The 55828-nt window shown below is 54.9% G+C and overlaps 1 protein-coding gene across 1 annotated transcript; it reads right to left on the bottom strand.

Moving 5' to 3' along the window:
• Window positions 1–13834: 13834 nt before the first annotated feature.
• Window positions 13835–55557, bottom strand: HS6ST1 (heparan sulfate 6-O-sulfotransferase 1). The gene is made up of 2 exons (XM_025435943.3): window positions 54912–55557; window positions 13835–17352 (listed from the first exon to the last, which is right to left on the bottom strand). Exons 1-2 carry the CDS (start codon window positions 55436–55438, stop codon window positions 16644–16646), a joined length of 1236 nt encoding a protein of 411 aa, XP_025291728.1. The 5' UTR covers window positions 55439–55557; the 3' UTR covers window positions 13835–16643.
• Window positions 55558–55828: the final 271 nt, after the last annotated feature.

The raw sequence follows: 55828 nt of genomic DNA, 5'->3' as shown, positions 1-55828 counted from the left end.
CACCACTGCCTCAAAGCAGAGTAAAGTAACTGCGCATCTGCCAGGGATGGCCAAGCAAATTACAGGCATCCACACCTGGAACATTAGGCAGCCATGAAAGAGACTGAGGGAATGCCGGGGCCAGATTTCAGTGGAATTTGTAGAAGATATTGAGTAAAAATTGAGCATGTGTTCCACGTGTGTGGATCAAGATCCCACTTTGTGAAGCCAAGTAACCAACACCCTCTACATACATTTGGATGTACATATGTATGAATATGCATATATATGCTTATAATTAAGGAAAAGCAGATATTTTTATGTAATTAAAGGTGCGTTTACCATATGAAGAAGGCAGAATGGGATTACAAGCAGTTCTGTTGCAAATGTAGTGGCATAAAACAACTATGTGTCATGCGCCTCGAGTCTGTGGGGTCAGGCACTGCGAAGGGCTCAGCGGGGCGTTTCTGCTTGGTGTCTGACGTCAGCTGGGGCCACAGTCATCCGATGGCTCGCAGGTGGAGCACGCACGGTGCACACACAGGGCTGGAGTGTGGTGCTGGCTGTTGGCCCTGGGCTTTGGCTGCTTTCTAAGTGGGCCTATCCATGGGACTAGTTGAGTGTCTTCATGGCGACATTTAGGACAGCCCCAGGTGAACTGTTGTAGCAGGAAAGCAGCAATAGAAAATCATAAACGAAAGTATGTGGCTGTTTTCCAGTAAGGCACATTGATGCAAACAGGCTGAGGGCCAGATTTGGTCTATGGGCTAGAGTTTGCTGACATATAGCCTTGAGATCCATGCTTAATACTTTGGCTTTTCCTCTGAGGGCCACTGGACTGTCTTGAACAGAGAAATCACCTGGCTTGGCTCAGTTTTGACAGGGCTGCTCTGGCTGTTGTGTAGAGGCCAGATGGAGGGCCCAAGAGGATAGCCAGAGCCCAGGGCGAGGCCTGTGACATGACCTCGGGACTGGGGTGCTGGTGTTGGGGGTGATAGGGATTACATGTGCTTTGAAGCTAGACACAGATTGTTTGATTGGATCAATTCACTTAGAGAGAGACACTTTATTAGCACTTGGGCCTGTGTGGCCATCCTGAGCCTGAGGCCAAGGAGCTCTGTGGTGGGGAGCACAAGGGTTGATTGAGTTGGTCACTTTCATGGCTGGAGATGGAGTAAGTGCCTTTCATAGGAGTGGAGGCCAGGTCTACCCAAAAGGGAGGCCAAGTATGTGTGTTGGGAGGGGGCCTGGGGCCAGGAAGCCTGAGCACTGAGGATTGGCCTCCCAGGAAGCTGCTTGTGGCTTTCAGGAGAGTGTATGGAAATTTGTAGGTTCCAAGAAGCAGGGTGGTGCAGTGACAGGGCTCTCCAGCTTGGACAGGCCACAAATGGAGCTCCTGACACTTGGGCACTTCCCTGTAAAAACAAATATGTAAACATGTAAATAAAAATGTGGGTTTTTTGATTCAAGCTGGTGACTCACGTTCTGCAAGTAAAACTAGAGAGCCAGCATTTCCCCCCAACTTCTGTAGAAAGTTAGAAAAGTTGAAGAAAGAGTTATTTTAACACCCATATACCCACTACCTAGATTCAACACTTAGCTTTTGCGACAACCAGGGTGCACCTGAAGCCTGTTGTTTGCTCTGCTATAGATCCTTCTCACTTCCTTCTCTGTCTGCCTTTGAGTCTCTGTCAAAATGCATGTGATGGTGGCTGACTCCCTTGCATAGCAAACTCCCAGTAAATCACCTTTGCCTGTTTTCATTTGAATGGTCTTTTTTTATTTCTACAATGTGATTATAATTTCCTTCTGGGTGGAAGCTATTAAGTAAATCTACCTTCTAAAACCAGAGAAGAAATGATGGTCCCCAAACTGAACCCAGAGGCTTGGAAGATGAGCAGATATTGTGAGTGGAGTAGCTGGGGCGGGGGACATGTTTTGAGACTGGCAGTGCTGGAGGGACCTCACTCTGCCAGGCCCGGCTGCAAGGATGTGGAGCTGTGCCAGTGAAGCTGTGCACTGGGGACACTTCACTTGTTTGTGCTCCAGCCCCATCCCAATTGTCCAGATCAAACCCCACGCTGCGTAGGCACGGTCTCAGTCTGCTTGGGTTGCCAGAACAAATATCATAGCCTGGACAGCTTAAAAACGAAAATTTATTTCTCACAGTTCTGGAGGCTAGAAATCCAAGATCAAGTGTTGGCAGGGTTGTTTCTTCTGAGGCTTCTCTCCTTGGCTTGTAGATGGACACTTTCTGACTGTATTCTCATTTGGTCTTTTCTCTGTGGACATGCATCCCTGGTGTCTCCTCCTCCTCCTCCTCCTTCTCCTCCTTCTTTTGTTTTTAGAGAGGAGGAGAAGTGAGGAGGAGCAGAGAGAGGGGAGAAAGAGAATCTTAAGCAGACTTCATGCCCAGCACAGAGCCCAATGTGGGACTCAATCGCATGACCCTGAGATCATGACCTGAGCCAAAATCGAGTCAGATGCTTAGCCAACTGGGCCCCGAGGTGCCGCATGTCACCTCCTCTTCTTAGAAGGACACCAGTCCTTCTGGTTTAGGGTCCCACCCTGATGACTTCATTTAACCTTAATTACCTCTATAAAGGCCCTATTTCTGAATACAGTCACATGGGGGTTAGGATTTCAACATATGAATTTGGGGGGCACAGAATTCAGTCTATAACAGGCACCAAAGATGGAGAGCTGCCTCCTGTTAGAGTTGAGAGTGCAGGATACTTGCTTCAAGGTATCCGTAAGCAAGCCCATTCTGAGGACTTACCACTCATTGGTTTGTTCTCTACTTATACCCTTGTTAACAGGTTGTCCTACTACCTGGAATGGCCACTCTCTACTTCTGGTCCTGAGTGGAGGTGACACTATAGAACATGTGTTCTCACTTTAAGTTTGTAGGGGGCTTCCTGGTGACCATGAGCCTTGAGGTTGTGTGCATATTTTGTGGGGATGTACGTCTGTGCCTTTTGCATTTTCCAGAGAGATGAACAGCTTTCACTTGATTCTCTGAGTCCAAAAGATGATAGAGACCATCACTCTAGGTGCTGGGGGACTAAGCCTAGATCTGGTGGCGCCTTGCAAAGCTCTGAAGAGAGCACGGCCATGCATGGGATCCATCAGCATGCTTCGTGGCTGAACAGAATCTCTCTCCTTGCCTACAGAGATGTCAGGAACATTCCTGCATGTAACATGCAAGACCCTTTGAAGTCCATCATCCATCTTATTTTGTCCTCCCAACAATCTGAGCACCAGGCAGGTATTATTTCTAATAGACTCATATTTCAGAGAAGGAAACTGAGGCTCACATAATTGGCACAAAGTCATTCCTCAGGGAGCCAAGACCTTTTGGCTCCTGAAGCAGGTGCTCCACTGTTCCCCACTGCAGATACTCTTTAAATAAGCTACTTTGATTGGCTGGCTGGCAGGTTTTGCTTGCTCAACTCTATCTCATATAACTTATTAAGTGTTGGTCCATTTCTCACTGGAGCTGTCTAGATCATAATGCTCACGCTTTCAAGCCAAGAATGAAGCATGGATTTCAAGCACCAATTCTCAGCCTTGATAGCCCTTGGAGACACCCCCTGGGGAGACTACATCCTATTTGAAAAAACAGGGTGCCTGGGCCTCCCACTCAGGCCCAAACTGAATCATGGGCATTCCCACTTTTATAAACTTGCTATGTAATATGGAAGGATGATGAGAATTAAGACTTGCGGATTTAGAGAAATTTTGAAACTAAAGTGAAAATAGATGATTAGTGAGTTTGCTAATTAATTTTTCTTTATATATCAGTTATGATTAGATTCAGCTATGAGGCACAAAATCCTGAGCAATAGAAACTTTTACAAGATAGAAGTACATTTTTGTCTCATATGAAGGAAGTCTGGATATCGGCAGTTTTAGGGCTAGTATGTTATCCTCATGATGTCTCAGGCTCCTTTTATCATGTGGCTTCCATTCCCAAGATCACCTCATTGCCTAAGATGGGTGCTAGTACACCAACTATCACATATATGCTTCAGGCAGCAGGATAAGAGAAAGAAAGGTGATGAGCATGCCCTTTTATTTTATTTGTTACTTTTATTTTTTAAAGATTTATTTATTTATGAGAGGCACAGAGAGAGAGGCAGAGACATGGGCAGAGGGAGAAGTAGGCTCCTTGCAGGGAGCCCGATGTGGGACTCAATCCCAGATCATGAGATCACACCCTGAGCCAAAGGCAGACGCTCAACTGCAGAGCCACCCAGGCATCCCACCCTATCCCATTTAAAGAGGTTTCCTAGAAGTAGCATTCATGGTTACATTTATTTGGACAAAAAGACTCAAAAATACTAACCAAAAAGAAACAAAAAATTAATAACTTAGGTTTTATTAAGTTTATTAAGTTTGATGAACTTCTGTTCATCAAAAGAGTTCATCAAGGGAATAAACAGCTAAGCCAAAGACTGAGACATTCAGAATACATACATCTGACAAAGGATTTCTACCAAGAATATATAAAGAGTTCCTGCAAATTAATAAGGAAAATACAACTCAATTTAAAAAAATGAACAAAAGACACATTTCACAAAAGAAAATATCCAGATGGCCCATAAACATTTGAAAAGATACTTAACATCATCAGTTATCTGGGTAATAAAAATTCAAAACCACCTGAGATGCCTTTATTTAACTACTAGAATGACTAAAATTGAACAAATTGTGGAACAAAGGTTGGCAGGAGTGAGGAATGATGGAGGCAGACACCTGCTGCCTATGATGGTAGTAAATTAGTTCAAACACTTTGAAAAAGTGCAAATTTGTTATAAAGTTAAAGTGTATTTTTTTTTAAAAAAGATTTATTTATTCATGACAGACACAGAGTGAGACAGGCAGAGACATGGGCAGAGGGAGAAGCAGGCTCCTTGCAGGGAGCCTGACGTGGGACTCGATCCCGGATCCCGGGATCACACCCTCAACTGAAGGCAGACACTCAACCACTGAGCCACCCAGGCGTCCCTAAAATGTACTTTCATATGGCCCAGAAGTTCCACTCTTCGGTATTTACCCAAGAGAAAAGAAAACATGGACAATTTAATAACAACTATCTATAAATAGCTAAAAATTTGAAAGAACCCAGTGTCCAACAACAGGAATTGGATAAACAGATTATGGAACTTTTTTATATCACAGATATAAAAAAGAACAAAGGACCTTTGCTGTGGGCCTGATGAGAGTGTGGGTCTCACAGCTAAAAGGCTCTGGCCCCTGCCTGAGATCTTGTAGCAGCATCTTGGTGGATATAGTTGGGAGTAGAGGTTGCTCAAAACTGGAGAGGGCTCGGCCTGCCACAGCCAGCGCCATCTCCTCCTGGGACTGGACTCAACTGGCCACTGTCTGCAAAGAGTTGCACGTAACACATATAATATATACCATGCAACACGTATAACATGTAACACATACAGTGTGAAATACAAATAGCACGTAACATATAGCATGTGTACATGTATAAACTTGTAGTGATGGCATGTAACAGTAAATAATATTATAACACGTAACATACATAGCATATATGGTATGAATAACGTGATACATCACAGGGTACATGCTATATGGTACACACAGTATATAACATGCATAGCGTAATACACATAGCATACAACACACATGATACATGCCACAGATAGCATGTGACACACTATGCATGCATTTATAGCACACAATGTAAATTGCATCTAACACGTATAGCATGTAACACGCCTGGCACGTGATATGCACAGCATGTAACATACAAAGCACAAAACGCAGAGCATATCATGCCTATAACATGTAACAGAGCGTGTGCACACATATAGCATGTAACGTGCATAGCACAAACTCCATGGCTGTAGTTTGCCCTTCCGTGAGGGACGTCTGCCCTGGACGGGCTGGCCTAAAGTGGGACTAGCTTTGCCTGGTGGGCATAACCAGCCTTGTTTTGCCCCACCCCTTACCCTCTACCCTTTCTCTCCTTCCTGAGATGTGGCCTGAATATGCTGGGATAGAGAGGGACCTTTTGGAATGTGGCTGTAGGCAGAATGGCCCCAGAGCTATTTCTGTACTAGTACCTGGAGCCGTCTAATGTGCTCACTGTTGGCAGCACCAAACTTCTGGCACCGAGAGGTCACTGCCCCTGGGAGCCCAAGACATCTATCTCTTCCTTCTCCAGCTATAGACGTTGTGTCACAGGCAAGTATCAACTGCTGGCTGCTTGCTTCTGAAATCAAATCTGACCTCCTTTTATAGCAGAAATACATACTCAGTGAAATAAGAGTTTGCCCCAAAGCTGCCAAGTGGAGGAGCAGGAGGTCAAATCTCTACTCTGGTTACTAGGCTGGGAAGTTTAGGGCCCCAGTGATGCCACGGGTGAGCATGAAGAGGGTGTGTAGAACTGCCTGAGGGCAGTGGGTGCACCCTGAAGCCCCTTCCTTCATGATCTGCCAGGGTGAGAGCAGAGGTGGGGCTGCAGCATGAGCCCCCAGCACCCTACAACCTGACTCAGTGCCTTCCCCTCACTGGACCCTGTCTGATGATGCCCTACGACTCCACGGCGGTCCTGCCTTGAAGGGAGACCAAACCCCCACCCGAGAAGCTGGCTGCATATAGCTCAGAGTGTGGCCTTCCAAGGAATAGGTCCCTTAAATGTGCTACACCAAGAAGCAGGGGGAAGGACTGCGGTCTGGCTTCTTGCCGGGCCCTCAGACAGATGGTGCTGGCTTAGAGAGGGGCGTCAGTCCTCCCTCCGGTGGAAGAATCAAAAATAGTGTGCCAGGAGAGGGCTGGGGCCAGAGGCCAGGCTGCTCCAGCCCATGCTTGCTGCGGAGTCCTGCTGAGTGGGCATTCTTTGACAGGGGGAGCAGTGAAGGCTTGTTGTGGTCATTGTTTCATCCTCACCCCAACTTTCTCAATGACTGTGCCTGAGGTCTGTCTGCATGGAGCCTCCTGTAAGCTGATTGAAGGCAGTGTTGATGCTAGTCCTGGGTTAGAACAACCATGTCCAAAGACAGCTTAGCTAAAATAAAATGCTTCTAGATAGGGAACTTCTGTTTCTGGGAACATGGAGCAGACATACTTCTCCCCATTCCTCCTGCCAAGTAAAACTAAAAACCCTAGATTTTTTATAAAGATAGAGATATTTATATAGAATATCTATCTATGATTTAGATCACCTATCTGTATCATCTATCTTTTTTTTTTAAAGATCTATTTATTTATTTGAGAGAGAGAGAGCAAGCATGCTTGAGCAGGGGGAGGGGCAGAGGAAGAGGGGCAAAGAGAATCACAGGCAGGCTCCCTGCTGACCTGGGAGCTTGACTCAGGGCTTGATCCAGGTACCCCTATTATCTATCTACCTATCATCTATCTGTCATACCTAGACTCTGAAAGCAGAGAAAAGAAGATGAACCATGTAGGAACCTTGAGACCTGAGAAATGACATGGTAGTGAGTCCCCACATTGTCTTTTTGTCTCATGTGTCCCAGAATTGGATCACAAACAACCCAGAAATACCAATGGGTACGGACAGAAAGTCTCAAGAAAGCCTGCTTTCTTAGCCCAAAGACCAGTAAAGGATCAGCCAAGAAGAACAGAAAATTCCACCATTATCCACTCTACTCCAGCCAAACACTGCAGGAAAGTCTGTGGCCCCACACCCACCTCCAATGGGCAAGGCCAGGTGAGAATCCTAGACTATCACCAGGCCCCAACATCCCTTCCAGATGGGGACAGAGAAGGCCAAGTAGGGAGCTAGGACTCTTATCACCATAAGCCCCCTGTGAGTGTCAATAATGAGGAGCCCCCCCACTTCAGGTGTTAAGAGAGGCCAAATGGGGAAGCTGAATTTCTACCTACACCCCTTATTTTCCTGCCAGCACTGGGTTTGTGAAAGCCAGCTAAAAGAAAAATTTTAAATAAGGTCCAGAGTTTTATAATATAAAAATGCCAGGTTTCAAGAGGAAATCTCTCATCATACCAAGAACCAGGAAAACCTTAAGCTGAGTGAAAAAGATGATTAGTCGACGGCAACATCAAGATGGCAACTTATTAGAATTACCTAACAAGATTTTTTTAAAAAAAGATTTTATTTATTTATTCATGAAAGACACATAGAGAGAGGCAGAGACATAGGCAGAGGGAGAAGCAGGCTCCATGCAGGGAGCCTGATGTGGGACTTGATCCCAGAACTCTGAGATCACGCCTTGAGATGAAGGCAGGTGCTTAACCACTGAGCCACCCAGGTGTCCCACTTGACAAGATTTTTTAAGCCACTATGATGAAAATGCTGTGGTGAACAGTTATGAACACTCTTGAAAGATATTAAAAAACAATGTCTTGATTTTCCCTTCATTCTTGAGAGATATTTTCACTGGGTATAAGATTCTGAGCTGATAGCTCTTTTTCTGACCAACCCCTGTGACTCCTGATGAGAAACCACTGTCATTTGAATGAGTTTTTTCCCTATAGGAATATGTTGGTTTCCTCTGGTTGCTTTAAGATTTTTTTTCTTTGTCTTTAGTTTTAAAAAATGTCATGATGATGTCTCTTGAAGTGAATTTCCTTGTGCTTATCATCTTGGGCAGTCACTCAGCTTCTGGAATCTGCCAATGTTAGTCTCTTGACAAATTTGCAAGATTTTACAGCCATTATTTCCTCAAGTATTTAGTGAGCTCCATCTTCTTTCTTCTCTCCTTCCAGGACTCAGATGACATTAATGCAAGATCTTTTCTTACAGTTCCTTAGGTCCTGAGGTTCTGTTCTTCCCACCGCTCCCCGCCCCCTTCACCACCATTGTTCAGACTGGGTCATTTCTACCCTCTGTCTTCCCATTCACTGATTCTTTCCTCCGTTCCATTCTACTACTGAGCCCATCCACTGAGCTATTTATTTCCATTATTGTATCTTCAATTCTGAAACTTCCACTTGATTCTTCTTCATATCTTCTGTTCTTTGTCAAGACTTTGTTTTTTAGGGATGCCTGCGTGGCTCAGTGATTGAGCATCTGCCTTCGGCTCAGGTCTTAATCCCAGAGTCCCACATCGGGGTTCCTGTGGGGAGCCTGCTTCTCCCTCTGCCTCTCTCTCTGTGTGTCTCTCATGAATAAATAAAATAAAAACTCTTTTAAAAAAAAGAGGCAGAAAAGACTTGGTTAGGATTATTCTCTGATTGATCCACCAAAATGATGTGAAACCGGAGTTTGCAAAGTTTCACATCCCTGAGCCCCATGTCTCAGCCTAGGAGAACCTGGCCCAGGCTGTCAACAGGTGTCCCCTCCTGTTTCAGGGGCCTGAGTCGGCTGCCTGAGTGTCTGCACTTGCCTCACATGCAGACTTTTAACCATGATGGTTTCATTTTGAGAAACAAAACCATATAGAAAAGTACAAAGAATAACATGACAAGCCTCCATGTACTCAGAAAGGACAGTTGCTCTTCCTTTATCTGCCTTATTTTCACCCTATGATATGTAAAATGTTGTAGATAAAGTGAAGTTCTCATATTCCTCCAAGATGGGTCCCACCCTCTCTCTGTGTTCTGTGAATGCTGAGAAAATCACTGTCATGAATTTACCTCTTATCTTCCATTTTGCATTAGGTTTTACTTTCGACCATCTCTGTTTTGATCAGGTACTTTATTCATGTTTTCAAAATTCAGAAAGTACAAAAGGTGCACAGGAAAATTTCCCCTTCCCCCCTCCCCGCATGTGTAGGAGCCAAGAGCAGCAGGTGGGCAGTCTTGAAGCAGTACTGGATTGGAGGTGTTGTCACTTGGGCTGCAGCCTTCAGCTGTGTTGCCTTTGCAGAAATACCATCTGTAGTGGCCGTGCCATGAAGTCCACTGTGGTTAGCATTAGGTTTCTTAAGAGTGACAGAAGCTCCAAACAGCAGCTTGAGCAAGGTACACGTTTATTTCTCCCTTACGTCTTGAGGTAGGCAGCCCAAAGCTGGCTGGGGGGTCTCACAATCATCAGGGACCTATCCTAGTGCTTGACCATCCTCAACATGAGGCTTCTACTTCGTGGTCCAAAGTGGCTGCTTGACCTCCAGCCATCACGTCTTCATTCAGCCGTTAGGTCAGAGTCAGGAAGGGGAAAGATCCCTGCCTCTCTTTCAGATTGTGTCCTGACGCTGCAGTCGCCACCTCTTGCACTGTTGGCCAGGGTAGCGGCTGGGGGCGTGGCCGAGCCCGGCTGGCAGCGGCCCCTGCTGGGAGGGAGGGGGCGGGGCGCCGAGGGGCAGCTGGGCCGTCCTGCGGCCCGGAGTTTAAGATCCTTTGAGGTGGACAGATCCCTCCCTGCGGGGCTCAGGCCGGCTCCCTCGGCTTCGATCGGGGCCTCTAGGGTCCTGCCGAGCCAGGGGCGGGGGGGAGGGGGGGGCCGGGGGCGGCCGGGGCGGATGGCGAGCGGGGGGCACCGGGTGTCAGGTGGGAGCGCGTGGGGCTGAGGGCCCGGGAGGGGACATGCCCAGCCTGTCTGGGCCGAGCCCCGAGGGAGGGCGGGGCGGGGGGCAGAGCCGGGCGGGGAGCGGGCCCCTGCGGCTGGTGGGCTCAGCGGGGGGCTCGGCCGCCGGGGTGGGGGTGCCCGCAGCCCGGGAGGGGCTGGAGGGGCTCAGCGGCCCACGGCGGGAGGCGGCGTCGGCCCGGCCCCGGGAGAGATCTCTGCGCCTCACCTGGCCCGAGGTTAGACGGAGGCCCCAGGTCCTGGGCACCGAGCAGTGGGGCTGGGGAGGGCGGACACGGCTGTCCAAGCAGCCAGGGCCTGCTGGCAGGCGGACAGTGCAGGGGGAGCATGTGCAAGCACCCTGCCACCCACCACTGGGGGGTGGGGGTGCCCCTGCGCCCCGATGTCACCCACAGAGGAGGGGAAGCACGGGGGAACAGGGGGAGCCCTAACGGTTTCTAACCATTAGAGACAGTTAACTTGAACAAATTAAAAAAAGAAATTAAACCCACGTCAGGGGAATGGAGACTTGAAGTGCAGCTGTGAGCAGTTTCTTTACAAAAGGCCTGTTTTGGGGCAAGTCTGGGCAGTGCCATGTAAATTCCTCCCCTGGGCCTGCCTGAGAGCCCAGTCCCACCTGGCGCACCCAGAGCACAGCCAAGAGGGCCCCAGGACTGGGGATCGGTGGAGGTGGAAGGTCCCGCAGGTGGGGGGGGGGGGGCAGGAGGGTCCAGCAGCCAGAGAAGGTGACCCACCTAACCTCTAGGAGCAGGAAACCAGATGGCACTGACCAGGTGGGATGGATGGGGCCGGGGGGCAGGGGGTCTGAGAAATTGTCATGGTCCTTTGAGGAAAAGAAAGGGAAAAGTGTGCCCATTGGCTTTGCTCCATGATGGACAGTGTGGAGGGTGACAGAGCTGGTGATGGGAAGGGTCAGGAGTCTGTGTGCCCTCCCCAGAGGCTTGTTCGGGGTCAGAGCTGGAGCTGGACATGAAGGCCTAGGCTGCGATGTGATGCGCCCTGCCCGGGTCTGGCTCCTCCTCCTCCTCCGGAACTTGCCCATTTTAGAGATAGCAGGTGGAGGTCTAGTTGGAATCCAAAGCCTGATCTGACCACAAGCTGAACTCCTGAGAGATTTCCCTGTTGCTGCAGCGGGGAGAGGACCCAAGACCAGCATCTCATAGCAGGTGGTCTCCTGGGATATGGAGGTGAAGCCCTTCAAGCTAGGCCTTGTTAAGGAAGCCGGGTGCCCACCCTAGTGCACTGGGGCAAAAGCTTGTGGGGAGGGGGCTGGCCAGCCAGAAGGGGATGAGGGGCAAAGGGTCCCCACGACATCGATGCACACAGCTTCCTTTGGAGTCCTCCCAGGCTTGGAGATCCCCGAGACCAGGCATGTACTCCCGGGAGGGGGCTGTGGGCTGCCATCCCCCTGGGGTTGGCCTTTGGCCTCTGGGGAACCTGTGTGCTCTGGGCTGGGAGCATGGAAGGCAGAGGACAGGCTCTTTCCTGTGGCAGCGGAAAGGGGACTCTGCCCAGGTGGGGTGAGTAGGGAGTACTTTGCTCTGGGAAGAGAGAACTGGAACCACACAGAGCACTAAGTGAGGACAAGTGGCTGCCAGATTTTGGGGTCAAGATCCAGGGGAAGCAAGTTAGTAGCAGGCCCGTCCTAGGAAGCGGCAGCTGTTGGTCCCCTAGAATGTTGGGTATGAAGAGGGGACAGCAGGGGGGCAGCAGTGGGCTGGATGGGGAGGGGGGCTGGGCCAGACCCGCATATCAGAGGAGCTCCATTAGGCTTGGGTTTGCCTAGCGGTGGGTGAGGGGCAGGGCCCACTGTGGGGGGACAGTGTCCACCCCTTGGCTGACACAGGGGAGGCTACTGCTGGGAGTAGGAAGGGAGTGAGGGGCTGGGCAGAACTCAGGAGCCTGCCGGCCTTGAGCTCCGGAAGGCTGAAGGGGGCCTCCAACTTTATTTGTATTTATTTTTTGAGATGGAGAGCCAGCAGTGCTGGGGGAGAGGAGCAGAAGGAGAGAATCCTTGAGGCTCCGCACCCAGCGTGAGCCCCTTGGACTGCTGTGGGACCTGCGATGAGCCCCCTCTCCTGGGTTTCTGCTCCGCCCCTCAGTTGTTGGGGGGCTCCTCTCTGCAGCAGAGAAGCCTCAGCTGCCCGGCTCTTCCTCTCAGAACATAGTAGGAGGATCCGGGTCCACAATCTGGGAGGGAGAGGAAGGCCTGCGGTCTGAACCACAAGCTTCAACTAGCTTTTCCAGTCTTGCGTGTGAAGTCCCTGACTCAGTGACTTCCGACTCAGCCCGCTGGGTCTCCCGGGCCCCTCGTGCAGGTGCAGAGTTGGTGGCCTGGCCCCGGGCCCCACAGCCGTGCAGCAACAGCCAGCTTCCTGCTCTGAGTGGGACAGGGCCATTTCCCTGTGGTCGGATTACGGCCCAGAAGGGAAGCAAGGGCTCCCCCTCCCAGTCTCATCCGAGCACTGGACTCCATCAGGTCCGTGGCCACATTTGGCATTTGTGACCAAATGTTTAACAGGACCTGCTCGTGAGAGAACAGAATTATGCAGACATTGTAAGAGCCAACCGGGCCGACAAGGGAGCGGCTGGCGGGGCGGGCCGGGGCTCCACTGCGTGGAAGGAGAGGGAGGAAGACGGCGGGCGCTCCCGGCCCTCGGCTCACAATTCGTCCTCAAGACCTTGGGGGAGAACCGGGAAGTGGGGACCCGACTGTCCGTGAGCTGGGATCTCCGTCACAGGTCGGGACACGATAATGGCATTGGGTTTCGTAGCAGAATGTCCTTCTTAGGAGCTACATGCCGATGGGACTGGGATTCTGGGGACTGTGCCGCATTTTCGAATGTTTCAGAGAAAAGCATGCCTGAGTGACGTGTGGAGGTGTACGCGTGTGTGTCCCCAGTGTGTACATGTGTGGACAGAGAGCAAGTGTGCCTGTGCGACAAGGAAACAGGACGCAATGTGAATCCAGGCAAATCTAGGCTAGGGGGTGATGAGGATCCATGAGCTATTCTTTCGCCTTGTTTGCGATCTTTCCAGATTAAAAGTTGAGAAGAAAGAGGTCACCGAGAAGCACACGGTGTCTGCCTTTCTCAGCCGGAATCTGAGCTGGGGTCCTGTTGCCAAGCGCCGCAATGAATCATCGCTAACCCGTGCTCTGTGGGGACGACAGGTGCAGCTCTGACTTGCACAGAGCCTCAAGCGAGAAAGCGTGTGAACGCCTCTCCTCCTGGGCTGCCTGCACCGGAGGGAAGCCCCTGCCTCGGCCTCCACCTCCATGCCAGGATGCTCATTTTGAGAATCAGACCACGAAGGTCCGGCCACACCGCGTGGGGCGGCTGGCTGTCACTACAGACCACAGCACACCTGCACTCCTTGTCAAGGGTTTATTTCATCTGCTAACATTCATTCTTGACCTAGACAAAAACAATTAGATGATTATGACTTGCTTTTCCATCACCAACTCGTTTGTCTTGTATGAATAACCAAAAGATTTTCTTCTCAACACTTTTTTTTTTTATAAGAAGCTATAAATAAATAAAGCTTTAAACGCCCCTGGGTTCAAGTTAAACGCTTCCAGTTCCCCAAAAAAGGTCACAGACTCATTGCTCGGACAGTTCTGCTGTCCCTGGTTCCTCCTCCAGGAGGGGACATTGCAGGTCTGTGTAGGGAGTGGGCTGTGGGCCCACCGTGTTGCCTCTGTCCTCTCAGCCCCAGATAGAGCCCCCAGGCAGGGCGTCCCTTCAGTGGAGCCCCAGCAGGTGGCAACGTCGGAGAAGATGCTCCAGGCGTGGGGAACCTTCACCTCAACACAGGCAGCCTGAGCGGAAGTGGACTGGAGGCTTGAGGGGCCTAGGTGTACTGGCACCTGGCGCTATCTCTGGGCACCTGGACCTAGGTCCTGGCCCCAGATCGGACTGCTTTCCAGATGCAGCAAAGAAACCAAGGAGAGACCCGTGTTTCCGTGTGAGCTGGGACAACGGATCATAAGTTAAAACATTCTAATATGTACAAAACAGATCCTACACTCAAGCCTGCACACACACAGGAAGCCCACCTCGAGGAGGGCCAGGTGCCCAGGGACTCAGGCAGAACCGGGCTGAGCTCTGCATGAGTGCCTGGAGGGGACACCCTCCTGGTGGAGGCTGCAGCAAGCCCCAGCAACTTACGTGCTTGTGCAAGACAGAGTTCTCACGAACATGTCCCACCCTCCTCCCTGCAGCAGGCCTATTTCAAAAGACGGGTGTCAGAACACATCCCCCCAGGTGGACCCCTTGAAAGAACCACTAGGTCACCTGGATGCTTGCCTGCTCAGCACAACGCATCCTCTGTGGGGGGTGGTCTGGGGCTGGGCAGGCGCAGTGCCCATCCCCGCCTGCTCACCACTGCCCTTGGACTACAAGATGCAGTGGCTGGGGTCGGAAGCAGGAAGTACACACCATCCCTGTGGCAGGCAGGCAAAGACGAAAGGCTACCTCCTCCTGGGTAGCCACCTCACTAGACACTTTAGGATTTCCTGTGCTATGGAAGGTTCCTGGCTTCCCCAACCTGTAGGGGAACAGCTGCGATGGCTGAAGAGAACCTGGGGCAGGGAGGAGGGTGCCTGGTAGAAACTGCCCATGAGGCTGCGGCTGTCACCTTCACTGCCCAGGTGCCTGCAGGCACACGTGGGTCCTCTCTAGGAGACAGGCCAAGGCCACTCAGCCACCTTGGGTGTGAGGCTCATATTTTGCTCCCTACACCCCAGGTCTTGGGCCTCCTGTGGGGAGAGCACCCCCAGAGACAGTGGCCTGGCCCATGGAGCACAAGAGGAGTCAGGCATGGGGGTAGTATCTGTAACAGAATGGAACATGGCTTCTCCAATCTGCAGGGCTGCCAGGAACGGGGCCTGACTGGCTGTGGCCAGGGGGTGGGCAAAAGGAAATGCAGGGAAAACCTGGGGTGAGAAGGGCTGTGTATCTGGGGAGTAGGGAGCCACTGAGAGCCATTTCTTCCAACTCTAGTTGAGAATCTGAAAGGCTGAGTCCCCTTTTCCAGCCCTACAGAATCACCGTGGCCCCAACATACGGTTCATGGGCAGCAGGTGGTCTGCCGTTTTCTAGCCAATGGAGGCTTGATTGTACTTTTGCATGTGGGGTTGTGGGAACGGTGGGGTATGACCCCTGAATAAATGTCGAAGTGATGAGCCTGGGGCCAGTGCTGGTCTAACAAATCTGAGAGGGTCAGAAAGGTAAATCGGGCAGAGGAAACTCTCTTCCTGTCTAAGCTGGTCTGGCTAGGTGGTCACCCCAAAGGCTAGCTGGCAGGGGGAGGGGTGTTTAGACATAGGTGGCCACATCCCTGGTCACAGCCTTTGTACTCCTGGGATGCACGCTGTCCACAGAGGTGCATGTGGGCCCATCTCCCTGCAGCCCTCCTCAGCCTGAGGGCTATGGGACATGGGGGGAGGGATCCCACAAGGTGTGCTTTGATCTCCTGACCCAAAGCATGAAGCCAGACTGCGTGTTTTGACCCTGGGCCAGAGAGAGGATGAGCTTCCCAAGAGCAGGACTAGAATCTTCTCAGCTTTAGGTGAGGTGGGCCCTGGCCGTTGAAGATGGGTAAGCTAGAGCTCCATGCCTGAGGACATCTCAAGGGGCTGCCTGTGCGCCCAGGGAAGGGGCTTCACTCAGGCCCAGGAGCATCGGGGCCACCAGAGGCCCAGGGACCACCCAGGTGGCCTGAGCCTGGGAAGGTGCCTGGAGCTGGTGTCGGGCTGCTGCCGGCCAGCGGTGGGGAGAGAGCAGATAGGTGTGCACAGTGGGTGTAGGACGTGCTCCTGGCAGGGCGAGTCTGGTCTCCACTCTGCTTTTTCTTGTCTTCAGACCTTGGGCCATGGCGAGGAAGGAGGCCATGGAGGCAGGGACACCACCTGCCCCTGTTCCCCTCAGGCCTGCCCAGGGTGTCCCTTAAGCACACTCTCCTGTGGCCTGGGGGGTTGCACCGATTGATTCCTCAGTCCCCAGTCTGCGGGGAACCATGAGAACTGGCCCCGCCGGCCACCGTGCCTCACTTCCTCAGCCTCGAGCAGCACGCATCTCCCCTCCGGCGAGTGCACCTGGGCCCCTCTTCCCACCAGAGCTCCGGTGGGTCCATCTGATGCCCCCCACCCCCGAGGTACCTCCCTCCCTGCCGGCCACCACTACCACTTCTCGATGATGTGGCTCATGTAGTCCTCGGTGGGCACACGGCCCGGCTCGTCGGCGTCCTCTCGTGGCAGGGCCTCCTTGGCGCGGTGCAGCAGGCGCTCCTCCCGGCTCTTGAGGCGCTGCTCCCGGCGCTCCAGCTGTCGCTTGTACTGGTAGCGCTGCTGGAAGAGGTCCTTGGCGTAGTCGTAAAGCTGCATGTCCAGGTCATTGAGCTCCTCGATGCGCCGGATAGTGTCCTCGTCCACCTCCACACCGCCCGCCCGTGTGCTGTTGTACTGCATGAAAGGCCGGATGAACTTGAGGTTGAACGTCCGCTCGAACAGGTACTGCGTCTTGCGCTGGAACTCCGTGAGGCCAAAGAAGGCCATGCCCCGCAGGTTCTTCTTGGCGCTCTCCAGCAGCAGCTGCGCCCGCTTGCCCTCGGGGATGAAGGACAGGTTGTAGCAGCCCACCAGGCTCAGGTCGGCCAGCATGCGCACCTGGCGGTTGTTGGCCAGGTTGTAGGGGCAGTCCATGAACTCCTGCAGTGTGCAGCCCGACCAGTCTGTGCCCTCGTAGCAGGGAGGCAGCTCCTCGGGTGTGGGCGTGCGCCCGTCACACATGTGCAGCGATGTCTTCCACGTGGCACCCCGCTGCACATGCCGCCACTCGCTCAGGTAGCGGGACACAGGGTCTCGAAGCAGGGTGATGTAGTAGAACTTCCTGTAATGAGATGGGGACAGTGGTAAGGTAAGAGGCCGGAAATCTGGGGATCATTATGGGGCGGGAGCCCCAAATTGGATGGCTTTGGGTATACTCTGGGGGACCACAGGTACCTCTAATACCAACCACTAGGGTAGTTCTCCAAACAGCCACTTCTGAATGAGAAACCCAGGACATCACCCAGGGATGTGAAAGGGCCCTTGGCCACCACTGTGTCTGCCACATGTGACCACCATGGTGTCCAGATGTGCCTGACTTCAGTGCCTCCTGAAGCCTGGTCTAGGGTCTTCTCCAGGGGCTTCCCCTGAACCCCATGGCTGCTTTCCAGTCTGCTCCCTCCTCAGGAGGGACAACTCGTCTCTGCCCTGTGGTGGGGTGGAGAGGGTGCCCCTGAGCCTATGCCACCTGGAACCAGTGGGCTAGAGTCACAGGGCCACTCGGCAGAAGTCACTTACAGCCCCAGGCTGCATGTCCAAGCCTGGTCAGGGCCTCCTGCAGGCCCAGTTCACCCCCGCACCAGTGTAGACCACCCAACCCAGGACGCCCAGGAGACCCATAATTCATAATTTGTTTCCCAGGAACTGCTTCCACCTCAGGAAGGCAGGGATCCCTCAAAATGCCACTTTGTGCTGGAAGCGAGGAGCATCCATACCACAGGAGAAATGACTCCCTGTGTGACAGACAGGCCTGGTGTGTGGGGTCAACCCCAGAGAGGTTATTCTGGGAAGCCTCTCCTCCAGGGCTGGCTGAACAGCTGCCTGTGCCTGGTGGGATGAGTCCCAGGCTGAGGAGAACCTGGGCAGGTGGCAGGAGCCTAATGGGACCCATACACCACCGCAGGTTACCCCAGGCTGAAGGAGGAGCATGTACTCCGCTGGGGGTCCTGGGATCTCTCAAGCAGAGCCCAAGGGCAAGGGGCAGCCAGCCAAAGGCTCCGTTGTGTGTAGGGGGGCAGCAGAGGGAAAGACTGGTCCTTCTGTGCAGATAACTGAGGAAGAAACAGGGCAGCAGGTGGCCCCCTGACATCCCCTGTGGCTCCTATTGGCTCGTACTATGCCCTGGGGGTGGGGGCAGTTGGGCAAGGCAGATGGTGGAGGGCACCTGGGCAGTGGGGGTCAGGGACCCGTTTCACAGCAGGGAGTAGAGAGCAGGGCAGGCATCCCAGCTGCCAACTCCTCTGTGCCGCCTGGGTTCTGCTCCAATCTCCCCCTCAGGTCCTCGTTCGCTCTGGAAGTGCCCTTCCCAGGTACTGTGCCCCAGCCAAGCACGGACCACTGGTCTCTGGCCTCTGCAGGTAGCTCATTCAAGCTCCTGCGGTGGGGGTAGCCCTGTATCCCACATCCAACCCCCAGCTCCTGCAAAACACACTTTGGTGGCTCCTACTGCCCTTGGAAGATGCACAAGGGGCCACCTGCACCCCCTCAGGCCCTGTGACCAGTGGACCTCCTTAAACCGCCTCACTGTCTCCGGGGGAGAAACTTCAGGGCCTTGGCACAAGCTGTGTTCTCTTCCCTCTGCTTCATGAGCTGACGCAGCTCATCCTCCAGACCTCAGGCAGTGCCGCCCCCCAGGGAAGCCTTGTGCTGCAGACACGGTGCCTCCTTCGGCCTCTGCACAGCGCTAGCTCAGTGACCATAGCCTCCCACAGGGGAGGGGGCAGGCAGGAAGGAAGCTGGCTCCCGTGTGTGTGCTCAGCAGGGCCAGCGTGACTCCCCAGGGAGGTCACCTCCTGTGGCACCTGCAGCCCCCAGTGGAGGAAACCAAGCCTGAGGAGTTAGGCAGTTGCCTGGAGGCTCCCAGTGGCTTTAGCACGGGGTGGGGCGGCTGGCCTCTCCTCAAGGGCTCTCCTCTGCAGTGAGAAAGCCACTAATTGTGGCCAGGACGAGAAAGCTCAGTTCATTCAAGGGTCAACCTCCTAGGAATGAAATAGAAAACCATGACCAACCACTTGACCATGTCAAGTGCTTCTGAAGAGGCCAAGACAGGTAGACCCAAAGCAGTAAGCACAAGGACACACCCAGAAACATGCATATGAACAAGTGCAGGCCTCTGTGCAAGTGTCCGCAGCCCCGCCCCACTGGGCCCTGCCTGTGCCCACAGGTCCTACAGGGAGGCTGAGGCTCACCTGGATCCCCTCCACTGCTGTGGGCCCCTCGTCATCCACAAGGACATGGGGCAGCCTAGGAGTTCCTCCCATTCAGAAAAGCCATCTGAAGTATCAACTGACAAGCTGGTCTACTTGGTGCCAGCCAAGGCCAGCTGGAGTTGAACATGGCCTCAGGGTAAGCTCTGAGGGCAAGAACCCACTGTGCACGAAGGGCGCGGGGACCCTCCCCAGGTGTACCCCCTGGTCTTCAGGCTGTCGTCCTGCGTCAGCACTGGCCCCGTCCCACTATGGGCGTAGGTCTGGCAGAGACTGCGGCTCCCAGACCCTCCCGCGGGTCCCTGTAACAGGAACAGGGCCATCATCCCTCCCACTGCTGGCACCTAGAGGTCCTGGGGAGGCCGGGTGGATGGGAGTCCCTCCTAACGCACTAATGTAGGCCAGAGAGGTGACGGTTCCCTGTGACCTACAGCTGCCATCTGGACAGCCGGGACTGATGGGAGTCCTGCCAATGGAGGCAGGCCCACCTGCTTTTCAAGTCCCTCTGCTCACAGCCCAAGAGGGTACGTGACTGGCCCAGAGTCCCACAGCAAGTCTTGAGGCAGGAGGAATTCAAGCTTCTTCCTCAAAGTCCACAGTACAGCTGCTCTCTGCCTGGTTAGGCAGCTAGGAGGACTATGGCCGAGATGCCGGGGGTTTGAGGGCCTTAAGCCCAGGGTTGCTGGTGTATCTGGCAGGTTCCAGAAGACACAGGGGAGTCTTCTGGTCCTTGGAGCTTCCTCTTTGTGCTCTCTGGTGAAGGCTGAGCTGAGTCCTCCTGAGCCCCCGGGGCTCACGCTGACCCCGCAGCACCCTATGCATCACATGGGTGTTAAGCAGAGTGACTTCTCTCCTCACTGCATCCCTGGATGCTGGCCCAGTTGCACAGGAGCAGGGGCTTACCCCTGCCAGGGTGACTGGGAAGGACATCAGGATGGAATATGTGGCACCTTCTCTGTGCAGGACACGGCCATGCCCTGGGCAATGTCCTTCTCTCCCCCATCCTGTCCCTCAAACACGGCCTATGGGGAGAAGGGCTCAGGCAGACTGTGGAACCTGCTCAAGGGGCTAGCAGCCCCAGGCCACTACCCAACTCGTGTGGACAATGTGGGAGCCCTGGTAGGCACACACACCCGTAGTCTGTCGGCCTGACATCAGACTCATGAGCATGATACCCACCTTCACCTTGCCCACCCTGGCCCTCACTGTCACTGCTGCCATGATACAGCAGGCCTGTACCCTGGCCACGCTCTGCCCAGGAGCCCTGCTCCCATCTCCCTCACTCCGCCCTCTCTGCCCATTATCCACACCGCCAGACACTGACTGTTTATGTTCTGGTTTACTGTCTGATGAAAGAGGGGATGAGGGCATTGTCCAGAGGCAAGGTGTGGTGTGGAGCAGAAGAATCCCCCACATGACGGACCACCCCCTGTATCAGGCAGCTTCCTGCCCAACATGTGACTTAATATACATCCTGTGAGTGTCAAGGGGTTCATGATGCAGGGATATGAGGACCTGGGCAGGGGCCAAAACAGTCTGTACCCTCAGTGGTATCCCCAGCACCAGCCCTCCAGTGCCAATACAGCTGCCACCAGGCTAATCTAGTCCCTGCCCCAGCCCCACCGCATGGAAAACTAGAGGGTCTCTGTCCCAGAGCAAAGTTCTTCCTGCACTGACATCTGGGGTCCCTCATAAAACAGGGGGTTTCTGCCCATCACTCTTCAGCAGGATCTGTTCTTTCAGGTGATCCAAGTGCCAACCAACAAGGTTTCCAGAAAGAGGGGAGTGGGGAAGCAGAGGGGAAGAGATGAAGAAATAATGAGAATTGGAGTATATAATCCATTTAGTCTGAAAAGGCTCCCCACTTGCCCAGCAACTGAATGTGGGGACCAGACCCAGGACTAAAGAAATGACCCATGCAGCACCTGGACAGAACAGAATATATAAAGAGGGCTGGTTGTCAGAACGGGACTCAATTTCTCTGTAGCAATACCATATGCTAAAAGTCAAAGGAACACGGCTTCAAAATGCTGAGGGAAAGTGACCAGCGACATACATGTCAGACCCCACAAAACTATCAAGCAGATGTGAGGGGAGACTAGAGGCATTTTAGGTATGCGAAGACTCAGGACACTTACTTTCCATATATCCTGTTTTAGAAAGGTATCGGACTAGGTATCTTATCTAGTAAACAATGACAACAAAAAATTTAGCATGGGAGACAGGAGCTCCGACCCAGGAGACAGACTGCTGGTCCTCCCAGAAGCAGAGGAACAGGGGTTCCAGGAAGACAGGGGCATGGACAGACTACCTGATGCAACAGAGCACTTGTGGAAAAATGAATGGTAGGTGCATAGGAGATCTTTGGAATCACTTGAAAAAATTACATCTATGATGACAGAAAACAAGTAAAAAAAAAGGGGGGGGGCTATCATTAATTCCAGGAAAAACAAGAAGTGTTATAAAAAGACAAAATAAAGCATTCTACTAGGCTCAGGAAGTAAACAATGCTTTTAGAGGTAGCATAATGTAAACAAGGACTACGGATTTAATAAAAACTTGAGCTTTTTACTCTACTTGGAGGATGGGTGGGGTATGGAGAAGGCTGTTACGAGGGCTTAAGAACATTTAATCTTCATCTACCAAAACAGAAAGCAAACAGATAATGTTTAAATCAATAAATAGCACTATAAATTATTTAGAAATATGGAAGTAAGTACATGAAGAATACTGAAAAGAGCTGCAAGTGATAATTTGGAGAGGATGGAAAGGAAAAGCAGATCCGTTGGTTTTTACTATAAGTCTCCTGGAACTCCCTGTCTTGAAGCCTGTATATAGACTATTTTAATGAAAACATTTAGTTTCATTTTTATAAAAATATAACAATGAGGAAATTGGTCAAAAAAGCATATGGAAAGATGCTCCCCTTCATTAGTCATTGAGGAAATAGCACACTGAGCCACAATGTGATACCCACTAGACAGGCAGAACAGAAGTGAGGCCATGCCAACTTCCATCAACGGCTTATGGGACAGGAGTTGGGGACAGTTGTTAGGGAATGTCTTCACTGGGAAGCTGAAGGCACACACATACCCTTGACCCCAGGGCTACCCTGTCCACGTACGCTGGAGGATGCAGGCATTGTTGGTGACAGCCCCAACGTCTGCCTCGGTGGCATGTGTACATAAACAGTGGTTTACTCTTCCAGTAGAATACTGCTCAGCAATAAAAACGAACAAACTATAGTTATAACTTGGGTCAATTTGGTGACTAAAATGTTGCAGAGAAAAAGCAAATTAAGAAAATTTAATGGAGTATGATGCTACTGTTTATAGTTTCCAAATATAAATACAAAGAAAGTACTATTCAATGATACACACACAGATGTTGAAATTATTTTTTAAAAAACAGGTGATGGGATGCCTGGTTGGCTCAGTGGTTGAGCACCTGCCTTCAGCCCAGGGCCTGATCCTGGAGTCCTGGGATCAAGTTCCACGTCAGGCTCCCTGCATGGAGCCTGCTTCTCCCTCTGCCTGTGTCTCTGCTTCCCTCTGTGTGACTCTCATGAATAAATAAAATCTTAAAAAAAAAAAAGATGATGAGGTGATACACACAAAAATTCAAGGCAGAAACTGGCTTTGGCCCTCCATGGGGTGGGAGTGATGCTGGGATATGGCATAAGCTCATGGAGGCTTCTGTGGCAACCATCACGTCCTCCTTCTTGAGGCAGGCAATGGGGATGTAGGGGTTTACTTTCGTTTTACCTCCTACGTACATTATGCAAATTCTTTTACTTTTACAAAACACTTCGTAATAAATAATAGTTCCAAAAAGTTTTGTGCCAACAAAACCTAGCAGGCCCTGCAGGTGAACTAGCATTCCTGTCCAATCAGGAACCTCGGTTCCCCAAAGTGCACCAGTCCCCTCTACCTTTGCTCCCATGCTCCCTTGGTCTGCAACAACCCCCCACTTCCAACCTTTCTACTTGCTAACATCACTGCGGTCAGTAGGGCGAGGTCTGTGGAGGACCCCTCGGGATGTCACCTTCGGGGATGGTGAGTGGGGCCAGTTTTCCAGGCCAGTAGGGGCTGCCTTTGGCTTGTAAGCTAACCATGCATTAGTGAACTGGCTGCTCTGTGGCCTCTCTGGAAGGAACCACAACTTCTCCCAAGCTGGAGCAACCGTGTGGTGGTTGGCTTCCCACCCAGGAGACCTTGGGGTACAAGCAAGGTCAGCTCCACTCTTGGGGCTCCCCTTCGATGCTGCCAATCCCAATGCAGGGACTCTAGTAACTTGGTTGGCAAGTTATGCTCTTTTGGAGCAGCAAGCTTCTGGCACCTTCTCTGAGCATAGCCCTAAACCATGTCCTGGCCTATGTGGGTGACCATGGTATCTTGACCTATGGGAGAGATCTCTGTGGAGCACAACTGCCTGCTATGCTGGGGGACAGGCCCAGAAAGTTGCCCAGAGCATGTCCCAGCCCAGACTGTCCTGCCTATGGCTAGGGAGAGGGCTGACAGCACTGTCACCCCCAAACAGGGTACACTGGAACCGGAAGGGTGATGGGGAGGCCCTGCCCATACCTTTCTCTCTGAAGCCTTCCATATGGAGTGCTCCCCACCACTTATCCGTACATGGGGAAGGAGACAAACTGGCAATGCCCCCAGAACCCTCATAACAGTGACAGCAGCCACAGTTAGCAAGGCTCAAAGCATGCTAGGCACAGCCCAGGGGGCAGGCATTTCTGCCCTTTCTCACAGAGGATGAGTCCCAGGCTTAGAGGCAGGGTGTGGCTCTCAGCTATTCAGTGTCCAAGTGCTCTGGGAAGGGTGGGATGGGACCCACAAGGACAGTGGGGGTTAACAGTCAGGGGGAGGCCTGAGGGCACTACTCCCAAACGGGGCAGGCTTCTCGGAGGTGATAGGGGCACAGCCCATGATGACCCGAGAGGGGGCAGTGGAGGCTCCAGGTGCAGGTAGGCCCAGACCAAGAGGGGTTTTGTTCATTTTATAGGAAAACAAGCTCAGATGGGTAATGAATGGCACAGAGGGCAATATTCACATGGATTTCAAAGATAAAACATGGGACTTCAAAGAAATTGTGCTGTGAAGTCACTGTGGTTCACCTGGGCTGCAGTAACTCCTGCCGGCTCACGGGATTTGTCGCCTGTGGCATGCATTCTTACATTTGATCATGCTGGGTTTAATGCCTTCTGTGAGCTTAGCAGCGCCGACATTCTCGTACGCACTGCTTTAGCATGCCACGGAAGACCTTGCTCCAGGCAGTGGCCAGCTCTAAAGTTTTAATTCTAAGTTTTTGTGGGACAACTCACCCCTGGTCTGGGAGCCCTGCTTTGTTGACAATGAATTCTGAAAGGTGCAGTAAATTGGGTGCCTTCCTGGAGGAGGGGGTGGGGGGCAAGTGGGTGATAGCCAAGATGTGGCTCCTGCTCTGCTCGGTGCTCAGATCAGCGAAACGGCACCTTCTCACTGTCCTCAAGAGCCTTCTCCCTCCTGCCACCTGCCTGCAGGCAAGTCAGCCCACAACTGTGACTCTGTAGAGCTCAAACTGTTTTTATGTGAACACTGCTGCCTTAAGTGACCATCCCTTCCTGAAGGTCATACCAGTGGCCAGAAGAGGCTTCATTTTCCTCACTGTGCCCCGGGGAGCGTGGGTTTGATCTGAACCCCATGCCTGAGCCCACCCACCCCTGACCCCATCCCCAGCAGCCCAGGGCTCTGACCAGAAACCAGGCTTTACACCTGGCTCAGGCCACAGGCAGCCCCATGCTGGGTGAACACATGAGGTCCCGTGGCTGGCTGAGGGGCCATCCGGGCATCAGCTTCCAGGAGCCCACCCTATGCCAGGAAGGGCTGGGATGTGGCGAGGCCACCACAGAATGCTGGCTGCATGTTAGCCCACTTGGGAGACCCGGCAGCGAGCGATGGGCAAACACCTGCAGCGGACTGGGCTGCAGCAGAGACTCTGCATAGGGACATGCAGCAGGTCAGCAGCCAGCAGGGAGGCGGACGACTGAGTGGCTGCCTCAGGATGCTGAGATTACGGATTCTTAACATTTTATTATAAGCATTTTCAAACTTACAGCAACGGTGAAAGTCTAGGGAACACCCATATGCCCAAATGGGTTACTTTGACATTTTTACACATTTCTGTTTTGTCTATGATGCCTGTGCACTGTCTAAATAACTGAAATAGAGGAACAGGGATTTTTTTTCTTTTCTTTTTCTTTTTTTTTTTAGGAACAGGGATTATAAAAACATCTCTGGTGTCTGGTATGGGGTGCTGGGGTACCCAGCAAAGGGACAGCTTTACGCTGCTCATCCTCCGTGACAAAATGCCAGCTGGCTGGCATCTCTGGATGGCAAACTGCAGCTCACCTCTGCCCTGGGCTGCAGGCTCCCACGGCAGGAATTTTGTGAACAAGGGTCCAACTCACCAGTCTCTGAACTGACACCCTGAAATAAAGGCAGATTTTTCTAACCAGTGCCAATGGAGTTGGAACTCCTTCACTGTGGGTGAGGACACTGTCATTACAGCCAGAATTACAAAGTCTTTAATAAAAAACACATACTGCTGTATTACTTTTGGATACTCAGTCACTGGAAGAAAATTAATGCCACAGGTCACAAGAGGCCCTGGAGGACCAGCTACTTCCTCCCCTCTAATTTGTCCTGAGGAGGGTCCCCAGAGAGGCCACAGAAACTGTGAGGGATACCCATGCCTCCTTCCACCCCAACGATGTACTTTAGCCTCCCAGGGCCAGGAATCTTCCCTCATGAGGACAGAGGCCACATCGTGAGGCCAGGATCTGGATGGTTATCGCTTTAAAACCATATCCTAAAAAGTACTGGGAATTCAGAGGGAGGACTCAGGAGAACTTGCCTGGGTGGGTGGGAGCTGACCACAGTACTCCAGCCCTTGCTCAGGGGCTAGCAGGGGCTGGTGTGCTGGGGGCCCTGTCTACTCACTCTTGCTCTGATGCCAGGGCCTGTGGGGCACTGCAGGGCAGGGCAGCTAGCTCCCTCACTGAGGCCTACGTCCATGTTACAGGAAGGAAGTGACAACCTTCAGGGGTGGTCAGAGCTGGGAGCCATGGCCTGACCTGCTCTGGTTAGCTCGCTGAGCTGAGCCCCATCAGGATGCTTGCTGCTGACGCTAGGCCAGGTGCTGGTGGCCCCAGGACCTACGGCCAGACAGCACACAGCAGCCCAGTCCTCTTGTTCTCGCTGGCCTGCTGACCTCATAAAGGGCAGCTCTGGGGAATGCAGTTCATGTAGTAAAATGACCCAGCACGGAATCCAGATGGGAGATTCACCACCTTAAAAAAATACAAGTCTGATTTTAGCTCTGATTCCCTAAGACTGCCCTCCGTGGGGCTGGCTGCCTCCTCCTCCCTGTGACAGGAAGAGGCCTGAAGGTGCAGCTCCCCAGGGGGAGCACTTGGCTGGCTGTGAGCTGGGTCATCTCTCCTCTCTGAACCAGAATCCTCATGTGCATCATTAACAGGGCCTGGCTGGTGAGCAGTGCAGGCCGAGGGGAGAGAGAGCAGAGTGGGGGGTGGGGAGGGAGAAGTCCTCTCAGTGCTGGCACGGGGAGGGGGAAGATGGATAGGAGATGGGCCAGCTCCTAGGCAGTACAAGAGCAAACTGATGGAGTGAATAGATTCTGCACTGGTTCCAGCCAGGACTTCCCTCCCTGCAGCATACCAGGGCTGCCCCCCCGCCGGCACCTGTAGGAAAAACCTAAATCATCAAGTGCTGAGCTGGCAGTGGTAGGCTGGGGAACCCCCTCTCCAGAGGCATTGTAGAAAATGCCTGCATAAGGCTGTCCCTTCTTAGTAATGTGCCCATAGAGCCGCTGGGGTCAGGGGCTGCGTGAGTGTAGGCCTGGACTGGCCAGCCTCGTGACTGGGCTCCCTGCCTCCCCAACTTCCAGCAAAGTGAGGAGGCCTCCTTGGCTCACCCAGTGAGCTACATTCCTCTAGTGAGAAGGGAGTCAGGCTACAGGGAACAGCACTCCCATGGGCCCTCAAGTGACTCCTCAGGCTTAGGAAACAGCATGGAAGTCCCCAAGGAGGAAGCAGCCCAGGAAATGTTTTATAGGCAGGTGTGGCTGTGTGACTCAGTCTGGCCACCAGGAAGTGCCTAGAGACACTTTCTTCCCCCATTCTCCTGCTGGCTGGAATGTAGATGTAAGCGCAGAGCACCAGCAGTTCTCTTGGATCAAGAGGCTTGAAGTCCTACTCTCTGGGGCTGGTAGGACTGAGAGACAGAATCTGTGTTCTCCATGCACCTCGGGGCTGCACCACCATCCTGGGCTGCCTATACTGGGCTCCCTTTCAAAGGGAGGGGAATAAATGGCTACCCTCTTTTGGTCTCTAAACCTAATCTACCCATTCAGAGCCAATGCATAAGGACCTGTGCATGATGGGAGGGTAAGCTCCTGGGATGGGGCCTGAGGTGTCAGGGTCTCAGGAATGAAGTAATTAATTTGGTGAACCTCAGTGCTTTACTCCAGTCATCCTGGACACTCGCAGGCATCCTGTGGATGGAAGCATTCCTACTTTATAGAGGAGAAGACTCGGTCCAGAGACGTTAAACAGCAAAGCCAGCAGGAAAGCTAGCAGTGGTGTCTGATGAGAGCTGCTTTCCCCAGAGCCCCAGCCCCCAGAAGGCATGGAAATGTTGCCTGGCAAGGCTGGACCCCAACCACCTGCTGACCACTCACCAAACCACAGCCAGGAGCAGTGGTATTTTTTAAAGTAAACTCTGAACACAATTTCTAACCTATTTCCTTTAAAGTAAAGTGAGCTTGTTAAGAGTCAGAGTGATCGGGGATCCCTGGGTGGCTCAGCAGTTTAGCACCTGCCTTTGGCCCAGGGCGCGATCCTGGAGTCTCGGGATCGAGTCGCGCGTCAGGCTCCCAGCATGGAGCCTGCTTCTCCCTCTGCCTGTGTCTCTGCCTCTCTCTCTCTCTCTCATAAATAAATAAATAAATCTTAAAAAAAAAAAAAAAAAAAAAGGAGTCAGAGTGATCTTTGTAAAGGAAAATACATACCCAGACCAGCAGCTAGGATACACCAACATGGGGCGGGAACACCACACAGCCACAGTGACGGTCCTCCTGACATAGCTTCCTTGGGGCACTGGTCACAGGGAGGAGGCACAGCAGAAGCCCTGGACCTTGGTCCAGCCCAGCCAGTACCTTGCTGTGGGATCCTGAGCGGCCTTCTGGATGGGCGCTCTAGCTCTTCCTAAGGGCAGATGGCCACTGCCACTGCCATAGGCATAGAGCCAGGCTTGCACACTTAATAGTATTCCTGTCCCCTGCTGGGAAGCCATGGGTGGACACCCGTCCCTTTGGGCTACAGGATGCATGGGTGGCAGGCTTGACTGACACAGGGCAGAGGCAAGGAGTGGTGGGAGTGAGAGCAGGGCTGCCCTGAGTCTCCACCCCTTCCCCACTGCTGTCACACCGTCTAGCCCCCAGAAGCCCCCACCCAAAGGAGGAAGAGGGCCTGGCTAGAGATGGGAGTGTACCCAGGGCACATGAGCCACGCGGGCTCACAGCTCCAGACAGGCCTCTCTGACGCTGCCCTCACCAACTTTCAGGGACTCTGGGCTCCATGGTCTTGAGGACAGGCAAGGTGTATAGGGGGGTGATGGTGTGGCTCCCCACACAGTGCCCCCCTACCCCCGTACCTCAGGGGCTGGTTTGCACACGTTAGCCTGGTGCTGGGCCCTTACTGTTAGGAGGAATTGTTAGAATGAATGGGAATATGAGCAAGAGTTCTTGTGTTACCCAGCAGGCCAGGGTTGGGGACGGGAATGTCTGACTAAGGACCATGGAACCCGAGGGGGGTCCTTCCAGGAAGCCCTGGCAGCAGAAGGAACCTCCCCGGGCATCCTCTTGACTGTAGATTCATGCACTGGCTCCTTTTCTGGTACGGGCTGCCTGCTGCAGCTCAGGGCAAGGCCCTGTTCCCCATAGGGAATGGTACTGGGAGCTGAGAACCCCAACCCCTCCCTTGTGGGAGCAGAGACATGCTGGGAGACTTCCTGGTCAGGGGACCCCCAGGGAGCCTTCCAGGTCAGGGGGCTGGGAATGTAAAGGTGAGACTGGGGTGAGGTGGAGCTCTCTGCACCCTGTCAATCTGATCTGAAGCACCCTCACGGAGGGTTCCCTCCAGGATCAGACTCTGCCAATTTTCTCCCCTACCAGGAGGCCTGGGTAGAGCGATGATCCTTCTGAGCCTGACCTGCCACCTCCTGGACCTCCCAGGCTCCTGCAACGACCCAGTGGAAGGCTGTCTATAATAGAGCCTTACAGCCAGGATGATGAGGAACTTCTAGCCCCGGGCAGGTGGCTGCAAGGAGATGTGAGCCTGGTGACCTCAAGACTCTGCCTCAGGGCTCAGCACCCCGTCCTGGGCTCCATGGCACCCTCAGTCTGGCTCATTCTTCTCTCCTTCAAAGGAGCACCTACTGTATACAGGAGTGCACAGTTCTGCCCTCCTGCAGCACCTAGAAGGCCTAGAAATGTGGCCAGTGCCAGGAGCAGAAGGGGTGTGTGTCTAATTCCGAGTCGGGGTCTGAGCTGCCATCTGAAGGACAGGGAGGAGCAGCATTCCCGATAAATCCCCAGAGGAGGAAGGGGAGGTGGGATGGGGGAGAGCAGAGCACGGATGCAGAGGGGAGCTTGTGAATTCAATAAGGAAAGGACATTGTTATTAAGCAGTGTGAAACATACGATTTCTGTCTGTTTAAATTCCAAGTTGTTGAGAAGATGTGACAAAAACCAAGTCGATTAGTTTAGGCTTAGGAAATGCCTCAATAGCTCCCTCCTCCCTGACAACATCTGTGGCAGAGAAAACACTTCCTCCATTTACAAAGGAGGCTAGCAAAGTGTTAGGAAAACAGAGCGGATGGACAGCCTCAGCCCCCGGGCTCTGTGGCACAGAGTGTGAGGTGCTGGCCAGGCAGGTGCCAAGCCCCTGCTGGACCCCAGCGCAGCACATCCCAGGAACCTGGGGCCCTCCCCTTCTTCCTTGGGGCAGCTGACCAGGGAGTAGGGCTCCACGTCTGGGGAAGCCCAAGCTTTTTCTCCAAGGCCCCTAACCTTTATGATCCCACCAGACCCTCACAAGGTCCCTGGGAGACGGGTGGGGCAGTGGGTGACTTAACCGTCAGGCCAACATGCTCTACAGGGGTCTGCAGTGGCTGCCCCCTCATGCCTCAGCTGGCACAGACTGGGGGAAGGTCCTAAGCCTCAGCTGGGGTGCCAGGAGGGGCCCTCTCAGCTCCAGCCTGTGTGCTAATCACTCTTCATTCTTGACCAGGTCACCAGGGGTGACCCCCACCCTTCCCTGTAAGAGCACCTGAGGGGACACATCTAGGACCTAGTGCTGGGGGGCTCCACCCACTCCACTGGGTAAGACTACTTTCCCTGGACACGTCTGCACTACTCAGGTATGTGCAGGAAGATGCGCCACTGTGTATAGCACAGGTGCATGAGACCCCAGCCAGCCTTTCGCTGGGGAGCCATCCTCATGACAGCACCAACACGGAGGCTCCCAAGGGTTTGACAGTGAGGGCTGGGATACCAGGTCCACAGGCACCCCTCCTGGCATGGAACTGTCCTGGAAGCCCTGCCCAAGGTAAGGGCTCATCTTCCCACTGAGGTTAGGCCTGAGGCTGCTCTCCTCCAACCCAAGCACGGGCCTTTCTGGAGACGTCTTCTCCAATGAGCAAAGGATTGGCTGATGGCATGGTGGGAGACTGCCTGCTGTCCTCAGGCCAACTGTGGCCGGGTCAGCCCCAGCCCGGGTCTCTTGCCCCAACAGCACAAGCGGGGCTCTGTTCCAGGTGTGAGGACCTCCTTATGTCTCCTCTTGCCTTCTGACTCTACCAAGCTCCCTCCTGCTACTCCCTTGCATTGCTCCAGCTAAGTGGGTACTGATCAGCAGGTGGACTCAGCTAGGCCTCCAGACCCCACCGGGCTGCCCGTTCGTACATCATGCCTGCCTGCTCGGCACTTTCTGGCTTCTGACACCAGGAGGTAATACTTCTGCCTAAACACACACACACTCACACCTTGGGGTAAAGGGAAAGCGACTGTGCCCTACTCCTTCCCTGGGCGGGGCCGTGTGCTTGCTGACTCAACCCAAGACCCGCCTCCAGAGCCATGGCCTTTGCCTGTCATCAGCTTGAATCCCCACAAAGGACTCTTGCTTGCTTTCAGTTTCCAGACCTTTGTTGAGGCTCCTTCCTCAGATCCTCACAGCCTGTACCTGCAGACCTGCTATGACCCCCTGACCCAAGGAGGAAGAGGACAGGGCCCACGAATGAGGCAGTAGGCAAGGTCGGTGTATAGCATATATGCCAGGTTGATCTGTTCCTACCATTCGCGAGGCAAGGGCGGCTTCTGACTCTCCAGAAGCCAAGATGTATCTTATAGCTAAGAGCGAGCGTGGAAGGCCCATGCAGCATGGTACAGCTCACGGAACTGTCCCTGCCAGGCTACCAACAGCCTGGTCTTAACTCGAGCTCACGGGTTGATACACGGCATGATACCTGAGCCCAGCAACTCCATGGCAACCGGGACACACGGCCCTTCTGGGGACTCTAAAGTGACATGGGAGCACCAGTATGTGCATAAGGAGCAAAAGCACATCGGAGCTCATGTCACAACAGGATGCCATTCTGGAAAACACATAACCTGGGTACAGTTGAAAGATGGGACAGGAACGTAAGAGGGGCCAGGTGCAAAGGGGGATTACCCCAGAGCCTGGTGCCTTGGGCAGCTTTTTCTTCTGCTTCTAATTTTTCTCATATATTTCCAGTTTTATGTAACTAGGCATGCATTACACAACAAACAACACACAAAGATTAAAAGCCTTTTATGCACCTGATATCATCTGATTTTTCTCAGTGACTCCCCAGCAACTCCTAGGATGGCTCCAAAGCCATGAGACCATCAGCTGTCTGCTTTTCTGGGGGTTGGGAGAGCCAGAGCTGGTCTGAGGACCACTGGGACTCTCTTAGGGCTCAACCTACCAACCTCAGAGCTGGTGTCTGGTCCCACAGAGGCTCTGGACAGCAGGGGGCTGATTCTCCCTCTTCCAGGGGCACACATCACCTGCACAAGCACACAGTGTGCCAGGAGCGACGGCTTTGTGTGGTCTCTGAATGGAAACTATTTTTCCCAGGCAGAGAAGTTCAGAGCCTGAACGGCATGCTCTAGAGCCATCTGATGCCCAAATGAACTACAGTGTCCCACATTCTCCCACCCTGTGGTCCCTGCTGAGCCCGCTCTGCTCTCCCAGGGACAGGGGCCAGCTCCGGCTGACAGGCTGGGGGAGCTGCCACCTCAGCAGCGACCCTGAATCCTGGGCCTTGGGGATACCAAGTTGTCCAGAACAAGGATCCCTCCATCAAGTGCTCCTGTGGGGTGGGAAAAGAGAGACTGATGCTTGGTGTGAGGAGTGGGGCCTCACACGCGCTCATTGGCTTTGTTCCTGCAACCTCTAGGGTAGGTGCCACTATTAGGCCCCCTCTGTAGATGGGCAAACTCAGGCTCAGGAGAGCTTCCTCTGCCAAAGTCTCCTACCTCCTGGGGCATCCACACCACTGGGCAGCCCCGGATGCAGCATCCCTGAGAGGAGCCGAGCAAGGCGCCTAGGGACACCAAGTGCAGGGTCTTTCAGCTTGCCAAGGGCTCTGCCACTTAGTAGCTGTGTGGCCTGGGTAGGTAGTGTATTCTAGGGCTGCGGACCCAGCCATGAGGGAAAGAGAGAAAGCCTCTAGAAAATGAACAGCCAGAATGGACTCACCTGCTCTCACCAACCGTGGATGGAGGCACCAGGTGAACATGCAAAAGAGAGAGAGAAAAGCCATTAATCAAATATAAAAGAATATGCCCTATCACCTTAACAACAACAAAATCAAAACAGTAGTTAAAAATCCTATGAGTAGTCGAGGATTGAGAAATATCTGCAGCTTACTTTTAAATCATTCTGCCAAAAAGAAGAAAAAAAGGGGACAAGTACATATAAGTACATCTCTGTGTGTACCCGTAGGTACACACACACACAGATACACACCAGTATGTAGAGCAGTAGAGCTTGCAAGCACGCTGTCCAAACATCAGAACAGGAACAACCAAGTGTGTCTGGTTGTAAGGTCTAAGGCTTTATTACTCTGTAGGTTTGTTTTTCAAAATAAAAAGGTATGCTGGGGAGGGGAACTCCTCCCAGGAGAACACCAGGTAAGATTTTTATTTTTTTTTTTTAATTTTAAAAAGATTTTTATATATTCATATGAGAGAGAGAGAGAAGTAGAGACACAGGCAGAGGGAGAAGCAGGCTCCATGCAGGGAGCCTGATGCGACACTTGATCCCAGGACTCCAGATTCATGGCCCTGAGCTGAAGGCAGACGCTCAACCGCTGAGCCACCCAGGTGTCCCTCTACTACATTTTTAAATAACAGATTATCTATCTTTATGCAAATGATTCTAGACAACAGGAAAGTAGGGCAACCCCCCCACCCCAAAACCCATTCTAAGAGGCCATTACCCCAGCACCAAAATGAGACAAACATGTGAGAAGACAGGAAAATTAGAGCCCTTTTCATTTACAGTGCAGATATAAAAAGCCTACACAAAATCTTAACAGATCCTATCCAGCAAAACCCATGGAGAATACCATACTAGGACCAAGTTAGATTACCCCAGGGATTCATGGACGGGTTCATGTGAAAAAATTCATAAATGAGATTTATCATCCCAACAGATCATGGATCTCAACAAATGTGTAAGAAACATTTGCTAAAATTAAACACCTATTCCTGATAAGACTCTCAGGAGAAAGTAGCAATAGAAGAGAATTCTCCTAACCTGATAAAGTAGACAAGGTAAAGGTTTTACTTTGTCTTCAAAGACAAAGGTTTTTGAAGCAACCCAGTCCTCAGGGAAGTCCGATGCATTCCCTCTAAGATGGGAACGGGGTGAAAATGCCCACGCCCCACTCTGTACTTGGGGGAGGTGATCTCACCTCACACAATAAAATGACAAGATGGAAGCCGTGTGTCTACCTCATCTTTGCTAAGCACCTATGTGCAGGCATTGGTCTGGGGGCTTTACCCTCAGAATCCCCGCTGCTGGAGGGACCGACTTCCCCCATCCAGTGCCCTTGTCCTGAGTCCCAGAGTACCTGACAGTGAAAGGTCTGGCTTGTTCTCAGAGGTCTGAAGGTTCTGGAGGTTTGGGGCACCAGCAAGAGGCAGCAGCTCACCTGCTGGCACACTGCCTGCTCCCAGGCTCCTGGGGCCAGGTGAGCTCAGCAGATGTATCAGCCAGAGCGCCTGCTTCTGAGTGAGATTGGTGGGCTGGTCTTGGCCCCCAGGGGGAACTCCTGGCTGCATAACTTGGGGTCTCCAGAGGCTGGAGCCTTGCCTGGAGCAAAGCAGATCAGCGGGGTCCCAGGTAGGCAGGACATGGGCCCAAGCCCTCTCCAAGACTCAGTTTCCCTGTATCTGGTCCCTTCTGTCTGTGGGAGTGTGGGTGTACTCAGGTAACAGGTGGCAAGCAGGCCTCAGGACAGACCTGGAGGAAAACCATTCTTGAAAGGACATGTGTTAACAGGCCTACCCCAGGGCCTGAGCACAAATGGCCCCAGGTCCTGCTCACACTTTTCTCTCATTTAGCCAGGGGCCCACAGGCTCATCTCTTTGACAATGGTCCTCCCCTTCTCTGTCCACTCCTCCGGAGTGTGCAGGGTGAACCCCTCTCAGAGGGATGTCCCTCCTCCATCCAGAGGGAGGATCTGGCCCGGGAGAAGCTGCTGTAGTCCTGGCAGAGGAGCCAGAGCTCATCTGGGGAGGGAGAAGCCTGGTGGGGGCAGAGACTGGGAGGTGGAGCAGGGGCAGAGCCACCAAGGCCCAGGCCCTCCCACTAGCACAGGAACCACCTGGGGGTGGGAGGGAAGGCAGGGGACAGCGGACCTGGGAGGGACTCTTCCCAGAGGCCCTGCCCGTCTCTTCTTTTTTTTAATTTGAGACAGTGCGAGAGCGAGAGAGGGCGAAAGTGCACATGTGTGCCAGAGCAAGCACTGGAAGGGGTAGGGAGAAAGGGAGAGAATAACCAGCAGACTCCCTGCTGAGTGTGAAGCACATGACCCTGAGGTCATGACCTAAGTCAAAATCAAGAGTCACTTAACCTACTGAGCCACGTAGGTGCACCACCTGCCCATCCTTCCATGGAGTCTGAGCCCAGTAGGGCACGGGCTAGGACAGCAGACCATGGGGCAGGGACACACACCATGTGCAGACAAGGAGAGAGCAGGCCTCAGCCCAAAGAAGCCTGGACACAGAAACAAGCCAGGGCTTGAGTCTTGACCTGGAGCAGAGAGTGTGTTCTGTGTCCAGGAGCTCAGAGACCTTGCCTCTCATGAGAAGCAGGCAAAAAGTGCCCATCAGCAGGGCTTCCCAGGGGTATGGTGTAGGGGATGACAGGGGATGACGCTGGAGGGTTCAGGGTGGGGGAGACACCTGTGGGCAGGGTGTGGAGGGTGATGGGATGACGCTGGAGGGTTCAGGGTGGGGGAGACACCTGCAGGAGAGGGCAGTGGCAGCACAGTGGGGCCAGAGTTCTCCTGGCTGTGGGCACTGAGCCTGGGCCATCTCACAGGGGATGGGGCCAGCACGTTGGGGGAGACATGAAAGCAAAAGGAGCAGCATCAGAAGAAGATTCAGGGCCCTCCAAAGGCTGAAGGCCAGGACACGTAGGTGTGAGGAGGGCCAGTGACTCACTGGGCATGTGGCAGGGCGGGCTCAGGGGGCAGGTGGGGTACTGTCAGCTGATGGGCTCCAGCTGGAAAAGACGGCTCGACTCATACAGGAGGACGCCTTCGTTGCGGGACATTCTGAAATAGGCAGCCTCCTTAGTGGGGCTGCGGCCGGGCTTTTGCTGGTTCACACAAATGCCCTGGTCACCGGTGCTCCTCCCTTCTGGTGAGGACAGGCCCCCAGCACCCCTACAGGATGCCCACCCTGCCTCCCCATTGCTGGTAGCAGACAGAACTATGGGGACCTCCCTGCCTGGCTCAGAGACAGGGCGTAGGCCAGCATGTGGGAGCTGGGGAAGGAGGACCGTAGCCTGGGGCTAGTGAGCAGGACCCAGCAGGGCCCTGATCACGGAAAGTCACACACCTCAGGGTGTGACACATCCACAGCCAAGAACAAGGGGCTGCAGCACAGTCACCATGCACTGGAGGGCCCCATTATCTCCCCCGCCCCTGGCCACACACTCTACCACAGTTCCCACCTGGACATGTCTGTCTCCCCAAGCTTCAGAGGGACAAAGCCCACGGCTGAGGCCTGTCTGCAGAGTTCCTTGTGGGCCCGGCTGGCCAGGAACTCAGGGTAGGTCCAGGGAGGGCCACCCCTACTGCCGCTGACGCCGGTGCAGCTGAATGTGGGCCCTTTCAGCACTTCAAGGAGCACTAGGGGTTAACTCTAGGAGTTATCTAAAGGAGTTTCACAACCGAGGTGCCAGGCTGTGCCATAGGTGCCCACGTGGCCCCATGTCACCACCTCAGGAGCAAGGGCTGATACACCAAGAGGAGACCTCACGGCTGCAGTCATCAGGTGCAGCCAATGGTTTCCCTCTGAGTGCCAGGCCCCCCAGGGAGGGGAGCTCCTTAGGGCTCTGAGTCCAGGTTGGGCTCCCTCCCCTGGATATCTTCCTCCTGACTGGCCCTGTGTGCTCCACAACAGCCCCCCTGCCCCTTCCAACTCTGTTCCTACTCCTGCTGCAAATGAACCCCGAGGCCATCCTGGGTGCTGGCCCAGGCCCACGTCTGGGGTCCTTTGTGTGGCTGCAGGCCCTCCAGCTGTACAGGGCCTGTGGGTTTCCATCTTCATGGGTCCCAGTGGAGCTGCTCTCCTCTGCTTCCCCGTTGGCACTGCCCAGCGCCGCCTGCACACCTGGCCTCCCATCACAAAGCACTGTTCGTCCTGTTTCAAGTAACCTCCTCCTCCCCTTTTCTTTCCTCCCAGAGTGTCTTCCCCTGGCCCACCTCTCAGCCAGCGTTATCATACAACACGGTGTTTCCTCCTCTCCTGGCCTGGCTCCTGTGGTCTCTGGGGCCAGCCCAGGGCCTGGGCAGAGTGAAGACTCAGAAAAGCCAAGGCTTTGAGTCTTGGGCTGAAACTGACTGAAGAGTATGGGTCTATTCCTTAAAACCGAGAGCAAAAGCAGGCAGTTGTGGCTCCTTTGGTGGCCATCCCCCACCTGTCAGTCCGTCTCCTTCCACAGAGCAGGGGAGGTCAGCAGGGCGGCTTCTGGACTTCCCAGAAACCACAGCTTCCCTGCTCCACAGCAAGTCCTGCCTGGGGCTCCGGGATGAAGGTCCACATGGAGGGGTAGTGGCTCCAGGAAGACTCGCGAGTGGGAACATATACAGCCACATACTTATGAAACATCACACCAGTGGGGAGAATAAAAACATAGCCCCAAATAGTGTCTAGAAGCTTCACCAAAGGATGGTGGCATCAACCCTCCAGGGTGCCACTGTGGCCCTTCCTGTCAGCTGAGAAGGCTCCCATATGTGCACCCAGGGCCTCACTTGCTGACCAGCACCCCAGAGGCAAAGGCCTCTGTACTGCCACCGAGCTGACACCAAATTGGTGGGAATTAGGAACCAGAAATGTAGAGGCTGCAGGCCGGCAAGTGGTGCCAGCTGTGCCCTAAGTATTCTGCTTGTCATCAGGAGCCTCCATACCCCGGAGAGAAGCACTAAGTCTATTGCAGTCCAAGACCTGGGAGCCTCCAAAGCCATAAATGACCTCATGTAGGGACCCCTCATAAATCCAGGGGTTCTGAAGTTGTGAGTACGCAGCATGCACCCCCACCCTCCTGCAGCCTGGCTCGTACAGGGCCTACAGGGACAGGTGGGCAGAGAGGACACTGGGGTAGCCCGGCACACAGACCCCACGTGTGTGTAGCCTTAGGCCACTGGTGAAAGAGGGCACCTCACACACCCAAGCATAGACACGGCTGCCCACGGGGGCTGAGGAGCTAACAACTGACCCTCCAAGGTGGGCAGTTATATGGAGGTGAGCGCTACATGAGCAGAGGTCTGTGGCCATGATGAGGCCCAGTGAGTCCCACAGTGCGCCTCATGTCCCACAGTGGCCATATCAGCCTCTTAGGTGGTGGTGGTGATGGGGAGGGGCTGGGCCCTGTGGGCGGTCCACACGGAGACCATTGCAGGGACGAGCCCAATGTGATGTGGGCCACTCCTCTGCTCTGCCCTGTGGGCTCGAGCTCCACAGCTCCCAAGGGTGGGGACCTACCCAGCCCTCTCTGCATCCGCCAAGGCCTTCTGCTCAAAGCCTGTCCCAAAGTCCACTAGGAGCTATCCTGTACCCCGGCCCTCCCCAACTTCTGGGCCCAGGGTCTGACTCCTCTGCTGAGACCCCCAGGAGCTCCCCCTGGTAGTAACTCTCACCCGGCACATCCGCGCCATGCTCTGGACCATCCTACTTGCTCTGATGGAGAAAGGGGGCCCCAGTAGCATTTCTGGTGGGAATATAAAATAGGATGGTGGTTCCTCAAGAAATCAGGCATCAAATCGCGATATAATCAGCGATTCCACTTTTAGCTATACGCCCGAAAGAAGTAGAAGCAGGGACTTGGAACAGGTATGTGTGCTCCTATGTTCACAGCAGCGGCACCCACAACAGCAACGGGTTGAAACAACCCAAGTGTCTGCGCATCGGTGCAGGAAAGTAAAATGTGGTAATAGACATACAACCACACACTGTCCAGCCTCAAAAAGGAAGGAAGCACTGACACACACTACAACGTGGATAGATCCTGAGGAAGTCACGCCAAGCAAAACAGGCTAGCCACAAAAACACAAATACTGTAGATTCCACTTACATGAGGTATACAGAGTCATCAAATTCACAGAAACAGAGAGTAGATGGTGGACGCCAAGGGCTGGAGGAGGGGACGGTAGAAAGTTAGTGTTTAATGGGCATACTTTCAGTTGGAAGATGGAAAAGTTCTGGAGATGCACAGTAGTGATGGGGCACAGCAATGTGAATGGACTTAAAACCAATGAACTATATGCACTTTTAAAAAATGGTTGGAACGGTAAATTTTATGTTATGCATATATTACTACAATTAAAGAAAAAGGCTCTTCCATGATGGGGCACCCGCAGCCAGCTCTGGGCCAGGCAAGTCCTCAAGAACAAAACCATGGCAGGCTTCTCAGGGCCCCTCACGGACTGTGTGACAAAGGAAGCCCACAGAGTTAAACCTGACTGCAGTGCGAGTGTGTTTGGGGGGGCACTTCCTAGGCTCTCTAGAACAGTGACAGGACCAAAGAGAAGATCCAGAGCACCAGGCCTGGTTGGCCTTGGATGGGGAAGAAATGCGTGCAGACCTAGCCAGGACTCGGCGTGACCTGAGAACACCATTTCTGTTCTTTAGCTGGACAGGGCAGGGGCCCAGCAAGCACCCATCCCCTGAGGGGACGAGGGAGCACAGCCTCTTCTTCAGCTCTGTACCACACCTCACATCCCATGTGCTCCTGGTGACCCTAACTCTACCAGCCGAGGGACCTCATACCCCTAACAACCCCGAGATGCTGCTCTGCTCCCCCGTCCTATGGACAGGCTCTGAGAGGCTCTGGTCTGGCCTCGGCTGCAGGACCTCCAGCAGGAATGAGCCCCCTGCCCCAGCTCTCCACAAACTGTAAGATGTCACTGTCAATCACAAAAACTGCGAATTCAATCTGATCCAAATGTGATCTTAAGGTAAACAGAATGGACAGCCCTTTCATCCATGACCCTTCCCCTGGGTTCCAGGCACTGAAGCAGGCTGCACTGTCCACCCCATCCCATTTGACAGAGGAGGAAACTGAGGTGCAGACTGAGCACACATTGGTGAGGAGCACAGCGGGGCTTAAGAGAGCTCCGTCTCTGAAGGTCATGGCCTAACTTGTGCTAGGTCCTCAGCAAAGGGTGAGGACACATATGTGAATCATGGTGGAAAGAGGTTCTTGGCCCCTCACCCACTCTCAGCCCTGCAAACGCTGTCCATCTGCCAGGCACCAAAACACCAGCCCCCAGCAGGAAGAAGGCTGCAGGGATCTCAGGGCTGGGGTCCACTGGCCCCTTCTCCCCTCTGACGAACATCAGGTTTCTCTTCTGAGGCCCAGGCCAGCAGAGCAGATGTCAGGCCCTGGTCTGGGTGGACTATGGCCCTCTCTGCCAACTTTATGCAGCAAACTCCTCCTGCACCTTTTGCAAAATGGGGAACATTTCCAGGGACCCCCAACAGATTGTGACTCTGAATTTCTGCTCAGAATCACAGGCACACAAGGCATGTATCGAGGGCAGGGCTGGTGGAGACAGGATTACACAGGAAATCTCCTGGGTCAGCAAGCTTGGGCCCTGGTGTCCAACCCACCTCAGCAGCCCCCTAAGTCCCTCAGCTCCCTAGGCTGACATTGTGGTTGATAATTGGACACTGCTGTCCAGGACACAGGCCACTACCCTGCTGGAACCTGGCGGGGATAGGGCACTGTGGAGTAGATGGAGGGCCACTCACCCTCCCTACTCTGGCCTCACTGCAGGGCCTTTCCCAGTGCCACAGGCCAGGCCCAGGGGCTATGGGGCTGTGTGTCTACCTGGGAGGCAGCATGTATGTGAGGGTACTGGGCAAGTCCACCTGGGGGCTGGTGGTGTGAGGGGTCTCTGGGGCTTCTAGGCCAGCAGGTGAGCAGCTCCTGTAGCTAGAGGTCTACAGCTCTGTCCCAAGCCTGTCCCTAGTCACCCCTGCTTCCCTTCTTCCAGCGAGGAAGGGAGAGGCAGCTGGGCCTCCAGATCCACCTATCTGTCCAATCACCTGTTTGTATTTATCTCTTTAAGTAGGCCTGAGAGACACCTGGAGGCGGGGAGGGGAAGGACAGGCTGGTGCAGGTGCACAGGGTAGGCTCCATGACTGGAGTGGGGCTTCCTGTCTGGCAGTCACCCATGCGGTCGGCCCCACAGCCACATACATGCTCAGTGCCAGGGGCCTCCACTGTCACTCCTGGAGGCCACCCCAGGGATGAGCCCCAGGCAGCAAGGGCAGCACAGTCCCTTACCCCATCCCAGCCTGGGGTCCTTGCCGTGGGAGCACAACCACCATGTCTCAGGTGTGGTGAGGACCATGTGATGGCAGCCAAAGAGAGCGCCGAGGGTACCCCACCCGTCATGCCTGCCTAAGAAACAAGGATGGCTGTCACTGTCATTAGCCAGAGCCCCTTCTCCTAGGGAGGGCAGGAAGGTGGAAGGGAGCCCCAAGGTCCAGCTGTCTGAGAAGCCTGGTCTTTGACCCCTGACAAAGCCTCTCTCCACCTTCCTGTCCAGGCAGGGGACTTGAGGGGTGGCCCACCTTGGCTCCAGGCTGCCCCTCCACTGCTCTGCAACAACAGCAAATCTTCCTTGAAAAGACACTTCCTTAAAGTCCCGGCTGTTCCGACGGGTGGCCCAACCACCAAGTGGAAAATTGCTCAGCTCTAAAGAGGACGAAGGGAACATCCCAAAGTGCCACCACTTGTAGGGAAAGAAGGAATTCTTGTTCCTGAATGTTTCTGAGTCATTGCTGGCTCCAGCGCTCAGGCTACTGTGAGGAGCATGCGTGTGGGTGTGCAGCCGCGGGGCTGTGGGAGCGTGTGGGTGCCTTGTGCAGCCTACGGTCAGCCCTGGGAGCCCTCCAGCCTCTCCCCTTCCTGAGGTGGGGGCCGGTGCCCCCTAGGCCCATACGAATCCTGCCCCGGCCTGAGGCTGCTCCTCTGTGAGGCAGAGGATGGCCCATGGTTGGCAGTGACACTCAGCAGCAATCACAGGGAGCCATGACATGTGGTTGGTTCAGGAGAGGCCATGGCCCCTGCTGCAGGAGCAGGTGCCTGTTACCTCCTATCCTGGATGCTGTGTGTGCAGGCATGAGGGTGGGAGGGAGCTAGGAGCCCAGCAGAGACCCACGCTGCCGGCTGCACATATAATCTGTGCTGAGGATGGGGTGAATATGCTTCTCCCGACCTCAGGGACACGTGTGTGCCTGTGTGAGGCCGGAGGGCCCACCTACTGGATCCTCTAGTACTTATGGGAGCAATGGCTGGGTGTCCTTGGAGCTCAGCTGGCCGGAATGGCCTGTTTCTTTACCCAGCCCACATGGTTGGCAGCTGATGAGCAGTGCTGCTGGCCTCTGCCTCTCCAGCCAGATACACTTGGGTCCCAGCCTGGCCTGAGGGCAAGGGAGCACAGAGGGCCAGGCCCTCCTTGATGCCCAGTGGATCCTCTCCCTGAATAAAGTCAAGCCCCAATCAATCAGAGAACATTCCAGTCTAAGCCACAAAGCCAATCTCATCCCTTAGGAACACCTGCTGGCACCAGGAAACCTGTCAGCGTTGGGAACGGGGAAGGCTGCCAGCCTTCCTAACCCCTTGTTGCACACTGCGTGGCCACAGTGTGGAGGTTTTCAGCCAGGCCCTGCACCCTCCGCTGGTGCTGCTGACGGGCCCAGAGAGGCATACTAAGGGGAGAAGGCCCGCTCCCAGGCCCGTGACTCTATGGCCACATCCTCAGCTATAGCATGTACTACTGTTCCAGGAAAAAAATCTGAAGATAAATATTTAAACCATGGCTTCTAGGTCTACCACAACATTTTCCATAGCCTTGTGCTTCTTCTTTGCCGCTTGTGAGATGGACCAGGTTAGCTATGGGGGACACCTAACCCTGCCCAGGAGGCTGGGTGCATTCCTTCAAGTGTCTGTCCTCCGCAAGGGGATGCAACTTGGGAGCAGGACCAGAGTCCACGCTGACTACCTCTTCTTAGGACTGGCTCTAGAATGACAGCTGCCAAGCAGCTACAGCCATGGGTGTGGTTAGGGCCCACATGGGACTCCAGGACTTGAGTTCAAGTCCTCGGTGAGCTGTCTAAGCTTGTGACCTTTGGCAGGTTGCTTGGACTCTGAGACTGCCTCCCCACTGTGAGAACAGTGGAAGCAACACATCACAGTGACCTGGGACAGTGCCTGTCAGTAGGCCCGTTGGTCCCTGCAGGTCAGTGCCGAGTCCCCGGCAGGGGAGTGGGGGTCCAGGGTGCATCCAGATTAAAGCCAGAGCAAGATGTGAAAAGACCCTGACTAGTATTACTTGGAGAAAACCTGCCTCTGGTCTGGCAGATGGATAGCAGATACGCCACCTAAGGGGGTCAAGACCCTGCCTCTGTGGACTAGAGGAAGCTGACAGTGTAAGCCATGGGATGTGCCTGCTGCTGAAACCCCCCGGACTCTCTTGCTTTGGGGCTGCCTGCCTGTCAGGCACAGCTGGGCACCCAGTCCAGACATAGCAGTGCAGCCCTGGCAAGGAAAGGTGGGGACCATGATCTGCCGGGGGTGCCCCTCCGAGACCGCACAGAACAAGGGCTCAGGAAAAAAAACTGTTGAGCAAATTAAAACAACTTGCGAGGTTCCACGCACAAAGCCCAGGCTGCTTAAAGCAGGGATTTCCTGTTACTCTGCAGGCAACAGCTGCTGGCCTGCAGGGTCAGGATCCTATGCCAGGTGGTGGTGTGGCCTGGCCAGAGCTCAGACTTGAAACAGGCTGGGGGAGGCCACAGGTAGCTGCAGGCCATCACCCCTCGGCTCTCTGGTAACCCACTGATCCTCCCAGGAGCATTTCCTCTGGAAATGACCCAGAACAGCTCACATGATGTCTTGATGGACAGGTCCCTGTTCCCCAGGAGGCTGGCTGGGCTGCTGTGCCATCCCCAACCCAGCTGCCCCACTTGTGGCACAAGGGAAGGGCCACATATGTCAGCCCTGTCTGGAGTCCGAGGACCAGACCTCTCTGCTTCGTGGCACCTCACTGCCTCTGGCCTGGCCGGTGGATGGACAGTGGCCAGAAACGCAGGGGTCAGGTTGGAGCAAGCAGAGAACGGGGCGGGGGGTGAGAGGGATCACAGGAGCCCTTAACCTTGTCTCGCCAAGCAAGGCCCACGTCCCCAGCCAGGTGGGGTTCTTTGGTCTGTGGGGAGCCCCTGCCAAATGCAGAACTGCTCTGTGGTTCAGCCTGGGCCCCATGGACAGTGCCCATCCTCCAGACGAACATGGTGGTATGTGACAGAGCCCAAGGCCCTGGCTGCTGGCCTCAGATAGGCAGATTGAGGGCTCCAGGAAGGGAGAGGGCCCATGCTGTGGAATGAGCCAGAAGGACAGATCAGGGTACCAGGGCCTCTTAAGCAAAGCTCTCATATCCCAGGATTCTGCTGGCCTGGTTGAGCATTTTGTGCCTGCCTGATGCCCACTGGGTTCCCTTTCCACTCACCTGCCTGAGGACAGGGTCTGCTCCTGCTCTGGAGCAGCCCCACATCAATCCCACCACCTTCCTTTCATCTGCCCGGCTAAAACATGACCACCTTTTACTTGATAAAAAGGGTGTTTTCCACTGGACACACTGTCAGCCTAGCTTCTAGGCAAGCGAAGGAATGAACTTCCCCTGATGGGACTGGGCTTCTTGACTATGCTGAATGAAATAAAGCAGGAGTCGGTAGGCCCTGAACTTCCAGGGTTCAGATGGTTGGCCAACAAGCAGCCCTCTGTCTGGACTTGTATGAGTAAAACAAGCTGCCTAGACCTGCCTGCCCACCTGCCTGCCCCAAGGGAACAGAGGCGAGGAGGAGGGGCCTGTGTCTGGAGCTCCTCTTTGGGGTGAGTGGCCCTGGAGTGCTGCAGTGTGCTGGACAGGATGGAGGGCTGTGGCTAGGGTTCGGGACGGGGCAGCTGAGGTCTTGGCTCTCCACACAGGGCCCACTTACTCCCCGGCTTTGCGCCCACCTGGGCAGTGCCTCTTCTTGCAGGGGACATTTGACACCTCCAAATTCCCCTAGGAGGCCATCTGCTCTGCCTTGCCCTGTCCCACCTGCCCTTGCTCCCCACTGTACCACCTTGGGCTCCTGGGAAAGCTCATCTTTGCAACAGTCACGTTAACTTCACCATGGCAGGCAGTGTGCCCAGGAGATGCCTGGCTCTCCCCTTCCAGATGGGGACCTTGGGGAGGGCTTAACAGGAAACCCTGGAGCCACACAGCTGCGTGTGAATCTCATCTCTGCCAGCTGTGATCTTGGGTGACAAGTTACTTGGGCTCCCGGAGCCCTGGTTTTCTTATCTAACAGACATAAGGAAGGAGGGCCTGGCAGTGAGTGTGGCAGTTGGTACAAGTCACAGGCTCTTGGCCTGTGCCTTCTAGGTGAGAACACCTGCTTGTCCTGCTCCCCAGCACAGCGCACACCCTGTAAGCAGGGTGCATGTGGCACAGCAACCTCACTTCACATGATAGCATCTTCCCCAAGCCTCCCTCCGTTAGCTGGAGTCTGGCTGGAGGACCTTCTCCTGCTGGTGCAAAGTTTTCCTGGTGGGGAATGGGGGCCACATTGCAGAGACAACTCCACCTGGCCTCACTACTCCAAGACAACCCCCCTTACCCCCCTCTAGCTTCCGTGATGCAAATGTAAAACTCAAGGTTTGCTGGTCCTCTTCTCCCAAGGACACCAATGCTCCAGAAAAGCAAATATTTACATGTGATGCTTTAAAGCTCCTAACTCAAAGAGTCTGAGTTTGTTCCTGGAGCCCCATGAGCCAGGCCTATGATGGCAGGAGCTAATTCCCAGATGGACAATGATTTATGGGCCACTCCCCCCAGGCCAACTGGGGATGTGGTCTAGAAGTAAACGCTGCACATATGGGGCTGGGGTCACATGGGGCTGAGGGTGGGTGGTGTGTGTTCTGAGGCCCATGCAGGGACAGCCCTATGTTGGTGCAGCAAACAGGGACCAGGCACCAGCCAGGAGGCTAAGCCCTGCCTAGATTTCCATCCAGTGGGAAGGAGGCTCCTGGGACTTTGGAGCAGTGGGTTCCAGCCTCTGGTTTTGACTGCAGGATCCTTTTCCCCATCAAATCTCACAGGGACCCCAACAAGCAGGATCTGTGGGTGGGAGATGCCCGGCAGGAGGCTCATGTACTTGTTTGGCCTTCTTAGGGTGGGCTCACGCAGTGGCTGCCCTGGGTGTCGCTGAGGGCTTCCAAGGAAGGCCCTGGGAGTATCCCCACTGCTGGAAGGACAGCTGTTAGTCGGCCATCTGTCCCTCTCCTCAGTCTTCCGGGCCTCTGGCTGAGCTCCCACCACGGGGGTTACCAGAGAGGCTCAGCAGTCAGCAGGTACGCTGCCCTCCGTCCCCTGCCTCTGCACTTGGTGCCATCGGCTGGAGGACAGAGGCCTGGCTGGCCTGTGCGGCCCACACTGGTGCAGGCCTCAGTAGACCAAATGCTTATGACAACATGTGGCACAGAAGGACTGTAGGGAGGAGAGGCCTGGCAAGCACACCACCACAGAACCTCGTAGTAAGAGACACGAAGAAGACACCCCACCCCTCAGGGCAGAAAACAGCCTGAAAACGCTAACAGGTAGGTGGTGGGAGGAAACCTCAGTGGTGGTGGTAACCACATGCTAGCATGCCTGTCCCACTGGTCACAGGAACAGGCAGTTAAGACCACAGCATCCGCCTCACAGCTGCTGGCCTGGTAGAGAGGACAGTGTGCTACAGGCCTCAGGCACGGTGCTGGGAGTCTGAGGAGCCAGTCTGGAGAGCACTGGTCACATCCAGTAGGGCTGAGGATGGACCACCTGCCCTCCAGCCCACTCACAGGGACACGCAAAAGCAGGGGTGGCCAGGCCTGGATGCTGCCACCGAGTCTGCTCTTGCAACAAAGCAAGGGAAAAAGAGGGTGCTGTAATCCATGAAACACATAGTGGTGAGGGAGGTGGGTGGCAGGCGGGAGCCACAGCAGGCTTCCTTGTGCCCCTGTGGTAAACTCTCAGCCTGCAGTGAGGACAGAGGGACCGGCAGCACAGATCACGACCAGCAAGTGAACACGAACAAGCCTGCCACATCACAGCGATCCACGTCTGTGGAAGGTGAGCACGGCCTAGGGGCTTTCTCAAAATCCAGGGAGCAAGCACAGAAAGGAACAGAGTGGTCCCCAATAACACAGCCTGGGGTGAGCGGAAGACCCCTATGGCTGAAGCACAGCACGTCTTGGATGGTCGTATCGAAGGCCAGTGATGCTGGGTGGATGTCCCACATAATGAGACCCTAGCTACCTAGACTTTGGGTGCTGTAAGGAAGCCCCCCTGCCAGTCCCCAAGCTGACTGGGACAGGTGCCAAGTGCCTAGCTGGCCGAAGGGCCCTTCCCTGTTCACAGAGAGGGGATGCACTGTGGCCTCTTATAAAGAGTCTCCAGTACCAGGCACAGTGCCTGTGAGCGGCAGAACCAGGATTCAACCCAGCTGGTCCAGTCCCAAGCCCACCCTGACCCCTGCTTTGCTGCCACCCTGGCCACCCGCTGTTGTTGCTCTCCCGCGGACTTCTTCACTGATGGTGGGAGAGGCTGCCTGGAGGGCTCCTCTCTCCTCCTCTGATTCCTTGTGGAGGCCTTGAGCTGCTGCCCATGCCTTCTGGAAGGAATCACGGGTCAAGTCCCATGTGTCTCCATCCTCCACTGGTACCCCAGAGCCCCGTCTAACTGGGGAGGGCCCAGGAGCTTTTGCAATGGCCTTGTAGACCTTGGTGTACCCTGGTGAACAGAGGCCCGAGACCCAGGATGGTTGGTTAAGTGAACGAAGGAGCTGGGGTGGGCATGGGGCTTCCAAGTAGTCCAGGCATCCTGGAGGAAGCTTCAAGAGAGGTGGAAGAAGATAGCATTGCAGGAAGAGCTGCCAGCTGGCCTGGTGTGTGTGTGTGTGTGTGTGTGGGTGGGGGGTGCCCTGTGCCTCCCAAGCATAGCTCCTAGCACCCAGCCTGGTTGGGGCAGCTGGCGACAGTGGGAGAGAAGGGCTGCCTGCCTCGTTTCTGCTCCCCCATCAAGGAAAACAAGCCCCTGGCCCAGGCTGGGGTAGGATGTGTGTGGTCTTCAGTGGCAGGCCAACCTGCACTCACCACCCACCTGGCTGATCCTAACATCCTCTAAATCTTGCCCATGTTGGGCAGCCTGGGATCAGTGTGGTAACTCTCTGATGTGTGGGTATGTGCATGCCGCACTTCTAGAATAACAAGCCCTGCAAACTAGGGACTTGGGACACAGCTACACCAGGAAGGGGGCACTTTACTAGGGAGCTACAGAGAAATCAGACCACAGGTCCCACAGCCAGAAGGTGACGGACCTACATTCAGGGGCAGACTGGACACCAGCGCCTAGGCCTCTTTCTGTATTTTTCTTGCTGGGATAGCACCTCACCCCAGGGGCCCTGACAACCCAAGCAGAGAGCAAAAACTTGATAGGAAGAAAAAGAGCCAGTGGTGTTCTGGAAGAGGCAAGAACAAGAGTCTGGAGAGACCAAAACTTTCCTGCAAACACATCTCCTCATCTGTGAGTGCTGGCAAGGGAGGCTGAGGCACAGGCCTCAAGGCAAAGGAGAGCAGGGTTGCCAATGAGAAGTACCTACATGGTTATAAATAATTGCTGAGAAGCACTCAGAAAGCATCTTCTCAGGAGAGAGCCTGAGTGCCCTTCCCGTTTCTCACACTCTCCACAGACCAGCTGAAATGTGTCCTGGCCTAAATCATGCCACCCCTCCAACTGGGCCAGGGGTGGGCAGGTAGCTGCAGCCCCCCAGGACCATCTGGGAGCGACCCGGTCACATGGGAGTGGCAGTGGGGGGCACCGGCCAGTTGGCTGCCAGCACCTCTGACGCCATCGGCAAAGCTTGCCTGGCGCGGCCGTGCCAGAGCCAAGAGGATGCGGCCCGTTCCCACCTTCCTGCTACTCGGGTGAAGACAGCCATATGTTTTCCAGTTAGGCGATGATGCGGGTCTGCATGTGAAACTGCCTGCGTCTGCCCAGGGTCTTGGAAGCTGCATGCACCGAACCTGGCTGGTGTGACCGAATGCTTGGCTATTGTCCTCACCCACAGTCTTCCTGGCTGGGGCAGGGCAGGGAGGGCACAGAAGAGGGCTGGTGGGCACATGGGCTTCAGGACACACATCTCAGTACAGCTCCTCTCTAGGCCTAAGGTCTCTGCAAGTTCCCCAACATTGCTGGGTCTTGACCTCCTTATGTGGAAAATGGGGAAAATCGTCACAGACCTGCCTTGTTGGGGTGGTGGGGCCAATTACCCATTCCAAGTACCTACTGAGTACTTGGGGGGAGACAGGAGCCAGCCTCTTTTCTGTACTTCCCTCTGGGACCCTGGTTTCCTCAGATCTGGGTCTTCATAGTCTGCTACCCCTTTCCTACGGACCCCAAGTGACTGGCTCTCAGCTGCACCTGGCTCTCTGGGCAGGGCCAAAAAGCAGGTATCTGTGACCAGATGAGCAGGTACTTTGGGTGACTGGGCACATCTCCTCCCAAGACCCCTGAGGTTTAGACCACCCCTGAGGGTACATGCACCAAGCAGGACTTTGTGATAAAAACCACAGACACATTCTGCTGAGCAAAGTAAACTCTTCAAATCCACAAGGATATTTCATCCCAACAAGGGTGCTGTTGAAGCCGGCACTCAACACATGTGGCAACACAGTTGCAGACTCTCCAAAAAGTAACTTCACACTCATACTGATGGTATTTGAACCTTGAGACCTTTCAACTCGGAAATTCCATTCCTAGGAACTTCCAAAGGAAATGAGAGCTCCGCAGAATATCTACATACAAGCACATCCCCTACAGCATCACTTACAGGAGCCAGAGACTGGAAGTCTCCAAGCTCAACAACAGAGCAGAACTAACAATGCACCCAGAGGGGGATTGTCTGCAGCTACTAAAATATTAAGTTTTTAATAAGAAAGAACAACATTTATGGAAAATTTATATTATAGTTTCAATTACAGTAAAAAAAAAAAAAGCATGTGTGAGGAATACACTGAGTTTTCTTTTCTCTTTTATGTTTTCCTACCAATTATCACATAATCATTACAACAACAACAACAATAAAAGGATGAAACGTGAAGGAAAGACTCCAAAGACTCGGGGTCCCTTGAGGATGACAAAGCCAGACCTCCACACTGACAGCCTGCTACTCCCCAAGGACAGCAGCCAAATCTTTCACACCTCCAACTGAGAAAGAAAGAAAAAGACCAGGGGCCTCACAGGCCCCTGGGTAGGAGGGTAGGAGCTGTGCCCCCTGGGAAAGGTTTTCTGACCCTGGAGCCGGCAGTCCCCAGCTCAGAGCCAGCCCCCAACAGCACAGTGGTCCAGCCCACACTGCATGGCCCCACATTTTATAAGCGAGAGGCCTGGAAGCACAGGACTTGGTCTTGCAAGTCCCGGGTGCTGGAAAGAAAACCTGAGTTATGGAGATAATTTCACAAGACAGAACACCATTTAAAATAATTGTCAGCAGCTATTGAAAAGTTTGTCTTCTTGTGCATTTGCCTAAAAAGATGTTTTTGGTTCTGGTTATGAACGAAAACCTAATTCTGAACATCTTGACCTCAGATTCCCCTCATCTCCACGCAAGGTTTCCCTAGGTGATTCAGGCCATAGTGACACTCCAACCAGGTCCCATAGGTTGTCTGGGCCCCCATTCATGGGTTACAGTCACATGCTCTAGGTAACATCTGCCCCACTGCAGGCAAATGTGGGTTTTGTCCCCTGACCATGTGGAAGAAAGGAATTGTAAAGGCAAACTGAAGTTCTTCCTGCATGCCGCAGAAAGAACTGTTTCAGCAATGCCCCAATCTTAAGTCTGACCAACCTGGCTGGACCCACTGAGGGGCCCCTGAGGCCCTCTGGGAGCAGCACTGCACTCAAGGGGGACTCTGAACTTCATTCACTAGAGGACTCACAGAGGGACACAGCTCCCAGAGCGTGTGGCATCAGGAAGAGAACAATCTCGGAGCCAACATGTGGGCAGTACCCACTCAGCATCCGGCCAGTGCCAACATGCTATGGACGTGCCAGGATGGCAGATGAAGTGTGGCTGAGGGCATCTAAGGCAGTAGGGTGTTGCCAGGGAAGGCTTCCTGGAGGAAGGGGTAGCAGAGCTGAGGCTGAGGCAGCTGCTGGAGAGCCAGCAGAGGATTGGGAGGAGAGGACAGCACGCTGGGGCAGAAGGTAGCAAAGGCTCAGCTGAGAGCACTGGCAGATTTTTGGAACACAGGAACACAGCATAGCGGGGGGTATGTGACCAGAACGAGGCTGGGGACTGAGAGGGTACAGGCCATTGATGCTAGTGCTCCTACACAGCAACATCATCAGGGGCTCCTAGGGGCCTTGCTGCAGAGAGGGTCTGGGAGAGTCCCGAACCCCATGGAGGTGGCCTGGAAGCCATATGGGAACCCAAATGCCCTTGGTGACTCCAAATGAAGCCTACAACAACTTGGCCTGCCCTGGCCAGGGCAACCCAGGCCAAACCCTGACTGTATCTCCTTCTCTGTCCCCTTTAGGTAGATGGGGAGAGAAATGAGAGGCATCCTGGCTGTTAGGGAGTATCGTTCTGACTCCATGAAGTGACATGGAGCATGGGGTGCAGAGACACTAACCAAAGTGGCCCTTGGCTGGCCACCTGCCTGCTGCCTCCGGGCAGCCTCACTACTCCAAGTCAGTCCTTCCTGGGGGCCTTTCAAGCGCCCTGGCTGATCCTAGCAGGTGCGGCAGCCCCTGCAGCGGACATCAGCCTAAGAGGGACCTACTGATGCTTTGCTCACACACATCTTCTTTCTTTCAACTCAGGAAGTACTAACACTGCTAGAAGTTGCAGACTGTATTCCAGGAAGATACATCTCCTCACCCTCAAGTCTGTTACCTCAACACCTGCCCAGCTTAGAACCCCCCAGGCTGATGATGGATGCCATATGCTGGTGAGGTTCTGGTGCTGTGGAAACCCCTGCTCCACTAAGTCACAAGGCCCACCTCCCCTAGGCCCCCATATACTGCAGATACTAGCCCCAGGAGCTGGGAGGGGCTTGGTGGAGTTTCTAGAAGCACTCCTCATGCCTGCAACATGCTGGGCTCTGGGGACCAAGGGGGAAGGAAGGGTCCTCATCCTAGGCCCAGGCCCCCAGGGGCTTGTCAGGAAGGCTCTCAGAGTTAGGCCCATCCCTTCCTCAGTTACCCAGCCAGGCAGTACTCTAGAGCCCACAGGGCCGGGGGGGGGGGTGGGGGTGGATGGGCCCTGGTCTGTTGGAAGGAAGGGGAGGGTGACATTTGGAGCCCCGAAACCAGGCTTTCCATGGAATCTGGGCACTGACAATATTCATCCAGAGAGGTGCCAGGTCCCTGGGGCAGGTGGGAGAACTGCATCCTGACCTACAAAGTACCCCGGTCCAGTCCCAGACTAGGGGAACACTCAGAGAGCTTAAAAACACACAAGGCCAAGATTACCCTGACCTCTCAGGGAAGCTCTTTAAAAAAGCAATCTACCTAGCGCCTGGAAGACAAACAAAGGGGGCGGCGGGGGTGGGGTGGGGGGGAAGCGGCACAAGAGATGAAGCTCTGTCATCTGTCTTTTGGCATGGCTCACTCCCAAAGTGGACCAGAGAGGGAGGGCCTCCCGAGGACCCTGGAAACCCCTCCTCCACCCAGCCTGCATGCTGCTGAGCTCAGCAACCTCCAGGCGGAGGGGCTGGCAGCCCACCGCAGCAGAGGCATCCGGCTGACTAGGCACGGCATTTTCTATTCTTGCTACACATAGCCACCCAGGGGAGGGGGTGCTGGGCCTCTCTTGTGTAGCACCTGCAGGCCGGGTCCCCAGGGCTTGGCCCCCCAGTTCTCGTCTGTAAGTGTGGCTGGGCCTCCTGCTCTGGTGGATGAACTCCAGAGAAGGGAGGACAGGGCTCTTCATCCTGGTGAGCCAAAGGGAAGCAGCCTCGGGAGATGGGCTGCAGGAAGAGTGTCCTGGTCTCGGCAGCCCCGGAGAGAGTTCTGCACACTGTGCCCTCTGGGGTTCTCCTGTGCTAATTCCCTCTGGCAGACAGGATGGTGCCTACCCTCACCCCTCCCGTAGGCAGGGAGGTGCCCATCTGGGCCTATTTGAGCTGGTCAGTGCCCAGTTCTGGGGGACCACAGCCCTGGTGGGCCAGCAGCTGCAAAGCCCAGAACTGGCTCAGTCTAGCAGAGTGGCTGGACCACAGTGGCAAAGGGGTAGGAGGTGGGTGCTACCCCAGGAAAGTGCAGCCATGCAGAGCAGGCAAGAAGCAAGGCTTTAAGGGCTTTGGGGTGGTAGCTGTGTTACCGGGGGGCTGTAAGAGCTCTGGGACATTACTTCTCAGGCTATGAGCTGCCATGGGGGGTGGGGGGTGGGGTGGGCAGGGGATGGGGCAGCCAAGGGGGAGTCAGGTGACCTCTGCCCATAGCTCTGGGGCCCTAGTTTCCGGACAGCCCGGGGACAGACCACAAGAAAAGGACTGAAGAACTGAGCAGGAGAGCAATCCACAGAAAACGTTGAACTCCGGACTGGGCAGATACTCAAGCTTTGTCCCCCAAACACACCAGAGACCCCGTGCAGCCTCTTGACCCAGCAGAGTGCCAACAAACACAACTACACAGCTCACAGACGCTCCCCGCTCCCCGCCCCTGCCTGTCGGTAGGTGCAGTCCTAAAACAAATCTGGTAGGTAAACAAAAAAACGGGCAAGAAGACCTCACTCCTGGCCCCTCCCGGCCCAGACATCACAGGGAGAAGGCCCTCAGGGCTCCAAGGCCAACAGGAGGAAAAGAACGGGTATTTTAAGCACTGGAAACACGGCCTGCCCTCTGAGGCTGTGGCTAGAGTCCTTCCCAGGGGAGCTGCCCCCAACACTGCAGGTCAGCCCTGTGCCTCCAAACTCCGGAGAGATGGGGGGCTCCCGAGGAAAGCGTCTGAGTAGGCACCCCTGACTCCGCACCCCCCTCCTTTTGGCCGTTGGTCGGTTTCTGCTGCTCTTCCAGAGGGAGCCTGCAGCCGCCTCTGGGCACCGGGCGGGGCGGGCAGCACGGCCTCCTCCCCGCCCCCGGTCGCACTCGGGCCTTTGTTCCACCTGCGCGGACCTGCCGGCAGCTCCTCCGCGGCTCTTTCCGGGCCGGACACCCCCGTTCTCTCCCCTCCGCCTGGGGAGCGAGGGCCGCCGCGGGCAAGCGAACGCCCCTGGGCCACACGAGCCGAGGCACCCACCTCCCCGTGGCGCGGCACACGCCAGCCGGGACCGCAGGGGGCGGGGGGGGGCGGGGCGGGGGGGCGAGGAGCGGAGGGCGGGGAGGGCGGGGAGGGGAGGGGAGGGCGGGGCGGCCCCGGGCCGCAGGGCGACTGAGCCCCGGGCGCGCCGCGGGTCGGGCCGCAGGATGCCGCGGGGGCGGGCGGCGGCTCACCTGGGCGTGCGCAGCGCGGCGGGGTCGCGGCGGTCCAGCACGCCGGGCACGCAGCTGGTGAGCTCGGTCCAGTCGGCGTGCAGCCCGCAGCTCCAGCCCGTGGAGAAGCGGGAGAAGAGCCAGGTCTCGCGGCGGTTGGGCCGGTAGCAGGTGCACTTCTTCTGGCCCGGCCGGCAGTCGCAGGGCACCTCGAGGCGCACGTTCTGCACCAGGTGGCGGCCGAAGGTGGTGCCGCCGGTCTTCTGGATGTGCAGGAAGACGATCACGTCGTCGCCCTTCATGTCGAAGCGCAGCGAGCGCTCCAGCTCGCGCACCGGGAAGTAGTACTTCTTCTCGTAGTGCGGGTCGGGCGTGGGGAAGAGGTCCAGGTCGTCGGGCGGCGCGCGGCCGCCGGGGGCGCCCAGGCTCAGCCCCGGGCCCGCGTACTGGTAAAGGATGAGCATGAAGCACGCCGACCCCGCCACCACCAGCACGAACTTGCTGGCGCGCTCAACCATGGTCCTGCCGCCGCCGCGCCGCCGCCGCATGTGTCACCATCGCCGGCGGCCCGGGCGGGCGCGGGGGCGCGGGGGGCGCAGCCTCCTCCTCCTCCTCCTCCGCCGCCGCCGCCGCCGCCGCCGCCCGCGCTCCGGCCCGGCCCGGCCCGGCTACTCGTCGCCCAGGCCGCCCGCAGCGGAGCGGGCCCCGGCCCTGCGCGGCGCCATGGCTGCTCTCCGCCCGCCCGCCCGGCCCCGCTCCCGCTCCCGCTCCCCGGGCCGCCCCGGCGCTCGGCTCCGCTCGGCTCCGCTCGGCCCCCGCCCCGGCCCGGCCCGGCCCGCCCCCGCCCGCACCGCTCGGGCCAGCCGCCGCCACTCCGCCCCGCGCCGCGCCGCGCCGACCACGCTCTGCGCCGCCCCCCGCGCCGCCGCGTCTCCGCA

The sequence above is a fragment of the Canis lupus genome, chromosome 19, assembly GCF_003254725.2.
Source record: "Canis lupus dingo isolate Sandy chromosome 19, ASM325472v2, whole genome shotgun sequence".
NCBI lineage: Eukaryota > Metazoa > Chordata > Mammalia > Carnivora > Canidae > Canis > Canis lupus.
The sequence above is the reverse complement of the archived record's forward strand: the minus strand, read 5'-3'. Positions and strand labels throughout refer to the sequence as shown.

What these genes read in the sequence shown, in the direction of transcription:
- HS6ST1 (XM_025435943.3), bottom strand. Translation starts at nt 55,438, where the DNA reads ATGCGGCGGCGGCGCGGCGGCGGCAGGACCATGGTTGAGCGCGCCAGC. An exon ending in GCCGCGCTGCGCACGCCCAG is followed by an intron (nt 17,353 to 54,911) that starts GTGAGCCGCCGC and finishes ATCTCATTACAG; the next exon opens with GAAGTTCTACTACATCACCC.